We start from the raw sequence: 55,061 nt of genomic DNA on the forward strand, positions 1-55,061 counted from the left end.
GGGGGGGGGCGGGGGACTGGGGGAGGGGAGTCGATGATGACCCTGCGCTTTCCGCACCGTCCCCCGCCTCGGGCCCGAGCGGCCCCGTGGAAAAAAAAAAAAAAAAAAAAAAACGCAAAAAACCCCGCCCCGCCCGGCAGGAATTCCTCAGCAGCGTCACCCAGCAATGCCCCTTTTGTCCGCCCGGCCCGGCCCGGCCCCGCCACAGCCCTGCGCAGGGCTGGTACCCGGCCGGAAACGGCCCCGGCCACGTTTTCTGCCCAGAAAACTGCTGGATCCCTGTCCCCGTTTGTGCTCCCGCTGTTCGCAGCCCCCGGTGATCCCAGCCTCGCTCGGCACCGGGAAAGAGAGCTTTCCGACCGAAATCCCCGTCCCTGCCTTTCATGGTCGCGCGTGTTCGGCGCAGGATAAATGGAGGCTGCAGCCTTCCCTACAGACGAGGGGCGCGCAAAGGGCTTTGTCATGCAAATGTGGCTCTGAGCCACCTTCTTGCAAAGCCACTTAATGCCGAGCAGCCAGTGATCCTCGCCCTTTCAGGCAGCGCCTGCCCTGTCCTTGAAGGAACGGAAATGGAGGCACTGGCACAGATGCGTGGTCCCTGCCTCCATGCTGGATCGGGATGACCTCACAGCGCAGGGAGAAGCCTCCCTCCCCTTCCCCCACAGAGGTCTCTCTCTTCCGCGAAACTAAACTAGTTTCCTGCCAGCCTTTCCCTGCTGCCCCCGTAATACGTCCCCTGTTCCTCTCCGTTCAAACGCCCGGTAATTACCTGCATGTACTGGGTTTCTCCCGTGTCCTGAAACATTTTATTTCCTTTTAGCATGTCGTCCTCGCTTGGCATTAACTTTCGACAGCAGCCAGCAGAGTGTGCTGTGAACGCTGTGAAAAGAATATCCTGCTTCTGGGAAATTTTTATATATTTACATACATGTACAGAAATGCAGATGAAGACATTTTAAGTGGCTCTAATACTTGCACGAGTGGTATGTAGTTCCTCCCATCAATTAAAATACTTCTCTTGTCGCAGATCACACAACCTCTTCCTTAAAAATTAATAGCCAAGTCATACTAAACCGTCTGCTTTCAGCAAGATTGCTTTCCAGTGTTTGTATAAAGTTGGAAAAGTGCCACAATGGAGATGTCCAAATACCTTTCACAGTCAGAGAGAAGGATCTAGAACACAAGGTATTTAATAGATGAAAATGCAAATCATTACCCCAGCCTACAGGAAGTAGCTTATGCAATTATACAGTATGAGCATACATTTCTCCAACCTCGTCACTCCCTCCTTTGGACTTACTTAGTGACAGTGGAGTTACAAACAGATTAATAAATACATTAGAAATAAGTGAAATAAAAGAAGATTCAAGAGAAGTGTTTACTAGATGACTTGGAAATGCGATTGTTTGCTCGAAAAGTAAACACGCATATGCTTGTGTTCCTTGTATTATTCTGGCGTCAATTTCTTTTTCCTTGTTTTGTAGGAGCAGACATTTAGGGAGGAGTGAACTTTTGAGTTGTGCTTGTGGGGTAACAAATAGTTCTGTATCATTCACAAACTAAAACTGCATTAAAGCAAAGCCAAGTATGAGACCCTGTGGAAGGGTTTTTAAGGGCAGAAGGACATTGTTGTTATGCAACCAAACTGGAATTAGGATTAAAAGGAAATCAGAATACATAAACAAAAACAAATTCAGAAGCAAGGCATTCGAATAAAATTGGCTGTGGGCTGCAACTATCTATGCAGTGCAGTTAGTGCTTTATTAAGTGAAACTGTTTTAGAAACGTATACTAGAGGTTTGTTTGAGATTTTTTGTTTTTCACAGAATCAGTCTGACTGGACAATCAAAGCAGAATATTCTCCCCAGCTCTGCTTCTGATCAGAATGAATCAAATACAGCGCTCCTAATTTTCATGGTCGTGAGAAGGTCATAAAACTAATAGTTATGTATTAGCAAGGCGTTACAAACTATTTCATATGCACTGCTCTGGTCATGCAATAATACTCATGCTTAATATTAAGCACACGTGGCTTAACAGGTGCACATGAGTTAATAATCATAATGGTATCTGTGTTTTTACACAGTTTTTCGGGTGCTGTATGCCAAGTAATACCAAGTATTGCTTGGCTGCTGGTAGCCGTATATTAAAAGGTAGACTGTTAATTGGCAAGCATAGACATGCATTATTTCATAGCCACAGAGACCAGCACCAATGAGTAGTCGAGCACAAGGAGGCAGCTAAGCAGTGCTTCACAATTCATCACTCCCATGGAGGAAACAGCGAGCAGCAAGATGAGAAGTTCGCTGACTCTGCAAAACTTTTTTAAGTTATCAGGATTGAGGGTCATTTGTAAAGAATTGAGGGTGATTAAGCAGTAAAAAATAGATTAAATACAGGGTAGGTAAGTGCAAGATGATGTGTGCGCAGAAACCTAGTTCTAACTTTACGTAAAACATAGGAATACCTAAAATGGTTGCTGCCACCCAGGAGTGACAAGTGTGTATGGCCTGCATGAACATCAGCTTTGTGTTTGGAAAAAAGCACATTTTAAGGAAAGGGACAGAGAACAAAAGAAGGGTCATATTTATGGCAGTCCAGAAGTCTGTGCTGAGTTTGCATGATGAGCACTGTTCCCTGCTGAGTTTCCTGCTTTTTAGAAAGAAAATGCTGGAACTAGAAAAGAATAACAAGGATGCTTAGCTGTCTGACTTTGTGTCCCTTGAAAGCGACAGTTGAGTAGGATTGGCGTTCTCTCTCAAGAGGGAGGATGCCTGAGGCCTGTTACATCCCAAGTAACTTGGAGAGGGTGGATGGTGACTGACTTTTTGAGTACAAACCACCAGATTTGTGATAATGGGAACCAGGCCTTAAATAAACAAGAGGAGATGTTCTTCCTGCAGTGTATTTCTGAATGGCACATTGGGTACAGGGTATTTCTCTGGGGTGCAGTGCAGGGAAGATTGGACAAGTATTAGGAAGAGGCTGTGTTGAGAGTTAATGAATGAACAACCCCTCACACTCAGGAAATTCCCAGAGCTAAAAGCAGTTGGAAGCTGTGAGAGTGTTGCAGAGAAGATATCATGTATTTGCCTTGCTTTTCCTCTTCCTTTGACGTTGGCCTGTGACCTGTGGTGGAAACAGGATGTTGGACTGAATGAGTTCTTCATCCGAGGCAATGCACCTCTTCCTCTGTGTTCATGGAGGATCACGCTGAAACACCGGGAGCCACATACTAACATTAAGCCTGTGTGATGGGGTTCTTTCAAACCAGACTCAATGTTCATCTGTACCCAGAATATTATAGAGCAACTGCTGGGCTACATATTTCTGTTTTGCCTCACGATACACTTATATCTCTGTGTCCACAAAGTCTTACTAACAATATACATACAGTTGCATTGCAATTGCATACCCACAACCAAACCATCTTTTTGTCCTTCCTCAGTTGAAAACATTTGTTCCATGAGGAACAGACCTAACGGTCTTACTTTTCTATGACTTTTTCTTTGGAAGGAGGAGCTGTGAAGAAAAATTTCTTTACCCCCTCCCCCCTCTCCCTCTCCCTTTGTTTGGTGGTTCAGGTGATAGCATCAGTTTTAGCCACACTTGAATTCAGTAGCCAGCAACTGACCAGCTAATACCCACAGGCGGTTGGGCTGCTGCCTCTTAGCATGACTAAGGCATTGGATTTTGTCCAGTGATTTCAAATGCTTTTTGGATGGGAGAGAACAGTTCAGTTGTGTCCTTAGGGATGTAAGACAAAAAACTACCATGCCCTTTGTGATTTTATTCTCATCAGATTTTTGTTTTCATACACCCATTTCTTATGTTGCCTTAAATAAATAAATGGAGAAGTATTACTGGCTTCTTGGTGAAAAAGAAGCACGTGACCTATGAAAAACGGAGTGAACTTGTTAAAACCAGACAGTGCACCTGCTTGGATTTGTATGTTCTCTCTCTGAATTCACCTATGCTGTAGCTTGAGGATCAGGAAATACACAGTGAATCATCCTGTTGGACAGAATGGGACATGCAGAGTAAATTAAGTTTGTCGTATCTCCGTGAGATTTTCTCCTTTGCTCACTACCTGTAGGAGGGGATTTTCTTAGTAATGTGACCTGTCTTCACGCTCCATTTATTGTACCCCAATTGATGTATGTAATCTTGGTTGAACAGACAGATAATGGGGTAAACACCTAAAGTGTTGAATGCCTGAGCAACAGATCTGAAAAGAACAGGTAGGCAAGAACCAAAGTGCAAATGTTTAGAGACAAAAATCGGCATTCTTCTCTGACAGGAGATCTTAATGCAAGTTTGTTATCATTTTCTCCTTACAAGAGATGACAGAATGTGAAATTAAAGTGTAAATATCTTTTATTTGCTAGCGTTGTACGTGACTTTTCTGTTTTATTCTCTTTACTGAATAGGACTTTAATATATTTGCTTTTGATATCAATAAAAACCACTGGTTTCATATCTGTGAACAGGAAAGTGTCAAGGCATGATGAAAAAGTGCTGCTTTTTACCGTTTCAGAGATTGCTACAAAGCTGGCTACACACTTTTGTGGTTGATTGGCAATCCAGAAAGAGAAATCCTCTTTCAGTAGTTTACCAGAAAAGACTCATCTTTCTCTTCCTTGCACACAAAGAGTGGGAAACCGTGTCCAAACAGCAAACAAGTTCTGTAACTGTGGCATGGCAGCCTTGATGATTTGGTATCTTCAATACAAAGCATAAAACCACTGGAGGAAAATACTTCCTTTTTTCTGAAACTAAGGTGCTGGGATTATTCTTGCCCCAGCAGAAATGGGCTTTGAAGACCTGTCTCAACTGTAATAAAGTCGAACTATTCAGGTTTTGGGGCCTTTTTTCCAAATGTGCAAGGCTTATCATGTGTAGGAATATTCACATATCATGTAAAAGGAATCTATATATTGGCACATTTATTCTCCCTCTCAATATTCCTATCTGGACAGTTACTTAATCCATGCAAGAACTTTCCTGTAGCAACTAGAAACATTAAGAAACTTCGCCCAAGGCTTTTGTCATTTTGTCTTTTTATTTAGAGGATGTCGAGCATTTGTGAGACAGAAAATAGGTACATCATCTGTTATATTAATCCCCAAGACATGAGCTCTAGGTGAAAGACTGAGTGTTCTGGAGAAAAGTGTAAAATTCTGGCCTTCCTGAAGTATTTAAGGAGATGGGAAAGATAAGTATGTAAGAAGAAATTCTTCAAATTTCTGCTTTATATCATTCAGTGTATGATACTTTTTTTTTAAGCTATACCATGAAGAGATTTATTTTTTTACTATTGCTTCCAAGGCAGCCTGACTTGTTCCTTGTGAGAGTAGCTGGAAGGGAGAACCATAAAACAGCTGACAAAGTCTCATGTAGCAAGAAAATCATATCCCAGTTACCAGGATTTAAGCAAGATAAGTCTCTTCTGGTCCTTGCAAATCTCTACAAAACATTTTGATGCCATTGTCCACAGGTTTGATCAGATCTCTCTTTCCAGTTTGTTTCCCTAATGTTAGCTGCAGACATATGATAAGTGCATCTCACAATGTTGTCCATATGCACCACTAGGCCTGTGACCAGTTCAGGCTGCTGAAGCACAAAAGGAGAAGGAGAATGTGGAATTGATCCTAATGACTGGACCATGCATTTTAGGTTCACACCAGCCTCCCTGTGAGAGGAATACAGAGTCAGCATGTGGCTTAAGCCCCCTAGGAATGCAGGACCAGTGGGAGGTGCTTCTGAGGGACTGAGCCATCTACAGAATTTGAATATTGAACATAATCCTGATGCATTCTCTCAACATGACCAGAAAATAGTTTCTGATCAGGGTCTTCACTTGCTACGTAGATTTCTTCAGTTAATTGATTTTCTTGTCTTATTTTTTGCTTCCCCTCCTTCCCCCCACCATGGGAAAGCTTGGCTTTGCCTTTCCAGAAAGAAGAACACTGACCACAACAATTTAACATGTGACATTAACTGATTTCTCTTTTGGAACAGGGAAAAATGGATTCCAAAGGTTTTAATACCTGTGATTAATTTGAAAGTGTTCATAAGTGAAGTAAAATAAAAAGAATTGCTGATGCCCCTTTGAGACATTTATTACATTCCTGTGTTACTTCCCCTTCATCCAAATGTTTCTGGCTAAGCTGTTGAAGTCAAACTTTTGCGTAGCAGCAGCAAGGTAAAGCCAGATACTCCCTTTTATTTTTGAGGTTGGTTTGCTCTCTTTCAGAATTTGCTTTCTTAGTAGCATAGGTACACTGAGCTTTGCCATTCGATAGTACGTTGGGTTTTTTTTTTTTGGAAGAGCGTGATATGTCCACATATTGCTCATAGCTTGGGAAGTTCTTTGTGAAGAAAAATAAATGAGAGGGGAAAAAAAAAAGAGTTTTTTCTCCCTCTGACCAGATTTAGGATCTAATTAGTGATTTTGGAATCTAGTTAGTGATCTAGTGACACAGCACTTTTGTTGCAAGAGACTGCACTTCCTTGCTTTTTGCTCAGCCAGGGTTTACTTCACAACAATGGTCAACGGGTCACAGTTTTCAACATCCCCTCTGAATTTGGAGGCAATGAAACTGTTCACCATCAAGTGAAAGTATCCTCACCTGTCTAGGAAAGCATCTTGTCTAGCACTTGACTGTTCCCTGACTGAGATCTGACACGCTCACCTGCCAGCCACTGCAGCTGATGCACCACTGGTACAGTCCAATGCCAGGTGGGATGTGTTACTCTCTCATGAGTCTGCATGTGCTCTGTCTCTCTAGGGTGTGTCAGCATGGTTAAACTCAACCAGCTTGAATTTTATCTGTCAAAGTTTGGATCTTCCTCAAGCCCCATTTTTTCATTTCTTGTTTTTCCAGTTTAGGGGGGGGAAGGGGAGGTGTGGTTCTGAATGTTGCACATTTTCCTAAATTATGTTTGAAATACTTTCATGAGTTTCACCTTTTTTTTTCTTTTCTTTTCTGAGAAAGCAAAAAAAGCAGAGTTGGTGAAGTCCCAGCATCATCTCACAGATTCATTAACTTCTACCTCGGAGTCCCACTGAAGTCTGAAAGTGCCTGTACAAATCATCTCAAAAATCCCTGGACTTGGACTGTTTATCTGCACTAGCCACTCCATCTCTTCTCTGAACAATGTAATTTCTCATGGTACATTCAAAAGAACTAGAATACTTTATAACCAATGTCCTAATTTCCTGAGACTGTCCCTGCTGTTGTCCGTAGAAGTGGCGTTCTAGGACATTTTAGTGCTGTGTTGTACAACCTCAGTTTTTTCCCTAATACCCTGATAATCTGAATACTTTCCTTTTTTGTGTCATCATTCCACTAACTGACTTCACAGTGCTACTTCTTACTTTTCCCAAAGCGTTTGCTCAGAATTACACACTGCAGTAATCTTGTATACAACATAAAATGGTCCTATCTCAGGCAGAATCCTGGCTGCAAATTTCCTCATACGGGACATTGGTTCTCTTGACTCACACGTTTACGTGGCAAATCCCAAAGGGCCCATCTGGTAAGTAGTATGCTCTCATGGTAGAGGATAATGAGTTTTAGTTACTAACTTGATCGTGCAATACGATGATTAAATTTAGATCAGTGTGAAACTAATATGATATGGCAAATTCTTGTGCTGTGGTACATGTCTAGGGGGTGTGTTTGGAAATTAAATGCAGACAAAGCATGCTTGCTGACTACTTGGCACTCAAGATATTCTTCCTAATCTGCTTTTGTAAAGACTCAATCCAACTGTCTCTTATCTTTGACAGTTTCTCATGCTATAACTCTCATATAGCCTAACTAAAGCTAATTTGACTGAAGCTACCATAAGTCACCCATACATTTCCCCCTACTACTTGTGTTCTGATGGTGTTTTATGTTTAATGACTATCAGATACTAATTTCTCTATTCTAGTAAATGCTATACTTAGGAATCTTAAGAAAAGCTGTGGTTAAATGGGAAGTCTTCATGTTTCATCATTGCTGCAGAGAAGTGAAACAGATCTGTAAAAAATGTAAAAAATTACTCACTTTTACAGTAGCCACATTGCTTTTGTCTCAACAGAGCTTTATGCAGCTGTACATTAATTCCATCCTCTGCAATAGTTTTTGCTAAGTTCTCTGGTATGGAGACCAGACTTACTGCTCTATCATTTTTTGTATCCTACCTGAAGGTTTCCTTGCCAGTTTTGAAAATGGCAGCCTTAAGCTGCATGAAGTGTTAAAATATTTTTATCAATTGCGTAGAATTTTTGGTGACTGAGCGAGATAAAACCTTGCAGTTGTGCCTGTTAGGCGGATATAACATGAATAACGTACAGCACCTTCATGTGCATTTTTAAATAAACTTTCTGGGCACAGTGTTGGCATGACAAAGCAGATACATTAACAGCTTACCATAAAAGAGTAAATTAACATCTGTGATAATGACCACAAGAGGGTGCTCTTAATTACTGTTCCGTGAATGCCGTTGGACTTCCATCCTCAGAATCAACGGGACAACTAAGTTTAACGCTTATAAAAAATAAAATGAATTAGTCATAAGTGGAATCTAGCTAAGTTATTTGAAACTGGCCATTATGCTTGGTCATGTAATCCCCACCCAAATACACTTTCCTCTAACTTGAAGCTAAACCTGACAATATCTTCAGCTTCTTTTTAATGTGTGTTTTTTTGCATTAACACAGCTGTAAGAATAGTAAGAATTTTGAATTTTCATTTACTTTAGTTACAAGTCTCACACCTACAAAGTACACAATAAAATGTTTAGTATTTGATACAAAAGCCAATTTCCAAATGAAAAGACGTCTGGTCTTTTCCAGTAAAGAAAAAGAATTTCAGTGTTTGGTACTGCAAGGGCTGCAGTTGGATTTTTGCACTGAACCACCTATTGCAAAAGGCATCGATTTGGCTTTCCATCTTCTTAGTAATTTAATCAGTGAAGTTGGACAGGTAACTTGCTGCTGCGTTTTCAAAGACACCTCATTTTCCAGGTCCCAGAATCTATCATTTTTTTGTGAATTTTATGCCTTTGTTTCCCCGTGTGTAAAATGAGAGTATATCCACCTTGGTTTTAAAATGCCAGTGAAATTCCTGACAGAGAGCAGATGTGATGTTAGAGTGGCACTTCCCACTTGATGGCCAGTGAGTGGAGTGCGTGTGTTAAACATGATTCCGTACACAGGTATATATAATACACTTGGTTCCAAATGCAGAGATCCTGCTGCTGTATTTGCACACACATCACTAACCTCTTGTGGCAGTTTGTGCTGACACCATAACAACCTCCAAGCAGACCACCCACCCTGCAGTGCAGGAATGCATTTTGCACAGTTGACAGACATTTGGGTTGTTTCCTTTTTTCTTTTTTTTTTCTTTCTCTTTTATTTTTTTAACACTGTTCCTCTGAATCTATCGTTTATAGAACAATAGACTCAAAAAATAGTAGCAACATGCAATTTTCTGTGTGTTCATGCTGCTGACAAAAGAGCATCGAGACTAAAAAAAGAGATTTTTGCCTCAGTAGAAGTTGAAGCTGGTGAGATTTACTCCCGCCATAAGTCACACTCTGCAGTTTTGAATGAGGCAGCCAGCTTCTGGCTGGTTCTTTCTCTCTTTCTCTGAAACTGAAAGGAGGCAGCCCTGAGAGGCACAGCAACTGAGTTGAAAGCTGCTGAATTAACCCAAACCACAGCTCTGTTGTTGAAGCATATTCCCCAGACTTTCTTAATAATATTTTAAAACCTACACAAACAGATGAGCAAAGTGCATCCTTTCTGTGCACTCCCCAGGGCAAACAGTGGTGTGCCCCTCTGTAGCTGAGACTGAGTTTCAGTCAGCACAGAAGTCTTGTGTAAGTCATGGGCACATAATTCAGTGTTTTCAAGCTGGCAGTGATGACTGTCCCATGATCTCTCTGTTGGTAGTGTCTATCACCACCAGTGAAGACAGGTGCTAGCAAGGTGCTACAAGACCACATAAAAGATTAGGGGCACAGTTCTAGTAAAAATCTCTGGATACCTGTCAGAAGCAAGGAACCAATTAAAGAGAGCCTCCTTTGGTTGTCCTCCTCCTGGCTCACAGGATCCTAACTTTCACTTGGAATCCTTACATTAAAATCACAGAATCACAGAATGAGTTTGCTTGGAAGGGTCCAACCTCCTGGCTCAAGCAAGGTCATCCTGTGGATTTTGTCCAGACAGTTCTTGAATATCTCCCCTGAGGGAAACTCCAAACCCTTCTATCATCATCTGTAGAAAGTGTCTCCCTCATGGATTGTCATGCGTCATTTGTCTCGCTTCATGCCCTAGCTTAGTTGATTAGCAGTGTGTAGTCCAGCTTATGAGGAGAAGCAGACAACCACTCAGGATGAGTATAATTTCAGTGTAGCCTTTCTTAAATTTCGGAGACCTCAGTATCTGGAGAGTATCTCTAGAACCAGGATTTCTAAGCAAGTCCCCTTTTTCCCATGCAGAAATTTTGTCCAGGCCAAAAACCAGAATCTGGGCTGCTTGTGAGTGTCTGGTACACTATTCAAACAGTAGTGCTGTGTAATGCAGCAGTAATCTCTGAAGGCACAGCCAATATCCACTCATCCTGAATGGCAACCACGACACATGTGCAGGCCTATTTTTTGTGTGTACAACCAGTGAATCCAAAATTACCTGAAAGCTGCAAAACCTTGGTTCACGATTTCTGTGAGTCAACTACTTATGCTCAGACAGTCCTGGGTGTACTCAGCACACAGGTAAAATCCTCCTCTGTGTGTGGTTGGTAAATCCAGTGTGTGTGTGTAGTGTTCCCTGTGGAATTGCTGCACATCACATATGCCTTGAGATGTCATCTGGTAGAAATCTGGAAGTCTTATAGAGAAAGTGTTGTTGATTACTATGTTATTACCCCCAACTGAGAGTTTGATTGAGAATGAAAAATCCTATGTCAGATTTCTGCTTGAGGCATTTTGTCTCCAGCCACGTAAAGGATCTTTCACGAGATAACAACATTTGACCACCACTGTGACACTGCAGTCTACACATTCCTGGGTCAGTTTCAATTACTTCTGGGCCCTCCATCTGCACAGAAAGAGCAACTGATTTGAATTTCTTCATTGCAAAAGGGCAAGGCAAATGTACATTATTTTGCTTGCTTGACTAGTTAGATGTGGCCCAGCTCAGTGCATTCATTGCTAAAGAATTAAGAGATGTGCCAGAAACAGGAGAAATAAGTAAGATAGAAGAGGGACATGCTTTGAATTGCTTTCATATTTACGTTTTCAGTCAGTGAAGAAGCACATGGATAGCATATCCAGAATTCCACAAAGCCCTGTCAGAGGTCCATTCTGCTTCCTAAGGTTTACTGGTAGTGACAGAAAATGCTATTCAGGTCTTGTCAGTCTTCCTTTCCTTTCCACCAGGAAGAGCAAATTACAGACAGAAGGGGGAGAAAGAGAGCGACAGAAAGAGAAAAATAATATTTATGTTGTTTTTGAGAAGATAGAGGTGGATTTTCATTTTCAACAAGTGTCTCTTTTTGAGTGATGATTTTGCTCACCTCTTGCAGCTGTGCAAAAATTCTCATCCAAACTGGTCCTTTAAAATGTCCATGGGACTGTTATCTGGGGTCCATGGGAGACTGATACAGATGGTACAAACTTTGTGTCTTAGGAAGGGCTGAATCCAGGAGCTGCCCATTTCTCTCCTTTAAGGGTAAAGTGAACCGCTTTCTAGTGTCCACTTAAACCCATGCAGGACAACAGGAAAATTGGCTGTTCCCACCTCTTTTATGTGCATCATAGTTCCTCAGGGCAATGAAAATGGTGCTGTAGAGCCTGGTGTACCTGGCCTAGTGTGGCACTGAGCTTGGGGAGAACTGGTAGTGATGCTTTTGTTTAAAGACTAATTAGAAACAAGAGAGATCTCTTTTCTTTAAACCCTTCGAGAATTCCCCAGAGGGCAGCAGTTAAAGGCTGCTACATGCAGAATTCTATGGCTTCCTCCCCTTGCCATGGATAAAGCAACACCTGTGACATCTGTGGGAGTCACTATTACAGATAATCCCTCAGTGAGGTAGTCAGAAAAGTGGATGAAGGTGCTTCAGCATGTGTGCCAGGTACAGCTCCTCCCTCGTGCATATCCTTTCCAGTACTCAGGGCAGGCAGCAGTGTAGAGGTGCTGTGTGAGTCAGGGAGCTCACGGCTGAGCACTGAACCACCCATGAAGTTTGTGAGTTGGTGTCTCAATCATGCATGGAAGATGCTGTTCCCCTGTCAAGAACACTTATGTATTTGATTATACATGGATGATCAGTTCTGGCTTGCAAGGCTGGTCATACTGGATGGAGAATGTTTCCCAGAATCTGATGAAGATTTGTGTCAGGAGACATCTCCAGAAGTTTTCAATACATCCCTGTGTGCCCAGCAGGGCTCACCACAGCACTAGGTCAGGTAGCTCAGGCCCTCATCTGTTTGACTGCTTGATCTCTTCAAGGATAGAGATCCCACCACCTTTCTGCAGCCTGTCCTGAGGCTCCACTGCTCTCACAGTAAAGTTTTCCCCTCACTTCCAAACCTTCTTGCAACTTGTGCCCCCAGGGCCTTCTGCCCTGTCACTGGTCACCTCTGAGATGAATCAGGCTCTGCTTTCTCTGTAATGCCCTGTAGGTAGTGGCAGACTTTAACTAGGACCCCCCTCAGCTGTCTCCTTCCCTATGTTTTGCAGAATGGATTCAGCTGAGCACATCTCTGTAACACAGTCAAGATAAGTTAATCTCCAGTGAGGATCTGGCAGCAGGCAATGTGAAGGCAGGTTAGATTTTCTTTAGAAGGCATGAGGCAAAGTGATGACTGGAAGTTACTGTGGCTGGTTTTTAGTGAGGGCAGTAATGATTTAATAATGCATGAGGATGAAGTGGGACAAAAGAGAGGTGTAACTCTCTTTGAATGGTTGGCTGCCCCAGCACAGGGTCTCATGCTCTTCTTTAGTCAGCATCAAAGTTTGGCCCTGCTTTCTGCTCAAGGTATGTTCCTCCTGACCACAGCAGTATTTGCTTTGGTGAATTTTGTCTTGTCCTGTTGTCTTGTCCATCCACTTCTGTGAGTTTGTCTTGTGGGTTTTTAATGCAGGCAAGACTGCGGGATTAAAATAACTAGCAATAATCGGTAACACAGCTGCACTGTGTATGGTTAGAAGAAATTCTTCCTCTGATTGAGTGTAAAGCTGCCTTCTGCTAGTTTTGGTTTTTTCCTCTTTGTTCTTGTACTGAGAGACACATGAGTACCAATTGCCTATTGACCTTCTCCTTGCCCCTCACCACTGATGGGATCTGCTTTCATTCTAGTCATCTCTTTTCTAGACCACTATGTCATGATGTAGTTGGCTATTCCTTACTTCTCATCATCTTCCCAATATCTTTATGTCCTTTTCCAGTTCTTCCATCTCCTTTATGAGCCGGAGAGATAAGGGTTAAATATTACTCAAGTGGCATTGTAAGAGGAGACTTAAGAGGAGGTGTTTAGATATCTTTACCAAGGAGGAGAGAACCAGATGGTTGCTGGTTGTTTAAGTAATGTTTTCTTTGACTGTCTGAAAGCTTCTCAATGATGTAGGCAAAAATTAGGGCCTGGACAAGATTTTACCAGCACCACCGTCACCTTATCCTTTGTACAAGCCCTGGTCCTTTAGGCATCTTCAGTGAAGGTCCTAGTGGGTGTTGTGACCATTTCCATGTTGCCTAATTTGTTGCCTGCCAAGATGCATTTGGAAACACAGACAGTCCCTTTACCTGCCCCAAGGAGGAGAACTATATACTTATGAGACCACTTTTGAAGAATTCCTCTTTTCTTTCCTGTCTGTTATGGTCAGAAGGTACTGTTTCAAGGTGGCATCTGAAAACTCACTCATTTTCCACTGGGAGGTTAACACAGACTGTACCACAACTGCCTCACAGGTGTATTTGGACATGTTTTCCATATTTGTTGCCAGGGCCAGTTTCACAATCCAGACTGATACCATGTGTGCACATGATTTTGTCAGGTCCAGGTGTTGAGATGAGGCAGGGCATTCCAGTGATGGTCTCTAAGGCAGGGGCACCCATGAGAGTTACTCTGCAATGGGACTAGGAAGACTGGAAAGTAGAAGAGGCCCTTTAAAGGTGATGTGACCCATGAAGTGAGGCTGCTGGAGAAACATCTGGCAGGAGAAAAGAGTTCTTGCAGCAGCTTGCAATGGACCCTGGAGGCCCCACAGCAGGTAACACTGGAGTCATTCCCCTTGCAAGCAGTTTCATGTGTGAGGGTCACAGCAGAATCTTCAACCCTGAAAGCAATTCAGGTCAAGATAATACCACAGTTATTAAAGCAGCTGAATCTGTCAGTTTTACTGTTAGAAAATGGCTTCTCAGATATGCCTGGAAGAAATGGAGCTATTTTATTTTCTGAGTTGCCTTTTAGAAAGGAAATCACTGCAGGGTGGAACGTGGTGTTTGTGGAGTGTTAAAACTCAGCTCAGGCTGAAAAGCACTCAGCTTTTAGACAGTAGAAGGCTGGCAAGATTTTCTGTCTGCTTTTAGTGTTTCTTAAATATTTGTAAATACATATTTTTTGACTTGGCCTAGGAGTCAGCCCCCATTTTTTCTGGCACAGCCCAGACCTCAGAAGCTTCTTGCGCGGGGCTTGTGGCACTCAGAGCAAGAGCTGCTCTTTGTGCAGATATGCCTGTCCTAAAGCAAGCAATGGACACTCAGGGGGGCAGCAGAAGAACAGATGAAGCAGCAGTCTATAATTTTCTACTAGGAATGATATGCTAATAAAATGCTCTGTGTTTTTTTACAGAATTAGCCTCTCTTGCTGCTGAAATATTTTCTCCTTCAAAATCATGAAATACAGGTGGAAAGGAAAAACTGCTTTAAGAATAGCCCTTAAAGAAGCAAAAAGCAAATTTTTTGTAAACCATTTTTTGAAACCATTTCTGGTGTCCTTGCCCACAAGCTATCCCCATAGTTCAAGGTACAGCCATTATGGTGACACTGTAGATGCATGTACAACAATAGGCAGCTCTGGAATGCAATGAGATATGCATCACCTGTGATAAGAGAAGACATGACATATACGCTGCTTTGGCCTTACATCCCATGGTACCTGTCCTTCCCCATCCCCCAGTTTTGCTTCATGACCCAAAACTTCACCTAAATACAAACTCTGTGCTTTCCTTTAATTCCCAGCTGGGCACTGGCCTGACAACACCACCACCATCACTTCTGTGTGGTGTTCCTCACTGTCCTTGCCACTTGCTTTGGCTCAGACACTCCCAAACAATACCCAGGCCTGGGAGAGCTCCCCATCCACAGACTGGATGTGTCCATCTGGTGTGGCAGAGGGGAAAGGGGATGTAACTGTGCAGATATGGGGTAGAGCTGCGCCTGTTGGCTTCCAGGATGTGGAACGGTCCTGGATCTTTCAGGAAACTCCTGTAACAACCCTCACATGTATCCCTTCAAATTCAGGCCAGTTTCAAGCACACATAGGGTCCCACCCACACAGGTCCCAACCACAGTCCCACCAGACTACCTCAGCTCCTAGCCCTTGGGCACTGTTTTTCCTTCATCCTTCCTTCCACTGACCGAAACCAGCCCCTGAGCAGCAACAGTGGCAAAACAGGTGGTATAAGTGTCTACACATATTTAGGTGAGAGGGTGCTTGGAGAGGTACCCTGAAGCCAGCATTGTGCAGGAGCTGGGACACACTCCTGGCAGGGCTGTGGGGAACAGAACTACCCCAGTGTGTGATAACTCAGGAACAGCATGGCCTGCTGGGGTGCATCCTCCAGGGCTGTCCCTGGCAGCTGGCTGAGTGTCCCAGCTACGTCCCAGCCTGCTGTGCATCTCAGGGGATTTAGCCACCAGAGGGAAAGGAGTCTGGAGCCTCCATGTACTTGCCCAGGTAAAGACAACTTTGGTTCCTTCTGTAGATAAGAGCTGCCACACAAATGATCCAGCTCCCAGGCAGCTTCTGCCATGTATCCCAACTCTTGGAAATATGCAGGAAACATAAAGATAAATTATTGATGGTGAAAACAGGCTTTGTGCGTATTTCCAGTCTGCTGGGAGGCCCCAACAAACCTGTAGACTGCAGGAATGGTGCTGCACAGCACTGGCCCAGGGCAGGTGCTGCCTGGCTGCTTGGGCAGGCAGAGATTCTCTTCAGCTGTGCCCAGCAAAGAGAATGGAGCTGGAAACCAAAGAAAGAGGGAAACTGGGCCAGCAAGGGAGAAAATGGGCCAAGGAGGGTATTTATTTCTTTGATATTCTGCTCTTTGCTCCTGGTGAGATAAACATCCATGAGAGTCCTTCTGCCACACTGGTGCAGCCAGGTCTTCGTCACAGCATCCATGAAGGAGGAGCAGACAGTTCCCAACCTGTCTGAGAGCTGCTGTGGGCATGGTTTGTACTTGCTTCATTTTTGCCTGTCTCATTGCTTCACGGCTCATTTGGCTGAACTCTTCATACAAAATAACACGTTAGACGGGCTGTGTACTGGGAGTGTTGCAGGAAGGCAGTAGCTGTCTGGGGAAGGGATGGGCCAAGGGGCTCTGCTTTCAGCATCCATACTGACTGCCTACGAAGCAATTGTGCTTGTTTGCCTTGTCAACCCATTTGGAATATAATAATAATGTTTCAAGTCAAAGAAACACACCTATGAAATCAAATCTTTTTGGCCACTGGCTCTGCCCCCAAGCTTCCCGTGCTGCGTCCTACCGGCTTATTCCAATTCTTTGCTTTGTGTTAAACAAGGACAAGTGAGACTAACACATGCCAGATGTTTTAGTTGATAAAACTTTGTTACAAATGAGTGAAAGAGGTATCTTCCTTTCAGGCTTTGGGTTTGGTCCCCTTTCACCTTTCAGTGGTGCTGTTAAGCGGGTTAACAAATGTAATAAGCCAAAGGATGAGTGGCTGCTATTTTTTTTGAAAAGAGTATAGGCTGCAGCAGGGCGCAGAAGTGTGTGAGTGGTGTTGAAGGAAGGGAAAGGGTAAGGGCTGGGTGAAGGCCACAAAGACTAAGACAGATTTCTCCAGCAGTAGCACCGCTCTCCTGGGCACCATTGCTCCCTGGGCAACCCAAGGTGACTCCACAGCCTGGGTTCGTTATCAGCCACCCCACAGTGAGGGGACTGCAGAGAGGTTTGGGAGGGATGGCACATCCCCATGCCACTGTGGTGCACCTCCATCCTGCCCTGCTGCTGAACATCTGGGATGGGGGGCACCAGAGTGGGAGGCATTGCCATGATCTGTGTCCCTGTCTTGGCCAAGCCTGCTGCCAGGGAGGCTCAGGATAGGCTCTTCTGGATCTGGTGGCAGACCAAGATGCAGAAAGTAGGGACTGGAGCTAACAAAAGAATAGAGGAGGGCAAACAACTTAGGGTTTTTTAGTGCTGTTACTGGAAGGAGTGAGCTGAGGTCTCTTAAACTTGTATCTCATGTCCAGAACTGCTCTCTAAGTTCTATTTCTGAAAGCCTCATGGCAAACAGTGATGGTGGCTGAGTGAGAGGTGACTCACAAGGGATGCTCAGACCCCTGAAGTTCAGAAATGCTGAAAGCCTACCTACATCCCCAAATCAATAACTGTAAAATCCACACCTGAGGGTCATAAAAAGCATGGAAAAATGTAGATTAGAAGAGAAACATCCAGAGCCCCCCCGGTTCAACTCCCTTCTCAAAGCAGGACTCACCAAAGCTAGGCCAGGTTGCCTTGTCCTGCTGAGTCTGGAATATCTCCTAGGACACAGGTCTAATCAGCTCTTATCTGGCCTTGTCTACACCAACAATGGAAAGGAATTTTTTCCTTATGTCCAACCAGAACTTCCCCTGTTGCAACCCATGCCTCTTGTCTTGCTGTTTCCTCATGTGCCTCAGGGAAGAGGTGCCTCTTGCTCAAATAGGCAATGGCTGACTGCAAATAGACCCCACAGTAACCTTGCCTTCTTCAGGCTGAAGAAGACCAGTTTCCTCCACTTCTTACCATAATGTCCTGTATTCCCATTCCCAGGACATCTTTGTGATCCTGTGTTTGAACTCTTCAGTTTAGCATCTCTGATGTCTTGGGAAACCCAACACTCATCCAAAAACTCCGGATGTGCTGAGCAGAGGGCCACAGTCTCTCTCTGCAAAGTTTAGGTTCACTTTGTGCTAGACATCTTTTTGTGTGTGCTGAGATCATCTTTTGTTGCTGGGTCTAGAAGCTGTGCAGAATGGAAAGTGGTGGTACATCTTCACAGTGTGTGCCTTCTGCTGCTTGAAGCTGTCCAGGGGACCCAGGGACAGTGGAGGATGCTTGTATACAGTAACACGTGGTTGGCTCAAAGCTCTTGTCATTTGCTGTATGAATTTTGAAAGTCCTGTACAAACCTCCAACTGCACAGGGCCATATTCCATGCCCAATTCATGTATTCTGTCCTTATACACTTACACATGAACTAATACTGGCTTTTAGAAATCCTCCGTGCAAGTACAATATACCTGCCACTCTCCCTGTGTTTGGAAACATTACTTAAAGACTTTGGATTATTTGATATTTACATTGTTTCACTCTGTGTTCTTGCAATTTCCAGCTGGCTTTTATTTACAGAACAGCATGAAAGAAGTACTTTTGACAAGCACATGTAGTGACTGGTTTCAAAAAGATGGGGCAGGGCTCGCCTTACAGACATTTTTAGGCTTAATTAGGAGAAGTTGTGGGGAAGAAATAGCTGCACCTACATTTTTCTGTTTCCCACTGGTTTTAGCTGCTGTAGTATGGGATACATTTTTTATGTGTGCAGTCAAGTTTGACCAACTCTTAATAGGCACAATGGTACAGCATACTGGGGTCTGCTCCCAGCTTTCAGCTGAGCTGGTCTTCCTTGGAGGAATACAGCTTGAGGCTGTGGAGCAGCTCAAGCAGTTGTTTAGTCAGCCCTCTGTTAAAACAACGGATTCTGAAACAGTATCAAGGATTTTGTTTATGGCACAGACATCTTTAACCTGTGTGTAGGAAAGATGGTCTTTCTGCTTCATTACGTTGTGACAAATGGGTTGTTGGAAGAGGTTAAAACAGCCTTTGAATGGGAGTCTTGCCTTCTCATACAGCTTTCGGTTCATTAGCTCCAGTTTCTGCAGCAGTACAAGGCAAGGAAGAGACAAAGTTCCAGAAGATTCGTCTGTCTCTGAGAAATGAGATGTTGTTACCATGAGCAAGACTAAAAAAAAGCAAAAAGGATTTAGTCTCTCATAAAGCCTTCCTTAACTACCATAAAGGGTTTGGTTTTGGTTTTTGGTTTTTTGTTGTTGTTTTTTTTTTAATGCAGAAAATTATTTCTTTTCTAACAGAAATAGCTAAGAGATTTGACTCATCACTCCCAAACCAGAACGTGCTCCTGTAAGCTGCTAGCTGACTAAAATCTGTACACTGCAAAGCAAGTTTGCATTTTCCCAGAGGTGATTGGAAGTGATCTTGCTGAGCTATCCAGTATTAAAGTTGATGTATATTTTGTTGCATCCAAGTTTTTTTCTAGGATTGCACGAAGCAGGCAGAGTTTAGAAGCAGCTTTATTTAACCTTTTGGAAATCAATGATTTCTGGATTATTTTCAGGCCTTTTGGTAGTCAGAATAGCAGATTACTCATCTATTCTCATTAAACAGATTTCAAGAATGGCTGAAATCCCAGGATCTCACCTATTAAGAATATGTAACAAGTTGATTGTTTTGCTTCCTTGTGCTTTTGCAGTGCCTTATATCTTTGAATGCCACTGAAGACAGTCATGTCAGGCTGTGTTGTGTGTTTGGGGCAGTTCATTCCTATAAAAGCAGGCTTCAGAAATAAGCAGCAAAGGTATCTAGGATGAACTCCACATGTGTGCATCTTCCCAGCAGAGTGGCCACTTACATACAATTGCTTGTAGTTAAATTGGTTGTGTGAGTCTTCACTTGGTAATGTAATACATACACAGCAATATCTGATTGTGGCATAATGCCACATATTACCTTCTATGAAGTATGAGCAAACTGAAAGGCAAGGTATTGTCTTTTAGTAGCAAATTTTTAATAGATAATCATAGAATCATAGAATGGTTTGGGTTGGGAGGAACCTTAAAGACCATCTAGTTCCAACCCCTTGACACAAGCAGGGACACTTTCCACTAAAACAGATTGCTCAAAAACCCATCCACCCTGGCCTTGAACACTCCCAGGGATGGAGCATCCACAACTTGTCTAGGCAACCTGTTCCAGTGCCTCACCATCCTCACAGTAAAGAATTTCTTCCTAATCTCTAATCTAAATCTACTCTCTCTCAGTTTGAAGCCGTTCTGCTTTTTTCTGTCACTACATGCCCTTGTAAAAAGTCCCTCTCCAGCTTTCTTGTAGCTCCCTTCGGGTACTGGAAAGCCACAATTAGGTCACCCCAAAGCCTCCTCTTCTCCAAGATGAATAAACTCAGATGAATAAACTCAATTCTCTCAGTCTGCTTTCATAGGAAAGGTGCTCCATGCCTCTGATCGACTTGCTGGACTTCCTCTGGACTTGCTCCAACAGGTTGATGTCCTTCCTGTGCTGAGGACCCCAGAGCTGGACCCCAGAGTGTTCCAGGTGGGGTCTCACCAGAGCAGAGCAGAGGGGCAGAATCCCCTCCCTTGCTCTGCTGGTCATGTTGCTTCGGATGAAGCCCAGTATACAGTTGGCTTTCTGGGCTGCAAGTGCCCATTGCTGGGTCATGTCCAGCCTCTCACCCACCAGCACCTCTGGGTCCTTCTCAGCAGGGCTGCTCTCAATCTGTTCATCCCCAGCCTGTGCTGATACTGGGGGTTACCCCAGCCCAGGTGCAGCACTGTGCATTTGGTCTTGTGAATCCTTATGAGGTTCCCATGGGCTCACTTTTTAAGCTTGTTCAAGTCCCTCTGAAAGGTATGTCCCTCTTTAGGCATGTCAAGCACTCAGCTTGGTGTCATCTGCAAACTTCCTAAGGGCGCACTCAATCCCTTCATCTATCTTATTGATGAAGATATTAAATAACACTGGTCCCAGTACAGACCCCTGAGGGACAGCACTTGTCACTGATGTCCACTGAGACTCTGAGCTGTTGACCACTACCCTCTGGATGTAAACACTCAGCAATTTCTTGTCCATCTAACAGTTCACTCATCAAATCAATCTCTCTTCAATTCAGAGAGAAGGATGTTGTGGGGGACTATATCAAAGGATTTACAGAAGTCCAGATAAATTATATTTGTAGCTCTTCCCTTGTTTACTAATACAGTCACTCCATCATAGAAGGCCACTAGGTTGGTCAGGTAGGACTTGAAGGTTAAATTGCTTTTCTTCAAAATCTTTGGGTTCAGATGTCATGCTTAGTTGAAAGCTGAGATCTTTGTGTACTCCTGTGTCCACAGAAGCCTGGTTTTGAGAAAAGCGTGGAGCAATATAAGACTCAGAAATCTGGCAGAGCTTGTGGCAGCACACCCTACACATGCTGGCTGCCACGATGCTGCAGCACATTTTGGTTCTTTGGTGCTGAAATGAACTGAGCCTCACTGAGAGTCCCTTAGCTCATTAGAGATGTACCAGCAACACACAAGGAAACATGTGAGAAAACATAATCTGCCAAGTGATCCTGCCTGAGTCAGGCTTAAGGTCTAACCATCAAGGTCATCCCTGTCCTTCCCCAGGTGTAGGAATCGCCTTGGAGAGGGAATGGATGATGACCCAGTGCACAAAGTTCATAGGTGTTCAGCAGGAAAGAAGCTGACCTGTAACCTTGATCTCTTACTGAGAAAGGCAAAGGCAAAAGGAAGAAGGGAGTCGTGAGTTGTTCTTTGGTACTTCTTTCTCTGACTTTTGCATGTTGGATTCTGCACATCAAAGAAAACCTTGCTGCTGTTTGGACTTTCCAGATCACCATGAAAAAACCATAAGGCTTTATCCCAAAGATTTTATAGGCTGCAGGGTCAAGAAATACCTTATCTCATGCCTTTCTGCCATAGTGGTCTGATGATAATACTCCAGGGTATTGTGGGGGTTTTTTTAATACTTACCCAATTTAAGTACTTGCTATTTTACGCATCTCTAACTTAATAGGAGAATTGGGTTTTATGAACACCAGAAAGGTACTAACACTTTTTCCACCAGTGTTAATCCTATTACAGAGTAAGATGGGCTACCTGCTATTTTGGACTCAACAGGAGTGCAAAGCATATTCTAAGTGCCTTGCTAGGTAATCCTCTCTGTGCTGATAATGTGATTGATATGTTCATGTTCGGGTCTGTTTTGTTTATGAGATGAATACAGTAACACAAATACAAAAGACTTTCAGAGAGAGTGGTAAAATTACCCTGGAATTACAGTCCTTCAAAATTCTAAGAGTTAAAGTGACTGCTCATTGCTTCGGAAATGGTTTGGGCGTGATAAGGCTTTACGTGCACATTTTAAGTGCATATAAAAGATAGTATCTAAATGAGGGGGAAAGGGTGCAGCTCTCTCTTTTTTTGGCTTGGGGTGTCCAGGACATGATAGGGCATGTCCTGCTACTTTTTGTACTGATAGACGTGAACTTGAAACCTAAGTCTTCAAAATGCAGGGGAGGGTGGGGCGGGGTGGGGGGAGGAGGAATGCTTCCAGAGATAAGCAAAAGACATATTTGTATTACAACAATTAAACCTGTTGAATGTGATAAAGCTTAATGTAGCCCCAAAAGTTACAACGGTCCTAGTGCAGACACTCATCTGCAATAATTGAACAACTTGTCACATCCCTCCATGGGGCAGGGAGCTGATTGAGATCCCTGTTAGAAGAAACTTGCTAGCACATGGAGTTAAGGTGAAGCAGCCCTAGGCTGCCACCACCTCTCCCCGCTTACCCTTACCCTCCCACTTCTCCCTCTGCATGTCTCAACACTGTCTCCTGGTACTACCAGCAGTGCCAAGCTCTACTGTGGCTCCAAACACAGGCAGGGCAGTTCAGTGCTCTTCCCTGCACAGGGCTGAGCTTGGGGCCTATAAGAGAGAAACAAGTCAAAGCTTACTCCAGCATCCCTGTGATACAAGGGATGTTGGTCCTGGAAGACAGTAATAAAGCATATCTGCTTTGCAGCTGAGGGGTCTGTATTTGCAGATGCAGCTCTCTCCAGGTGAAGGAGGTGGTTTCCTTGTTGTTCCCGGAGGACTGAGTAGCAGTGAGTCCAGTGGGACTTTTTTCTTCCTACTGGCCAACAGGCTGTCGGCACAGCTTTTAGATGCTGACACTCCTTGTCATCAGCAGGGCAGTTATCACCTGGAGATTCAACATCACAGTCACTCCACAGGAGCTCCACCTTAAATCACCCTGAAAGCTGAAGCTGGGGCAGGATATGGCAGCTCCTTGCTAAGCTGGGTATTTTTCTGCATGCACATGACACTATAGCACACTTCTGGTTTCAGGGTGGAGTTTGAAATGTGGCTTCTGACCAGTAAAGCCTTTGCACCCTGCTGTCACTGATCCAGTAAGTAAGTATTCAATAGAGAAGTCTTTTGGTTTAGTAGGGATAAACTGCTCAAGGTCTGCATCCTGCAGATGACCCTTAGCTTTACACCTCTCACACCTCTGGGATCTGAACCAGCAGAGCTCAAATCTGTGACCCCAAAAGCAAGACACAACATTTTTGTACACCTGAGATGTGGGGTTGGCTAGGGATAAGAGCAAGTCAGGGAGGCTCATCCTGATGGATGATGCAATGTTCCTTCCTCATTCTTTTCACTGCAATGTTTTGCACTGTGATAGCATATACACTTAACTGATTTGGTAGTAAAAGGAACTCAATTTAAAATATGTGCCTGAGCACTCCAGAAAGGCACCTCTTCCCATCTGTCGTATACAAGACAGTAAGTAAATGATCCAAAGAAATCCAGGTCCTGCCATTCCAGGAAGTGGAAGAAGCAGAGATCAAATCTTGACTCCACACTAAAATTACTTTTTTTTTTTTTCTGAGAGCAATTGCAGGAAAGCTTCCCTGTTGCTATCTAATGGGTTTGAAATCTATTGTACCCATGCAGTGACTGAGCCAATTGTTTCATTTTATCCATCTGTGAACATTTTCTCAAAATGTGCATCTCTGCTCACCTGTAAGAATGATAGGACAATACTGTGTCTATGGTGACATAACTCAGAAAGTTCTCACAGACGTGGCTTATTTTTATTGTTTAGTTTGCAACAGAGTCATCACAGCCTTTAGCTTTTAGCAGAGATTCCTAGCTATGCAGGTAGCTCACACAGTACTCACAGCTAGGTAAGGAAATAAAAGTGACTGAAGTGAGAAACTGATAGAAAAAGCCCAGTTGAAGGACCCATTCAAGAGGAAGGTTCCTCTTGTGTGTTCCCAGGAACTTCCACGAAGGATTCTCTGAAATGCTGATTGAGAGGGCCCCCTGCTCAGTAAGCACCAGTATGAACATGGTGATGACCTACACAAAGGACCAGATACAGAAATAACATCTTCTCTTAACTTTTATTGTGTAAGAAAAACTCTAGATATATTTTCTGTATAAAAGGAAAAAAGTAAATAGCAAAATTTTCCAATATCTCACTTGGAAAAGGCATTTTTTGGTTTGGATCTAATAACTTAAGATGATCATTAGTTATATGAGCTACTCATGGATTTGTCAGTATAATGCTTTTTCCTAAGAAGAAAGCTAGGCTTTTTAGGGAAGCACGCAGAGAAACAATGTCTGAACTTCCCACCTAACGCTTCATCATAGCAAAACAAACTTTGAAATGCATGAAGGTATGGGATCATCCTGAGAAAGACGAGTCAGTTTTAGTTCTGAAACAGTGACTAGCAAGTGCCCTGGAAGTTTAAGCACATTACTTTCCATTACCAGAAAGCTTTAGCTAACCCGAAGCAATGAGCAGCCGTGTGGTTTTCTCTGTGTGTGGGAGCTCCACACCTGTAGTAATCCAAAAGGAAGCATCACCTGCTCCCTACTATAGCAGCCAGATGCATCAGGCTAAGTGGTGCCCAAGGGATTAGCGTCCTGCTATTCATTCGGGCCCTTCTGGAGTGACAGGTAGATTCTGTGCTTTGGCTCTAGAGCTTTGGCAGACATACTCTAGGTATTACTCACCATATAGCTTTGTCAGGATGTCAGATTAAAGCACACCCAACCTGCAGACAAAGCCATGTTTCTTTGCTGCTTGTAACTCCTTCCAGTAGCTCACTTTTTGTCCTAAGATAATAAAAGCGTCAATGCTCCCTTTTTTTCCTAATTAGTAAAACTATGTTTACAAGGCACTGTCAGTCCATTTCCTTCACAATATCTGTTTTATTGTTTGGTCAACAATACCTGAACTTTCAAACTCTAGGAGCTAACAAAAGATGGATTTCCCTCCTAGTTTTCATATATGGCAAAACCTTTTTGCTGGTGCCAGTATGAAGTGATGGGTGGGTGTTCTTTGTTAGAATAACAGGGTACTCAGAGCAGGTGGCACAATACCAATTCCCAGGTTGGGCCAACACCAAAGGATCAAACTGATGAAAACAAAATGTGTCTGCAAATGATGTTTTAGGAAGGAAAATGTTTTTGCAAGAGTTATTTTTGAGTTTTTGATCATTACTTTTGCAGCTAAGCCGATGAAGATATGGATTTCATAGGCAAACTGCTAAGTGAATGGAAAACTGGATGGGCCATCAGGTTCAAGAACAGAGGTCCATCAGTCAAAGAGTAGCTGGCAGACAGTTAGAGGTGCCATTTCTCAGGGGTAATACCACACCAACTTTTTTTAACATCTTTATCAACAAACTAGAAGAGGGGATATAGGACTCTGGGGATAATTCCACACTGGGGGGAGCAGCTGGAGGGGAACTCAGCCCTTTAAGAGGGGCCTTAGCAGACTGCAGAAATGGGATGCCATGAACCTCCCCGAACACAGCCTGAGCAAAGGATGTGTCTTGCCCCTGGCTGGGAGGAGCCCAGCAGTGTGAAGAATGAGGGCCATGGTCTGAAGAGAAGCGCTGCAATCCTGATGGACAGCAAGGAACAACAGCTAGGGGCCTTGAGACCTTGGTGGCTGACCAGGGCCCAGATTGTCCTTAAAAGCTAGTGGAGAGAAGGGCCTCTCCACTGCTACATGGCACTGATCAGGCAGCATCTTGAACTAAGTTCAGTTTTGGGACATTCACTCCAAGAGAAGTTTTGAGAAAACAGAAATGAAACCATCCCACAAACATGGTGCAGTCCTTGGACATGGCCTAGAGAGGTGGTGGGATCTCCCTCGCTGGAGATAACCTGATCTAGCTTTGTGGTAAGCCCTGCTTGGAGCAGGTTGTTGGAATAGGGACCTCCAAAGACGCCTTCCAATCTAAATTTTTCTGAGCTCCTTTAGTTGCATTTCACAGGACTCTTGTAGAAGACCTAAAGTTAAGAGGGAGAATTTGCTTTGATTCAACGCAGCTTCTCATGCCACGCCCAGGAGGCCTGTGCTGAGATTAGGTGGTGATTTACAAACAGGAGACCTTATGCTCTGACAATGGGAGGATGGCAACAGGGTCCCAGAACACACTTCTGCCTTGCCTCTTTCTGATACGTCATGAAACCCAAACTAAGGAGAAATTATGTTGAAGGGAGGCAAAACTAGCACCGTGTAGCAGCCCCTGTATCCTACAGAGCATGCAAGACCTGCCCCAAACCCAATTTATACCATCACCCATGAAGAGGGGCTGCAAGAGACTCAATGAGAACTTGATACCTGTGTCCCTCATCCAGTGTGTCATCCCAAGTGATCCTGGCCAGATTGCTTGGGTATACACCTCTCTGTGCTTGTGAACATACATGTGAGAGTGGATACGGGAAAATCTGTCAGTGAATGAGCGAGTGAAACAAGGTTCCTTAAAATTTAAGTGGCTTTCCTGGTCCATAGGAGCTGAGGCAGATCAGCTGGTTGAAGAGGTCCTGAAAAGACCCACTCCCAAGAAATCACAAAGCACCAAGTCCTTGGTAAAGGTGCACTAGGGATTCCTCTGTATGCCTCCAAATATTTTGACAGTAGAGATCAACAGGAGGTCAATGATGTAAAACTTGATTTTTAGCACTTCTGTAACCTGACAGACATGAAAGAACACTGAAACACGCTACTGAAAGTAGACCTGACCTTCCTTCCTACCAGGAACCCATGGGAAATAATTCTACATAGTTACACAATGTTGCAGCAAATGCTATATCAGAACAACATCTGAAAAGAACGGATGGAAAACTCACATGCCCATTTGCCAGACACCGTTGCAGACTGAATAATCCCGTTGGGCTGCTGACTTATGTTTAACTCTTCAATTAAGAGCAAGTCCTATACTTGGTACTCACATGAGTGAGCCCCAGGGTCACATAAATAATCCTCAGGATTACTCAGAAATTATTTTTTAAGGTATGATTAACATATGGCTGGGAGCAGCAGGCTCTGCACACAGAGCCACAGAAACTTTCAGGTGGGGAGGCACAGCTGAAGGTCTTTACTCCCACCCTCTCTCCAAGCTCCACTGCCTTCAAAGCAGGGTCGGGTTGGTCAGGGCCTTGTCCAGCTAAGTTTTGAACATGCCCAGCAGTGGAAATCCCACCACCTCTTTTGGCACTGTCCCAGGGCTGCACCACTGTTGTTTTTCTCCTCACCTGCAAACAGATTTTCCCATGCTGCAATGTGTCCCTTTTGTCCCTTATGACAAGGGATAAAATAAAGCTTTTTAAGACCAGACATCCCTGTGAACTTCTGAGAGGAGGTTAGTAACCTCTGATGAGTGGCCATTAGGGCTTCCTTGACATGTCTGTTCTCCAGGCTAACAAAGCCTGATCCCCTCCATCTCTCCTCTCTACATTAGACCCACTAACCATCTCTGTGACCTTGCAATGATCTCTCTCCAATCTGTGATGTCTGCCTCCATCCCCAACAGGTACACAGGAACTGCAGCCACACTGAGAAGACAAATGCTCTTCTGATGATACTTTAATGCTCCTATGGCTGTACTAGTCAGTCAGGACTGGCTAGAAGTGGTCCCTGGAAGAGGGAATAGTGTGAGCCTGCATGGGAAAAGGTGGTATTTGCCATGCAAGGCATTAAGCAGCAGGAGTTTGGACAGCATAGGACATTGTGGTCAGCTGGTGATGGTCCTCTGGACTCTGGCCAGGTTAGAAGATGATACTTAGAGGCAGGATTTCATCCTGGCACTTGGGCAGCATCTTTGAGAGCCCAGGCCCTTTGCATGTCAGTACCGAACAAATGTGTAACTAAACCATGCTGCTTTTCTGTTACACGTGTGCTGCTCTCTCCTTTATTAGATTGGCTTCTTCTCTTTTTTTTCCCCCCTTTATTTTCTTTTTTCTGACAAAATGCTCTTGCGTACCTTTCTTTAATAAACATTGACTACTAGGGTCATGATGCTCTGGCTTCAAGTACTGGTCAGCCACAGAGACACCTGTCCAGCTCAGGTAAATGGCTCTTTGCAGTATTTCCACGTTCTGAGGCTTTCCAGTATAGGTACAAGCTCCAGACAATGACTGTTGAGCAATGCTGCAGAATCTGGGGCCCAGATCTCTCCCAAGAACCACTCCACCCATGCCAACAGCACAGTAGTCCTATCAGGTATGAATTCACATTATCATTTAAGCAAAAGTATACACAGGCTCGCTCTGTGATGGTCTGAAATATGTCAGTACAACTTAATATCTGAGGGCTGAAATACACTGAGTTGCTAAGACAAACATTTGGTATCAGTTTTTGAAATTTCACTGAAACTGTTGACTCTCACGCTCATGGCAGCACTGCTCAGAAGTTCACTAGCTGGGATGGGTTTAACCTGACACACCAATTTTGGCTTTCGCTGTCAATATTACAAATACACTCATCACGCTGCAGCCATGTCCTCCACTCAGCACACTGCAAAGTTATCTACTCCTGCTGAATGCAGCTTCTTTCAGCCTATTTGTTATCCTCAGGGGGTGGTGACCAGACCTCCATGGAACACTGTGGGGTTGTGCTCCTTCCTGGGAAGCTCTGACAGGACGAGTCCAGGCTGCAGGGGAAATGGTTTGCCCTTCACAGTCACCTTTGCCACTTCCAGCTTAGCCTGATGGACTCTCAGGGACATGCAGCTGAAGTTCAAGGCCTGAAATACCTGCTTCCACAGGCAGGGCAGCCCACAGTCTGACTTTTGGTTAGAAAGCAGTTTTTTGCAGATGTCAGCTTCATGTAAAAGAACAAGCCTTTTACTCCTTCATGTAAAAGAACAAGTCAGGGTATAAGAGTAAGGTCAAGAACATGTAAAAATATTTGTATACAAGCATTTCTGCTGTCTGTGTGTGGTGCTGAGGAGCACGTGGGTGTTGCTGGTTAACCTGGAGTTTACAGGAATCATACAGAAATGAGTGTCAGAAACCTGGGGCTAGCCTGGTTGAACCCCCAGGACTGCTCCAGCATTCATTCCTTAGCTGTACTTGTTTAGGCAAACCAGACGAAAAGTACCTGATTTAGTCTGAAGAGGGAAGTTGGAGTACAAGGTAAACATGTATGGGCAGCACTCTTGAGCAGCTTGACTTTCAAGTTTCCTGAGAACAGTCATGCCCACAGAGTTGGTAATGAGAAGGAATTTGTTTGCTGAAGGATCTCTGAGGCTCTGTGCTTCTTTTCCAGGTGGGGACATTCAGACAATTGATGAATGAAGCATTTTCTGTCTGGGACAGTAAATATTTAACTGGAAAGTTTAAAAAGGTCCACACTTCTTTCAAGGCCTTCTCGAAGAAAGCGTCTTCCCTGCAGTCACAAAACAAAAAGCACAGAAAAGAGGGCAGAGCCTAAGAGACAGGGAAATCAGAAAAGCTGTGTCCCTTTGTGGTGCATGGTAATCCTGCATCACCTGCACTACAGCATGTGCAAAAAACCTGCAGCACCTGCCTCTGACATCTGCAACACGCTGCAGAGCATTTCTGCCTCCCTGTTCAGTTTTATTCAAGCACCCCCAAAATCCCATTTGTCACATTAGATCTAATCACTGAAGGTTCAGTGCTTTTCTTTCCTTGGACAGTCAAGCAACACAAAATGTGGCCTGCCTAGAAAAGTGAAGAGAAAGGCCAGGTTTTCACATGAAAATGTCTTTCTCAGGTTTTTCCACTGTTTGGTCTGGCAGCTTTTGGACATGACACTGGCATCAGCAAGTACTTGGAACTTTTTGGCATGCAGTCTTTAGTGACCTGATAGCTAGGCCATCAGGATGCATCAGGATGGTTTGTTACAGCATCCTAGCAGGGAGAACTGTGCCCTTTGGAGGCCTGATCCACGTGGCAGCAGGACTTAGTGATTTGAGCAGAAACGAGTTGCCTTCAAGCATCAAAACCAGCTGAATCCTCCCTTTCACTAACTAGGTTTTATTTTGCGGTTCATTCTGGAAAAGTAGCTGCTGATCAACAGTCTTAACAGTTGTTCTGTGACTGAATCGATGTGTCTCACGTTGTATCCTATGATTGTACTGACACAGGCTGTGTGTGCTTAAGGCCACACCACATTTTGTAGTCAAGCACAGTGGAAAAGAGAAGACCCTGAGGTCAGTGTGCCCCCCATTCCAGCCAACTCAAGGGCCTTCACATCTCCAGCAGGATGCACCCATGTCACTGGTGAAATGCCTGCCTAACTGAGCTATGACAAGGAGGCTTGAGTCCACACTTAACCACTCAACAGCTCACACAAGTGGAGACTGGAAAGAGTGTTCTTAGGAAGGTAACGCAGCCTGTTGACTTGAGAGCAGTGCATCTCTTCAGAACTAAGCACCAGCAAGAGGAGCGTGGGAAGGACAGAAATAAAGGACCAAAGGGATCTACCGGGAGTTTAAGTGGGCTTTCTCTTGGGATTGCCATTTCTCGGCAGCACATCTCCAGTGGTCTTGATGGTGGGGTGTTGGCTGGGTCTCTGGGTTCTTTTCTGCAGGGTGATACACTTTCTTGTTCAAAGTGGTCAGAAGTAATCCTTTTGTACCTGAGTGACCCATGATGGGAGAGGCATTTATGAGAAAGCTACACCAGGAAGAGGTGGCAAAAATAAAAGAAGAAGAAAATACTTTGATGGAACAAGAGGGTATGCACAGCTTAATAAACAGTAAGGGGTGGAAGAGAAGGGTGCTGTGCTTGTTCAGCCTGGAAAAGAGAAGGTCAGGAGGGTACCCAGTTTCTGTAATCCATTCCACTGCCTTGCAGGTTACATAGGAGAGACACAGACTATCCTCGCAGGTTCACAGGGAAAAGACAAGAGGGAGTGGACACAGGTCGCAACAGGGAAAATTCTGGTTGGACATACGAAAAACCCCTCCTTTTACAAGAGTGGTGCAGGTCTGGGACAGGCACCAGAGAGATGATGAGATCTCTGTCCTTGGAGATTCTCCAGACAGACAGGGTAAGGCCCTGACCTAGTTTTCGTGAGCCCTGCTTTGATCAGGTAGGTGGGCTTAAGACCACCAGATGTAAATCTTTCTGTGACTCTTTGAGGAACTCCACAGTGATCCTTCTGAGACATCTTTCAACACCATGAGCTGTAGCAACAGTATGTTGTAGAGGTGCCTGTATGAGGATAGAGCCTGGGCCTTGGGATGATGGAGGGATGTGCACATGCCTCCTACTGAGAAGTGCCAAACACTTCTCTTTTGCTGTCCTTCCCATCACCCCCTGGTGGCTGTTACCTCAGAAAAGCTAAACCTTACACCCCATGTGCCTCGTGGCCATATGTAAAAAGTTATGTCATGGCACACAACTGGTGTTTGATTTCTGTACAGTAAAGCCTGTCATGTCACTGATCTTTGGAGGAACAGCCATGACACGGCCAAAATAGCCTTAGACCTCAGCTGCTGGCAATTTCTCTACGCTCTGCAGCAGGTGGGAAGGGGCATGAAGGACACAGAGAAACAAGGGTTCTGCAGAACAGGAAAGGCAGCAATGAATCTGTTGAGCAGGGCTCAGCTAGAAGTTTCCACTGACTTGGAAAGGATCTGCTGAGTTTGCAGTGGGATGCCGCACTAAAGGCTGCATGGGGAATGAAAATCAGGAAACCCAGGCAGGTTTTGTCTCTACTGCAGAGAGCACAGGTAGGAGGTGTTGTCTGAGTTAACTGGCTGAATGCAAAGCCTTGTGGTAGGCATGTGCTTCTATTCCTCCACTGTTTGATAAGGCCTTGAGCCCACAGACTTCTCCAGAGCAGAGGTGACCCCCTCCTGGGCTTATACAGTGTGAGAGGCACTGGCAGAGGGGCCTGGCTGAAGAGGGAACTGTGTGCAGTCCTTTTTCCTGGAAGAGAATCCAAGATGGGGAAAAGATAGGGCTTTAGCAGCAGATAAGCCAGCGATACCTTCGTCGCAGGCCTCCAGAAGGATGGAGGCAAGTAGACAAGTGGAAGTGAGAGATCAAGCAAGGCTGGGATGGCATAGGTAGGCTGTGGAGGCTTATGGAGATGGTCTGGAAGTAATCAGAGCTGTCACTGGCAGCGTGTTTCTCAATACATTTGTCTTTCATGCCTGTGAGTCACCAGCAAGCCGGAGGAACAAGAATCCCCCCCCACAGAACTGTGTGTGAGCTGTCCCTGTGAAACCGTGGAGCACAGTGCCACTGGGATGTCATATGGCAATACCTGGTTGCAAGTAGCTCTGTCCACTGGGAATTGGCTTTCCATGAGTGTTTAAGCCTGAATTTGAGCTTCAGTGGAAGACCTCTTTCTTCATTACTCTTTAAACATTTGTCTTTCAACTGTAAAGGGTTTTTAACAAATCCTGCACAAAATTTTTCAACTATTTTTAACAAAAAACCCCACACACCTAAGTTTACCACCTTTCAACAGAGGATTTGACATTTTTAGAGGAACACCCCTCTCAACAAAGTGATGGGTTGCTCCACTTCTCCCTGAGGCTTTCCTAGAGCTCTCTAAATGTCTCTTCTACTCCCTTTTCCTAGGGAGAGAAGCCAAGCAAAGGTGCAGCATGTTACGCTGAAACACGTTCTAATTTCAACCCCACGAGACAAAAACTGGAAGGAAGGAGTTTGGATCATTTTCCTGGGGGCAGCAGAAATAGGTGATACAAAAGCACTGGAGGAGAATGGGGCATCTGGAGACCTTGCCAGGAAGGCTCACCACATGCTGCCTTGCAGCAGAGCCTTCTGCTCCCCAGGATTTCTCCCCTCACAACCAAAATGCACCAGAAATGATGATGACGACCTAAATATGCTGCATGTGTTTGAGGCCTGCTCTCAAGCTCCTTCCTCTTCCCTCCAGCAAATGTCATCTGAGCTTCGAGGCCTCTCTCCTTCTAAAGCCCAGAGAGACTTTGCCAATCATCCTTATGTAAATTGAAAATTTATGCACACACCCCCATCCATGTGCTGCCATCCCTTCTGCTTGCTCATATACTCTGTCAGACATCTCAATTTTTCCAGTCAAGGCCTCTGTTTCCTAATGCAAACTTTTCCAGGCAAATTTTGAGGATATGTGTATCTATCTATTAAATCTAGGGCTAAAAAGGCAGAGGTTGGCACCAGTCCTTTGCCATTCTTGTAAGTGCCTCCCAAATTACATTCCATGGCTGTTCCCCAATATAGTGCCCCTAGGACAGTAACCTGGGAGCTCTATGCATGCACTGCAACCCGATCACCTTTCAAACTAAACTCTGTCTTAGGAGGAAAGAAATTGGAAGCTATAATTAAGTGTCAATACCCCACCTTTGTCAGAGTGGACTAACTCTGCTAACAAGGTTCTATTTGATATCTCTTGCATCATGACCCATGGCATTTTACTCGCATAAACTGAGCCAAGCAACTGCTGTCTGAGGTTATTCCCACAGCATACTCCTCAGAGGGGTATGGGTTCCCCATCCTTTGAAAAGAAACTGCAGGAACCACAGATTCCATAGTGCATCAAAGGAGGCCAGGAGATCACATGTGAAGACCTACAACAACTGGTGACGTATGAACCGCCCCAAAAAGTGCTGAAGCATATTGACTGTGCAAGGGGCCCAGTGATGGAGGAAGCAGCACTAAGCTTCGTCTCCTTTGTGCTTGGCTTCCATTTGAAATCTGCAGCAGCCACACAGAAAAACAGGGAAATGTGACCAACCCTAATTTACACCCATGAGTGATCCTGCATTCTCGTCAGTCCTGCCCAAACTTCAGCTAAAGGCACAACATAAACGGGAGGATAGTAATTATAGCAGCCAAATGGCTTTGCCAGTCCACTTAATCTCATTTTAGGTGCCTAATTAATATCCCTTGAAGGTGACGGTCTGTGATGTGCTTGTCACATGGATTAAAAAGCAAGCAACTGATAAAAAATAACTCTCTGTGGAAAGTCCTGTTTCTGACTATTCCTGGCACAGATCCAGCGGGCATCTGCTCTTGGCACACTGCTCCAAAGTAAAGTAGCCAAAGATCTAGGAGAAGATGCTGTTTCTGGTGAAGTTTGCAGCTGATGGAGACACAAGTGGCGTGGCACCTATGCAAACACACCATGTTGTGCCACACTTTCCACACATGGAGGATGCACAACAATTTTTGGAAAGTGGGGACTCACTGAAATGCATAAGAAGGACTCAGTGAAAACACCCCAGCAGTCCACAGGCGAGCCATGGGAGTGGGTGGTTCTCTCTGTGCAGCTCTAAATTAAGAGAGTATCATATTTTGGCTCTCTGGTACAGATAAGGTAACCACTTGTAACAACAGTAAAATGGTGGTAGATTGTAAACAGAAACTGCATCCCTCCACACTTCGAAGAAATTAGCAATTAAAGGGTTTTTAAAGAACAATTTCTACAACACCCTGCCTGAGTGGTGGTGCACCCTTCTCATCCTGCTTTTCCTGAATTCCATTCTTCCAGTGAAGAGAAGATTTATTCACAGCATGCAAATGCCTGGGGAGGGCAAGTTTCTGACTGTATGTGGCAGTAGGTGAGCCAGAGCGTTCGTTCCACTTCACATGGACCAAAAGGAAACCTTCTTCTTTCTTCCTTTATGATGGTTTTCACTAACTTAAAAAAAAACCCAAACAAACAAACAAACCCCACAAAACACAAAAAACAAACAAACAAACAAACAAAACCACAAGAGGTCAGGGTCAGTTTCAAACTGAAAGCTCCTCATGAAACAAGAAAGCAAAGGAATTAATTTGGAAAATGTCAAAATGTGTTGTTTCTGCTTTCAGGAACTTTTAATCCCCTATTTTCAATTATAGACATTTGTCACTTTGGATCAAATTCCAGAAATAATTTAGTTTGCCACCAAAGCACACCTTTACTGGCCAAGGTGTGTGCCTGGAAACTCCAGCTGTGTTGCTCACCCTGCTTGCCTGTCATCATGATGCTCCTGTGGGGGTTTGTTTGTAAACATCACTGTATGAGAACTACCTGGGCAAGTTTCAACCGTGGTCCAGAACTACCTTTACCAAATCCATCTCCTTCAGCTATAGCAGATCTTTCAAAGGGAGGAAGCAAGAATCTTAAGGGTACATAATTCAATTACTGATGAACTAGTAACTAAGACATCCATGGTCTGATTCCTTGCTGACAGACTTCTCTTTCAAAAATGTAAGAAGTCCCCAAGCAAACAGTGCAGAGCTGTCATCGAATTTGGAGATGTGTAGCTTCGAATGTTTAAGGATTTGGGGGTTTTGTGCACAAAGGCTGTAATGAGTCACTTAAGTCTCCAGTGCCAGAGTCAAAGCAGGGTAGCACTTAACAGCAAAGCAAAGGTTCCACCAGCACTGGTGTTTGACATGGTAACTCCCCTGCAAATTGGCCAGGCTGCCAATCAGATCCCCCTGATCTCACAAGAGAGGAGTGTGAGGACACCAGAAGCAACGACCTACCTAGTGGTTCCTGGGCAGGGATTGCACATGAGCCCAGCTCCAACCCCCCTTTTCTCTGCAGTAGTTGGTGTCCAGGGCTCAGGCTCACCCTGGGCACATGGAGTTAAAAACCCTTGTCTTCAGGATCCTTTATGCAGTCTGTTGAGCTGAGGGCATAGATTCCAACAGCTGGGATTCTAACATTGTCCTTTCCCCTGTGGCTGGGGACCTGGAGAGATGGTCTGCTCCACAGAAGACTGTTAAACAGCAGTATCAGACTCATCAGTAGGATTTTCTCCATCTCCAGAAAATATAAATTCCTTTAATGGCAGAATCACAGGCACATGATAAACAGCAGTCTCTATCTTGCTGGTCTGCTTTTATAATGATTTGAGTGCTTGCCTTCTCCAGGGAGAGCTGATTGCCAGCACAGATAGGAAGTATTCCATACTTATTCCATTCAAAACATGGCAAATGGGGTTTGGTCCATATGGATCCTAGTGGGTATGCTCAGAGAGGGCCTTTTACCTGTAACTGGGTTTCTTCATGCTGTTGCAGCAGTGACTGACATGCAGCTGATCGTGGTTGCAGCAGGAGAAGGGAGCAACATCTATGAGCTTTGAGGAGACACCAAACTGCTAAGGACAGGAGCCATGTCAGGGGTGAACCTCGCACTGTAGAGGAGTGAATTGCTGAACTGTATGAACAAAACCTAGCATTCCTGTTTCCACGGGTAGAAAACATCATCTGCCACCAGGAAAATAACATATTTTTACGTGAAAAGAAAACAAATATGCAGACAGAGCATTCACTCAACTACTTGCTGGTCCTGTTAACGTTTTTTGTCACAAAATCACAGATTATTTATGAGGGAAGTAATTGCCAGAGATCTTTGGTCCAACCTCCTGCTAACTCCAAAGAGAACAGGTTGCCCATCACCTTGCCCTTGCAGAGTCTGTTGATGCCCTTCAGCTGTGGCAGTGAGAGCCTGTCATCCAAACCCCTCCGTGCCTTGGCCCTGAGACTGCCTGTCTGACTGTGGCAGCATTGGATGCTGGGGCATGGCTTGGGTTGGGACTCTGGTTTGCCCAGTGTTACACAGTGCTCTGCCTGACTCGGTCCTGCTGTCAGTGCCCGTGAAGAGCCTGCAGCTGGTGGCTCTAGGGCTCCTCAGAGCTCAAAGGAGCTTCCAAAACTGAGCTTGTGGTCTGATTCTGGGTGGGAAGGAGGATCCCTGAATGGGGACCATGTGGAGCTTCAAGCACTGCACTCATTGGTGGAGCTTCCCAGGGCTGCTTCTCAGGACACCCTGTTTCCAGTGGTGTTGGTGGAATTAAAAAAAAAGATAAGTGGAAAGAACATGACAATCAGTAGCTTTTTGAATTAAAATAGGGGAAAGGAACAGCCCTGTTTCACTGCTAAGGCCTTGTTTCACTTTTAATTTGGTATGATCAGCTCCTGTACAGAGCTGTTGACAATACTGATGACGTACATGATTAATTATTAAAACAATAATTAAGAGGCTGAGCTGTGAGATGAGACACCTCTGTCCAGGGTACAAACACAGCAGAGAAAGGTAGAACAAGAACAGGGCACAAGTTGCTGGGGAGACAGCAGTAAGACAGCTTTGCTCACCTGCTAAGTCTAAATAATTGTCTTCAGGTTTTCATAGGTACTTCAGAAAGGAAAGCTTTAAAGAGAAAATTCAGGAGAAATTTAAGGAGAAATTTCAGGAGGGGATTGATAACCTGTGAATAAAGCATTGAGAAAGGGAAATGATGTTTAACCAGTGGAACAGACAAGAGATGTGGAAAATCTTTGTTTCTTTTTATCTTTTTCTCCTAACAGGAAAGCTTATTTCAGGTTAATGCTGTCAGACATTTTAGAGTCTGTATAGGAAAACTACATAGTTGTGAGCATGACTGTGAGAAGATCCTGCAAGGTTGGCTAGTTGCTTTTAAGGGTAGGACTTTAATTTTATACGTTGTGAATATCACAAAGTTGATTGAAGCCAAAATTCACAGATGGAAGGGAAAAAGACAGCAGCCTCCTCTTAAGAGGGAGGATTATTCTGTCACACACGGCACAATAGAGACCTCTTCTTTTACTACTTTAACAAGTTTTGCTTCATGCTGGCATTCCTGCTTCAGAAAGGCACTGTCATGGGAAACGGATTCTGCCTGGAGACGACACATTGTTCAGGATATCCCTTCCACCTCCGTGTGCTATTCAGCATTAACACAGCCGTGAGCAAAACCCTGAGACTATTGAAATTTCTTTTCCTCATCCCCCCCTTTCTCTTTGACAAATGTGTGACAAGTATGCAATTGTCTGAAAGCCCAGCGATGGAGAGAACAGAGAGCAAAGCCTTAAGATGTGCCTCAGTGATTTAGAAGCCTACCCCCAAGATTTGTGAAAAAGGTCACAGGAGGTCTTCCATAAGGTTCAGCTTCCCAGCAGGGCTCTAGATAGCAGTGTAAAGGCACTTAAATGCCTCTAACAGCTGACCCCTTTGTGGATGTTCCCACCTAGGATTATCCTGGCTCTTGGGCTGAAGAATAGCCCTTAGCCAACTAATGGATCACAGGCCCTTCCTTTGAATATCTGCAGTTTGCGTTGGGTAACCGCCCATCCAGCCAGCAGGAAGTTGTTTCTTCATTAAAATGACAAAAGCTTTTGAAAGATGAAGATAAGAGTTCTTCTGATGAATCACTGCAGGGCTGCGTTTGGGAAACAGTGTTTCATGTTACCCAGAAGTTACTCATCATCCTGTTGGTAATGTAGGATGAGCACAGGGAGGACGCTCAGGGGTTTGATCTGGGAATATATTCCCCTGTCAGAGCCCAGCCCCACCCCAAACTAGGCCTTTTCCCCTGCAACTCTTAAGGCACATCGTGTGAGGTGCTCTTGGAGTGAGCAGCTTGGTGTGTGCCTGGATCCAGCTTCTGCTGGACAATGGAGAACACTGGGAGCACGGAGGACGTCTGCAGTGGAAACTTGCATCCTGTCATACAGACACCATGCCCTCCTCTCCTGAGAGCACTTCTGCTCTGCCCCCTAAATGAAGCACACTCTCCCTCCCAAGCCAGTGCACTGGGCTCCCCATGCCAACCCCTTCTCTGCCTGAGGGAAACCCTGGGTTTTCCCACGTACCCCCTCCTGTACAGAGCAGTTCCTGTTCCTCCAGGCTGCATGCTGCCCTGTGAGTGGCAGGACATAAGAAGGTGGTGTCTGAGCCCTTTCCATTATGGCCAAGCTATTTAAAAATCAGTGGGCCAGAAAGAGGGACCAAGGGTCAGCATCACTGCTCAGAGGAGTATTTACATATTTCATGCATTGGTGATTTCATTAACAGAACTTCAGAAGCCCTTGGAGCAGGACAGGCACAATGGACCTCTTCTGGCAAGGGCAGCTGTGACTGCCAGGTGACCCTCTAAGAGCCCTGTGCTATTTTGACTAGTGACTGCAGCTCCTCCAGGCCTGGAGCGACACAGAGCACAGCCCATGGTGGGCTGGCCTGGCTCTTGCTCCTCTGCAGTGGACACTTGCTCTGCCTGGTCAGGAAGATGATGCTGGACAATGCAGGAGAGCCACTTCTGTACCTCTTCAGCCCCTTAAGAGACTGGGCACTGCCACCAGTGCCATTGTGGTCTGTGAGTGCACAGAGCAGTGCTAGCTGCTGTCCCCCATACGTGCTCAATACCAAGAGCTGCACAGTTGTTGGGCTCATCCTGACCCATAGGGGTGTGTATTTCTCGGTGATGCTGCTTATCTGGTCACCTCCCTGTGCCCTGGGTCCAGTCAGACCCCAAGGCCCTGCCAGCAATCCTATCCACCCATGGGGCCAGGAGCCCTGCGAGCCTGAGTGTCTTCCTGTCCTTGTGTCTGCAGGCTTGGAGGGAGAGAACTGAGGGCTGCAAGTGCCAGGCACCCCCAGTGAACTTGCTCTGAGCTCTGAGAGCAGGAAGTCTTTCCCAGACCTTCGCAGCTCACCTCCAGATCTTCAAACAATGGTAACATGCTCTCCATCTGACCAAGAGCTGTTCTATAGGTATAGCCTCTGAGCCTCTGAGCTTCAGGTGCCTCCATCACAGGACCAACAGAGTATTTGAGCAGCAGATTTATATCCCAAGTCCTTTTGTAAATCTCTGCACCAAACCTCCTATTCTGACTCAGAATAAAACCAGAAAGGAATGTCTGTCTTTCTGCTGCCTCTCTCCCTAAATTACCTCTCCTGAAAGCCCTCAAGGCTTCCAAAAGAAACAAACAAACCAACAAAAAATTCAAAGAAATGGAATATGATGAAAACCAACAAAACAGAGAAGAACCTCAGGCATCATTCAGGAAAGTACAGTCTTGCTCCAGCACTGTGCTGTCTATGCTTAATGCCTAGAAGGCTGGGAAAGGTTCTGGGAGAAAAGTCCACTGCGCGGGAACTTTTAAGGTCTTGAGTGGTAATGAGTCAGTGCTGAGGTTTGGATTCAGATGTTTCCTGCCTAGTACCAGCCCAGTGTGCCAGACCTTGCTGAATAACCTTCCTACCTTCTTTGGGGAAGGACAAGGGACATCATTATCCCCGGTTCACAGAGAGGAAATGGGAGCTGAGCAGAGGGAATATGTGCTCAGGATAATGCCGGGATTCAGCTGAGAGTCTGAGGTGAAAATGTACACATTTCAGGCTTGTAAGGTAAACATAAGCAGATATTCTTCCCAAGAATGCTGAGGCAGTGGAAGGCTTAAAAAAAAGGTTTATTTCAGATGCAAGGACCATTTCTTAACCATGGTGTGCACAGGGCCTCCAGGGGAAAAAGGTCATGCCCCTCCTCCTCCAAGGGTTTTTGTACCTTCTTTCTCTCCTCCCCCAATCTCTCTGGCCCAAGGAGGCCTTGTGCACATCTGCAAACATGTTATCTCTGTGCATATCAAAGAGCAAGGCTCAGAACTTCTCTTGCTATTCAGTGGGGAGAGAGGGGGGGAAGCATTGAAACTGCCTTTGAGAAAGAGCCACCACCTTAGGCAGAAAGGCTTCCTAGGGAAACCAAGTTCTAACTTCCTGTTACAAATTCTTCCGGAAATGTATCTATTCCTACAAGGCTCCTTGGGATGCAGGGGATGGAAAACTGTTCACCGCAATTCCACAGCCATTGCTGCCCTGTTGGTTTGCAGGAGAGGGAAGGTAGGATGGAGAAGGGAAGGTGATGGCATTCTTTCAATGCAGAATCATTTTTTAATGGTAAAGGAATGAGGACAGAGCAAAAGAGCAATGATCTGCCCCGAAAGATCTGTCTGAGTTCTCTTGTCCCTTGCTGCAGCCTCTCTGTGGCTGTGCCCCCAGCCCTATCAGGCTTTGTTTGCACATCACTATGATGTCCCCCTCTGCTTCTCTTTGGCAGTGCTTGGCATGAGCAGGGAGCCAGGGACAAGGGGGCCAGCTCAGTCCAGACGTTCCTGCCACTGGCAGGTCCCAAGGCCACTTGTGGTGGTGTGTACTCCAAATTCACAGAATCACAGAATGGGTCAGGTTGGAAGGGACCAGAGTGGGTCAGCTGGTCCAAATTCCCTGCTCAAGCAGAGTTGTCCTAGAGCACATGGCCATGTGCAACATCTGTTTTCCTCTACTACAAGGAAGGAGAAGAACCATATTCTTTTCCTCCCCTGAACCCACAATGGAAATGGCACTCCCAGACACTCTGCTGTGGCTTTTCTGTGGCGTCTTCAGAGCTTCCATCTTTCCCTTCCCACCTCCTTCTGAACAGCCCAGCAGGCTCATTTGCCCCCAGATCTTTGTAGTGCACAAAGAGCTGGAGGTGGGCTCAGACACATCATAAGCCAAATGTGCAGCTTTCTGTCTCACAGGGTCTCCAGACTATTAGCTGGGACTCTGCCTTGGTGTTGAGCTGCCCGGACAGGAGCAACTGAGACAGATCTCATCTGGCTACATCAGGAAAGAGAACAAGTAAGAGAATAAGCTCTGAGCCTAAGGCTCAGAGCATATTTAATGCTGGACTAGCTCCCACATCTCTGCTTCATGCAGAAGGACGAGCTATCTGCTGGGTTAGCCACAGGCAAAGCTAAGGAGGAGCTGCCAGGAACATGCCTGCTGAACTGCCCGTAAGGGGAGAGGATCCCAGTCATCACACTGGGGTCTGGCAACCCCTCCAGGCAGGGAGAAGGAAGCAGCAGCTTCCAGAGAAGAAACTGCCTCGTAGCTGGATGGGGCCAAATGCCTTCACCTATTGCACATGGCTGCTGCCCCTACAAGGAGGTTGAGCAATAACCTGGCAGGAATTTGATCAGGAGTTAAATCCCAGTTACAAAATACAGGTTGCATGGGGCCAGCATGTGGGTGCAAACCCTCTTTACGCTCTGTTTGCCCTTGTTCTGGCTCTGACCCCACCGTGAGCTCATCAGAAAACAGCTTCATGCACAGCAGCCCCACAACATACGCTTCCCTCCACACCCAGCCACAGCCCCAGATGCTCATACTGTGCTGAAACACCCATCACTTGGTGGAGAACTGAGGTAGCATGCAAGCTGTGTGACACCTGGATTTAGGGACAGGTTTGGGATCAGAAAACCAGCTGTGGTCAGTCTCCAGAGAGAGCACAGTGGGGAGAGGCTGAACTCTGTGACAGATGCAGTTGAGATGAGCATCAGACATTGAGTTTTATTTTGGACTTGCTAACTGGTCTTAGAACAGCCACATGAACTAACATGGCTTTCTTTCCACAGCAACACCCTCTTTGCTCAAGGGCTGTTGTAGGAAAAGGCACACAGAAGCACACACCTCTTGATGCCACAGTGATAGGGGTGCACATGTTTCCAGACCTAGGTCAGCACCTACACTGAGAGCTGTGCCAAGCAGCTGGGTGTAAGAAGAAGGGAAGAGGACCCTCAAGCCCCAGAGTGTTGAACTAAAAACCCACTTCCCTGTAACCAGTGTCCAACTCACTCCGTAGTGGCAGTGAGTCTTTGTGCCTAGACGTTGGCAGAATGCACCAGGAGATGAATCCAAGCCTGCCACCAGTGCCCTCGCACGAGGTCCTTCGCTCTTGAGGGATGCTCATTACACCACAGCCTCACAGCATGCAAGGCCACTGCTCCAGTCCGAACACCAGAGAGCATCCCCCATGATCCCCAACTTAGGACCGCAGGGTCGTGGCGCTGTCGGAGCTGCCACAATCCACCCGGTTTTTCAGGCTGTAGCAGACCGGAGGGTTTCAGGTTTCGCCGGCAGGATACTCCTCCGGCACCACATTCCTTGCAGGGCTAATCCTCCGGAGAATGCGCCGCCGGCATGCACAGCAGCCCCAAGCTGCTCCAGCCTGCAGGCGCAGCTGCAGCCCCCCCTGGCCTGAGCCCCAGCCCCCACCAGGCCCTGAGTAGGCTTACAGCTCCACCAAGCCTTGCCCTGTTTGCTGCTGCCAGAGACCCTTTTGCAGCTCAGATCTGCCCACAGCAAAGTCTAAACAGCAGCAAGCACCCAAGAGATACACCAGGTCTCAGTTGGTCTCATCCATAAAGGTCAACTGCTTTTCTCCTGTCCTGGCTTGCAGAACACAACCTGCACCTACTGAAAGGCTGCCACACTTCTGCTAATGTTCTGGGCATTTCAGAAATATTCTCTTTTAAAACTTAGTGGTTTATGCCTTGTCTCAGTACAACTCTTTTGCAAGTGCCACATCTCTACTAACAAGTGTGGGAAAGGCTGGGATGGAAAAGTGTCCTCTTCTCTGTGAATCCCTGATGCTTTCGCTTTTTGTGGTTACCACACCAACATCTTCATCTTACAAGGTGAAAAGTTGTAAACAATAATGGAAAAATGACCTCCTATAATCCACACTCTGGAAGTGAGCTCTCTTGAGCTACTGTTCTGCAACCTGTAGGAATTGTCTGCAAAGAACAGCAGGTGAAGAAAGCACTCTAAAGCAGTTAGAAGACTTGTAAAGGATGCAGAGGCAAATTATTTTTATGTCTGCTATAGCTTCAAGAAATCCAACCTTTCTTTCCCCAGCCCAGATATTTAAACTGGGCTTGTGTTTTCACCCCAACTACCCCATTGTCCCTGCTAGAGAAATCTGGTTGCAAATGACCTTTAACCTTTGTCAAAATTCCAGTGCTGCTCTGTTTGGACTTGGCCAGTGTAACCTAACCCCTGATAAAAAATGCAGAAAATATTTCAAAGTCAAACTTTAAAGGAACAGCCATTGTTTTATTTGTGTTTAATTAAAAAGAATAATGAAATAATAGTAATTGTTTTCCAGACCCATAGTAATTAGCAATCCAACTTACAACTCCCATGGGAAAGAGTCTCTGTTTTTGTGGAACACCTATGCTTGAATATTGACTTGCTCTAGACATTGCCAAGATTTTGAGTACAGCAATTTGTTGGGAGGGGGTTTCCAAGTTTGACTTAGTAGCATTTAAGCTGTCGTGCTCCAAACCACAGAGTTTTACTACAGCCTCCATTTCCCTTTGTTTTACCTGAACTGCTCATCTCGCTCTGCAAATCCCATGCCAGAATGAGTCATTCCTGCAGGATTAGCTCTTATTTTTCAACTCCTCTGTCAGTGTTGCCCGAACTAGTTCAGAGGAGAAAAAATTGACACTCCCCATTTAGGATGTGTAAGAAGTGACTGAAAGAAATTACCTCCAGTGCCCAGCTATTTACACTGCACCAGCAAGAACCACCCCACCACGGTAACAGAGCCCCCAGGATGGCACAGCGTCACTGACAGCGCTGGACTGGCAGCTCCAGCAGAGTTGATGTGCCAGTGCCCCCCTCCTTTGAGTCATTCCCCCTCGCTCCTGTGGTCCACACAGGGATGTTGGCTTGCTCCTCAACCCAGAAGGGGTGTCTCAAGGATCACCTGTGAGGACGCCCAGGAAGGAGCAGGGACACCATGTACTGCCCATGGGGGGCACTGCCCTGGATTTTGCTGTCTGAGCACTGGGGAGGCTGGTTTGGGCCGTTCTGAGCTCCTCCTGCCGTCATGGTGGAGGTACCTTCCCGAGGCCTCTTCTCTCTGCTGACTGCAGACGTCGGTCCTGTACCTCCTGTGTTTAAGCACGTTGCTCAGGCCAGTCTTCTTGATTACTTGCTGGAAGCAGATCTCATCCTGTCCCTGCCCTCAGACATTTTTCTTTTGTTCACATCTAAATCAACACTTCTTACGGGAAAAAAATAGTATTTTTAAAAATTATTTTCGCATTTAGTTTTCCATCCTTCCCTTGTTCTCTATTTTTTAAAGTAATAAAGACACACTCTGTTGTAGTTTAACCCCAGTCAGAAGGTTAAGTACCCCACAGCCACTCACTCACTCCCCCTGGTGGGTTGCGGGAGCAAAAGAGAGAAAACTAATGGAAGACCAAAAGAGAGAAAACTGAGATACAGACGGTTAAATACAAAAAGCAAAAGCCGCAGAACATAAGCAAAGCCAAACAAGGAATTCATTCACTGCTTCCCGTGGGCAGGCAGGTGTGCAGCCACCTCCAGGAGAGCAGGGCCTCATCACGCTGGTGACTTGGGCAGACAGACACCATCACTCTGCACATCCCCCCACCTCCTCCTTCTTCCCTCAGCTTCATGTGCTGAGCATGACACCATATGCTGTGGGATATCCCTCAGGTCAGCTGGGATCAGATGTACTGGACGTGTCCCCTCCCAGCTCCTCGTGCGCCCCCAGACCTCTCACCCTGGTGGGGAGGGGGGGGGTGTGTGTGAGAAGCAGCAAAGGCTCTGTGTAAGCACTGCTCAGCAGTAATAAAAACATCCCTGTGTTACCAACACTTACTTCAGCACAAATCCAAAACACAGCCTCATACTACCCACTATGGAGAAAATCAATTCCATTCCAGCCAAAACCAGGACACCCTCCCATAGCAAATATTGCATTGTCTCACAGTGGAGTAAAGAGGTGGAGATCTCAAAGGTCTCAAAAGGATGCCACTCTCCTTCCTTTTCCCGGTCCAAATCACGATCCTGAAAGTGCTTGTCTAAAAAACTTCTGGAAGATCTGTTTTCTAATAATGGTCCAGCATGGTCGCAAATATGTGATTTGCATACGAATACCCAAACTGCATAAGCAAAACTAGCAGAGCTAGCTGGGAGAAAGAAAGTCTGAGCACCTGGCATTTTGAGATGTTGTTTTGCTTGTGTTCTTGGGTCACTCTCCTATATCATTGACAGGACTTGAGCTGATTGACAGAAATTCACGGGAATCGCGTTTCTTCCACAGTAACAGAGAGAACTGCAGAAATGACAAGATTTCTGGTCCAGTTAAAACTTTAAGCACGGTTATGTCCTAGGTTAGGTCAGTCACGTTTTAAAAAGCTCGATGCAGAGAGATCCCCTCATCCCTTCGGGAAACCTGTATCATAGCACAGACTTCACGTATGAAATATGAACTGGTTACAGAACAATTAAGACCAGACTGTCCAAATTAAAAAAGAGATTTCTGAAACTTTTTTCTGTCTCTGGAAATACATGCAGTACAGCGCCTGTTTTTAATAGCAGCACGGAAACTTAAAAACAATTATTTCTCTACGGATTACCATGACCTACACACTTTTGGTAAAATGTATTGCCTCAGGCAAACGCTGGGCAGATACTTATCTGATGTAAATCCCCACAGGTCTGTTAACTTCAGCAGGACTCCAGTTAGTCACAGCCTTTGCAGTCTTGTTAAAGAAAAGCTTGGAACTGGAGAAATAACTCATTTTCTCAAGAAAGAGGATCTGGGATTCTGGGATAGACATTTTGCTACAGGCTCAAGCAAAATTCCAGCAGATTTCGGGAGGTACTTGTAAATAGGGCATTACTTGGTAATTACCATGGTGATTGCTAAAGGGTCAGAGTGGCAATGAGAACAAAGAGGCCTAGGGAAAAAAAACAGGAGCTCATTGTAAAAGTATTCAGATTTTGTCTGCCAGTGCCAATAAGCTCAAACTATCCCCACTTCACACTTTGTTTTTCAAAGAAAGACTATTTACATCCCTGAGGCATGGAATTACAGCAGGGTAGTGCTGGGTCCTTCCTACCAACCCCCCATCAGTCCCTACCCGACAGCTGAATGCACCCCTGGCAGTGGTGCTCACAACTCACCCTGCAGCCTGGTGCGATTTCACATTCTGCGGGGCTTTGTGCCTTGCACAGGCACACCCCCCCCCACACACACCCCAGTGCGCGCACATCCGCATTTAAGTACAACTTTCCTTGCCTCGATCAGGGCTCGACCCCCCCCCCCACCCTGGGCATCCACCTGGCTGTGCACAAAGCCGGGAAAGAGCTCAGTGAGGTTCCCCAGCTTTAACAGGGAGCTACTTTCAAGTCCGCTGTGCTTGTGTCCCCCCTTGCAATCTCTGACGCAGACCCTGCCCCGCTGTCTTGGTTTCGCAGCTCTGCCTCTGACCTACCTCGTTGCTGAGGGCTGTGGAAAATTTAACACCTCAGACTGCTGCCTACAAATTGACGATAATTATGAAGCTGTAATGGAAATAGCCTCCAACATCCGAAAAATAGCCCATGTCCCAGTCCAAAAGCGGAACTCCACAGTAGGTGGAGAGTGACGAGCTAACTTCTTTGGGGGGCATGGTGGAAGAAAGTGGGATTCTTCTTATCTGGATTATTGTTCCTACCCTGTCTAATCCCATGTTTAATGAGATTAATTTCTAGTGTTGTCCAAGGGATGCAATTAACTGCCATACCAATGGATTCAAAGACCACTACAACTAGAGGCCCAGAGATTCAGGAAATCATGATCTTGTGGCTGGCCCCCAAACAAACGAAAGACATAGAGAAGGCGCAGAAAATGTTACTTGAGTGGGAACTTGCCAAGCAAAAGAAAGAAATTAACAAGGCACAAGATATACTAACCGAGTGGGAGTGAACCCGAAAAGCCTAAGGACAGTCAGCAAGAAAGGACTTATAATAAAACCATGAATAAAGAGAAAAAGGGGGAATCACGAGAAATAAAATAATCCGGTTTTATTATAAGTAAATTGATTTAAGTGGAAAGCAGGGGAGTGTTGTGTTGGGATTTTTTCTTATCCTTCATTGAATTTCAGGAATTTTAGGCGACTCGTGAAGATTGTAAAGTGAAAAAAGCCCCATCAGGGCTTGACACCGAGGGAATTTTGCGGCCGAGGTAGGGTACAATATATAAAAATTAAAAATTTACCCTGGCCACGTGGCGGGTCTTTGTATGCAAAGGGACCCTCCCCCCCCGTGCTGTAGGGGGGGGCACGTCATCAATCAATCAGGTGGGAGGGCGACACCCCCCTCCCGAGTTCGAAAAACTACCTTTTAAGGTAAAAATACCTGTTATCTGTTGAATATTCAACATCTTAGGTGGCGCCAAGGGTACAAAGGGCGCGCGTTTTTCGAATCCCGTGTGCTTTTCCTTGCGAATGCCTTGGGACTGCACCCAGCGCTACCAATAAAGGATTTCTTGCTGCGAGTTTCCTTGTCCTGCGAGTGTTTTTCTTTTAGCCGGTTTTTTTTTAATAAATTGGAACATGAGATTTTTTTCTCACAGGACTTCCCCGAAAATCTCAAGGCATCAGAAAGCTGGCACACAGAAGTGCTGGGTGCCCACACTTAACCTACTGAAACACTTCATTTTTGTCATGCAAAGTGTGCTAAAAGCTGCAGTTTCCAGAAAATAAGGGTTTGTTTAATAATGCTTGGTAATACAGTTTAATCCATGATTTTCCTTGGTTTAAAAAAAAAATAAATTAATAAGAATGAATAGAATCTGACTGAGCAGCTCACAGCATTAGAAGTTTTTTGTGGTCTGTGTAGGCCACTCCTAGAAAGTTGTGACACTACGTTTCATGTTTATGTGCTTGTACCAAAGTGATGCTGGGAGTGAAAATCTTTTGATTCCAGGCCAAGACCTAGAGGAGAAGAAACTTTGGTGGGCACAGCTTTTTTTTTTTCCATCCATACAAGACTGTCTCCACAAAACAAACTTCCCAACTAGTCTTCCAGCAAAGGTTCTTCACATTCTTCCAGCTCAGAGCCTCAATCCTTGTTCTCCACGTTCCCTGCTTTTCCACAGTACTTCTCCTTCTCTTTCTTCTCTTTCCCCTGCTTCATGTGTTCCCAGTCTCTCTCCACTGCTCCCACCTGCTTGCTCCCAACACCTTTTCTTTCCTTGACCTCTCTCCTTGCCTGATCTACTGTCTGTGACCACAGAGAAAGTCCTCTGCAAGGCCTACACTACAGAACAGGATAGGATACTGGTTTGTAAATTATAGGACAACTCCACTGCAATTTGTTAGAGACTTTTAAAATATCTGTATTTGGGTGAAACAACATGAAGAACATCACCAACAAAGAACACCAAGAAATTTCTCTTGCCTGTGTTGGGAAATTAATCTCTTAACACTAGAGTTTGGCCAAAATGACCTGTCCCTTCTCCATCCCATGCTGAAGTGCAGGTTAGAAAAAGCCAATGTCCACAGCAATGTGGTTCTGTCTGCAAAAAAAAGGAAAAAGAAAACAAATAACATTTCTTTCCACATAAGTTATTGACGTAAAGTAGGAAATTTGCAAATATATTTTGTTCACAGTGTGGCAATTAATTAAATAATTAGACTTAAATAAAATTCCCAGCTTCCAAAGTAAGCAATAAACAATTCTCTCTAAACTACTGTATCCTATAATTTTCTCTCAAGCATGAGGTTTCACTACTAGCTGCAGAGAGGGTTGAATTACTGCTCTGACAAACACTAATTTGTCTTCAAAACAATTTCTTCAGGTGACACTTCTTGTCCACAAGCCTCAGGGTCTTCCTGACCCCATGGGTGCCTTGTAGGAGTTTTTGTCAGATGCCAGTGATTCCAGTTATGAGCCACCAGAGCAGATAGGTCCTAGCAGGGCACCTGAGTGACACTGAGTAGGAAATGTTCATCCTGCCAGAGATTAAACCTCTCAAAACTGTTGAATGACTGCCCAAATAGGGCATTTGACAGGCAAAATAGAAAGAACTTATTTCCATGCCACCAGTGTCTGATGGCTATTCAAAGATACCCATCCGGAAGATTTTCATGAGGTGCTGAAATGCACAGGCTTCAGGGGAGCAAGAACCACGCAGACTTTGTAACACCTGCACATCAAAAACGAACAGAAAAGCAAACAACCCCTACCTCAAAACACAAAAACCACCAAACCAAACCAAAAAAAACCCAAAAGACCCAAACCAAACCAAACCCCTCCCCCCCACGTTTAGTGATTTTGAGCTTACAGAACAGACCTGACTCTGCTTTGCATGTTTCCAGAAAAAGCCAGCTCCTCCTTTTTAAAGCATCTGACAGATCTGCACTACTCTCAGTGATTTCTTCGTGGTGCAAAGGCAAGAATGGGCAGACTATTCTCTTGGAAATCTGCTCTAAAATCTGCTTCGGCAGGAGGACTAATGTGTCATGGTCCATCCAGCTCAGGCTGGATCCACTCAGCTTCCACCAAGAAGGTGCCTGCTCGTTGCTGCCTACATCACACGTGGTGTTTTCTGTTGCTTTGTTTTGTGGCTCCATGTCTTCAGCTAAATGTGTGCCAGTGTGCACAGCAAGTTTGCGTGTTTAACTGTTTATGCAGTGCTGGCACTGACCTAGGTTTGCCTGACAAGCTGTGCCTCATGAATCCCAGTACAGAGTGTGCCTCATTTGCAGCAAGAGTCACTCCTGGACCATGTTCAGCCTCATCCACAGCGTTCACCAGCAACTCTGCAGCACGGCCCCACTTTGCCAGTCACTTCCCAGATGGGATGGACGCACAGGATTATCCTACCCCAGCACACTACTGGCGTGTTTCTTTTGCTGGGCTTTGTAAGCTTTCTAGCAGTCCAGTGCTCCCATTTCTGGTGGTACCTTTAGGTTGAGGCTCTGCCTCTTCTTGTGTCAGCCACTCTGTCTAGTTCAGCGCTATCTTCACCCCACAGCACGAACCACACACATCACCTGTGCCAATACTTTTGCCACTACACTTACACCTAATTCCCCCAGTGGGGCAGGGTCCCACTGCACCTGACACAGCTCACTCTCTGTGGGTCCTGTCTGCCCTCCACGAGCTGGGCAGCCTGCTGGGCTGTCAGGAAAGCATGCTCGGTGGCCTGCCCAGGTGGAACCATGCTGGATGAAGGCTAAGACTCCCCATGTCTCTTGCCTCAAATTTGGGCCTGAGACACGACCTATTTTAAAACCACGATGATGTTTTTTTCTCCAGAAGAATGGCCACAGCTGCTAACTCCAGCCTCTCTCATGAACCTGGTTACATCCACATGATTCTCTCAGCAAGCACTTCTTTCTCCCCTGCAGTCCCAAGTTCCCACAGAAAACTCAACCAGGGGATGAGAAGCTGTGTTCATTTGGAAAAACAGGACTAATGATAAACAACCAGGACACTGATGCAGACTGAAACCTTATTCCCACCAGAAAAGGGAAGTGAACAGCTGATAAAGCAACATGCAATGGGCACATCCCATTAGCATGTTGCTTTCCAGCCTCTCTTCTGCCATAGGGCCTTACTCCATGTGCAGCTGCACATCAGTTCCCCATCAGAAGTTTCACCTTAGTCCCTATGCCACAATCTGGCTATAAAGTGTTTCCAAAATCCATGCAATCAGCTCCCTGCTCTTATCTCCCACTAACTCCAGTCAAGTATAAAACATTTTAAGCTCAGTGACTTTGGTCTTTTCTTTGTGGAATGTGCTCTGAAAGTGAATGAAGGATCTCATGCCATCACCTGTCTAATTGCAAAAGGCTCAGCCTTAATGTCCCCTCTCAGATCTTAACATGAGATGCAAGTAGGGCACTTTGTCACAAAGTGTCATGAAATGTCTGGCTGTGATGCTCTCCACACTTCTAACAGTAAAGTCCTTGCACCAACATAGAGCCAATAAAAACCCAGACTTGACATTCCATCCCAGAGGCAGTTGAGCTTGGGGTGCAGGCAGAGCCATGGCTCTATGGTCTTACTTGATTTGCATTCAGCCAATATGACCACAGACCTTGACTCTGCTGGGTCCTTGACTTGGAACAATTAAGTACAGCCCTGCTGTTCCTGGGACACAGAGGCAAAACTTTTCTTTTTCTCAAAGACGAGAGGAGTTCCGATGGTAGAACCAAAGCTATGAATGTGCTGCACACAAAGGGGCTGTCCACACATTTAATGTCTGCTTCCTATCATTTGGTTAAAGTGGGACAAGCTGCTCAAGTCACAGGGCTAATGAAGGCCAGGGCTTCCCAGTAGTTTACTCTTGTGGGATGTCAGTGGTGTGGTTTGTAACCTGGAAGCAACTGAGTGAGGAATCAAGCCTAAAGGACTGGCCTTTTTTCCATGGGTAAAAATTGCTCTTGGACATCCAAGCAGATGGGATTTTAGTTGGAGTAATTTCCTGGCACCTACCAGTATTAACTCCATTCCTGAGAAGCCCAGTGCCCTTGTGCAGGGTACACTCTGCAGTGCAGTAGTCTCAAAATCAATGAGCACTTTACCCAGCTGAAGGCTGCAGATCATAATGTTGGCAGGATCTGAAGTAGGAAATTTAGACAGAAAAAATGGTTATTTAACTTGTTGCAGAGACCAGAAGAAAGTTCAAGCTATAACTTTTGTATGAGTAATACTATGTAGATATCATACATTTTCTATTGCATGAAATTCCAAAGGTTTAATTGATGCATGGCATTTTCCATGTTACTTATCTTTGTCCCTCATCCAACACTGCTGAATCAAAAGAGAAAATATAATGTTTCACAAACATGAAAAGCACCAACTGTTCTGCTCCAGCAACAGGCACCACTTGACTTACAGGTGGAGGAGATCTCCAGTCTAAGATCCACCTGGGTGACTCTGAGTTTTGTGTTGACTATAGTTCCCTCACCATGGGAACTAGTACTCAAAAGAGACACCGGTGCTTAAAATGGGACATACTCCTGCGCCCGGAGTGGAAAGCTGAAAATGTTTTTAAATAGGCTTATGATAATGTCAAACTGAGGATAGTCTCCAGGTCACCATGTTATACGACTCCCACTTCACCCACAAACACTGGCACCACAGCTTAATCTGCGTGATGAGGAAATGAGAAGCGACAAGAGCCAGCACATGCTGTTTGGGTATCCATTTCACTCTGCTTTGGGCCCTGCCAAGGAAAGTGCTTACTTGGAAAAGGATTTTCATCACCAGCAGGGAGGGCAAAAGCAGCTGTTTAGCACACCATCCCTCCTCAGCACACACCTCTTTCATTCCCCATCCTCTACAAGTGCAAAGCGAAGCACGATCTGACTTTGCCCTCTGGAGGCATGGAATTGGCATGGCACAGAGAGACAGAGCCCCAGAGGTGACTGAACTACTGCACTGCCTTTGGAACATCTGTTAGGAAAATCCATTCCCAGCTACAACTCCCTGTGAGTCAGAAGGCAGAGCATTCATTGCTGGCAGGGCAGCTTCACAACTCTCCTCTCACGCTGACAGTCAGGTTTTTGGTTCCTACAGGGTAACACGACCCCAGTCTTCTGTGTACTTCAAGAACATTGGTGTCAGTACAGGAGGCTGACACAAACTCTTTTGGCACAAACTCTGAAGAATGTGGTTTGAAATACTGCCCACGTCTGCATCCAGATACTGGGACTGCACATGTGGGTCCTCAGCAAGTGCCACTTGAAGGTTTATTCTGCTAGCTCCATAGTTTATTCTGCTACCTCCCACGTTGCTGGGATGCCGCACAAAAAAGCAAGTGGCCAGTGATTTTGTGTTTCCTTATTTAGCTAGAAACCAGGGCTGGGGTTTGTTTGCTGCATTGAAACAGAGCTTCACACACACACAGATTTTTCTCCAAGCAACTTTGTTGGAAACCTCCAACAGAGCTGTGTTTCACTAGGATGAACATCTCCCACCTCCCCTTGCTCCCTTAAACATCATTTGTGCAATGACCAAGAGGGCTTTGGGAAAGCTTTTCCCATAGAGATACAGACTCAGCAGTGCACTGGTGACCTGAGTTCTGAAAGAACTGGCAGGACATACCAAGACACGGGCGGGATCAGATGTACAGACATGCACAGCACCTGCACACCTATGCACATCCACCTCGCTGCACACACATCTGCCCATATCTGTTTCTGCCTACGTGTCCACATGCAAGGCTCGGGTCCAGCCACACCACCTGTGTGTGCTGGCATTTGTTTCTAGGCACACTCACCTGTCAGTATACAGCCATGAACTCTCATTCATCCTAAACCTCACATCCCAGTGCCATTGTACACTATATGCTTGTGCATGCTCAGCCTTCCAAGCACACACATCCCTGTGCACACCTGCACACACATTCCATCCCACCTCCAGGACCTCCTGCCATCTCCTTTATATTCTGGCTTGCAGGGATCACCATGCCAGCAGGTGAGGAGGCTGTGCTGTCCCCAGGCCTGTAGGTCTGTACCACAGGAGTTCAAGTCCTGGGCAAGAGTTCCTCACAAGCTGGTGCACTCAGCTGCGGTCTGACATTCAGCCCCAAGTATCTCAGCAAACAGGAGGGAGCTGGCAGGTAAGTATGTCCCAGCAGCAGCCCATGGAGAGCCTGGCATCCTTCCTGGTTGGATCATATACCTGTGAGGTCCTGTGGCACAGGGATCGGGGACAAGCAGGTCAGATCAGGGGTAAGTCAGTTGCACGGGAGCCCAGCCCTGTACCAAATCGTTGCTGGGGACCAGTTTCAGTGCATTCCTTATAGCAGCTGTGCATGCAAACTACACTGCCAAAGCCCACACTTACTATCTCTCCCCACGTAGATCTGTCACTGTGTGGTTTAATTTGTTTCGACCGCTTGATTTCCGCAAGGGAGTGTGGGGTTCTCTGGGCGTCACTGCCCTAAGCCTACAGCCCCACGCCACGGACCGGCATCTCCTCCGACAGGCCGCTCATCGCACCTCGGCTCTCCCCGCGGCCGCCAGCTGAGCAGACACCGACGGCGCCGGGCCCCTCGGGATGGTGCGGACAGTGCCCGTGCCCAGACACCTGCACCGGGACCCTGGAGCTGCCCCCGCCCCGCTCGGTGCGCTCCGGTCCCCCGGCGCTGTGCGCTCCCGACGGCCGCGGACAGCGGAGCCCCGACGGCGCTGGGGACGGGGACGAGCGGAGGGGGCGGGCGAGGGGTGCCGGGCAGGGCGCTGCCCCCACCTGCGGCGGCGGCGGCGGCGGCGGC

The 55,061-nt window shown here is 45.6% G+C and overlaps 1 protein-coding gene and 2 long non-coding RNA genes across 3 annotated transcripts in view; 2 read left to right on the forward strand and 1 right to left on the reverse strand.

Moving 5' to 3' along the window:
• The first annotated feature begins 785 nt into the window (after positions 1–785).
• Positions 786–33,258, forward strand: LOC113956769. Its single transcript, XR_003530947.1, has 3 exons — positions 786–1,185; positions 1,827–1,928; positions 32,989–33,258. It is a non-coding gene; the product is annotated as an uncharacterized LOC113956769 (long non-coding RNA).
• Positions 33,259–49,141: 15,883 nt separating this feature from the next.
• On the reverse strand, positions 49,142–52,392 carry LOC113956796. The gene is made up of 2 exons (XR_003530951.1): positions 52,274–52,392; positions 49,142–49,346 (listed from the first exon to the last, which is right to left on the reverse strand). It is a non-coding gene; the product is annotated as an uncharacterized LOC113956796 (long non-coding RNA).
• Positions 52,393–54,410: 2,018 nt separating this feature from the next.
• FOXE1 (forkhead box E1) overlaps positions 54,411–55,061 on the forward strand; it is a 1,926-nt gene continuing 1,275 nt past the window's right edge. Inside the window, exons 1-2 of the mRNA XM_027663693.1 lie at positions 54,411–54,516; positions 54,733–55,011. Coding sequence (XP_027519494.1) covers positions 54,411–54,516; positions 54,733–55,011 — 385 coding nt within the window. The remainder of the gene's footprint in view (positions 54,517–54,732; positions 55,012–55,061) is intronic.

Source organism: Corapipo altera, unplaced genomic scaffold, assembly GCF_003945725.1.
Source record: "Corapipo altera isolate COAL_440 unplaced genomic scaffold, ASM394572v1 61129, whole genome shotgun sequence".
In the NCBI taxonomy this organism is placed as follows: domain Eukaryota; kingdom Metazoa; phylum Chordata; class Aves; order Passeriformes; family Pipridae; genus Corapipo; species Corapipo altera.